The sequence below is a fragment of the Hordeum vulgare genome, chromosome 5H (genome assembly GCF_904849725.1).
Source record: "Hordeum vulgare subsp. vulgare chromosome 5H, MorexV3_pseudomolecules_assembly, whole genome shotgun sequence".
NCBI classification, from domain to species: domain Eukaryota; kingdom Viridiplantae; phylum Streptophyta; class Magnoliopsida; order Poales; family Poaceae; genus Hordeum; species Hordeum vulgare.
This window is the reverse complement of record NC_058522.1, coordinates 310,171,041-310,243,129: the sequence shown is the minus strand read 5'-3', so window position 1 is coordinate 310,243,129 and position 72,089 is coordinate 310,171,041. Positions and strand designations below refer to the sequence as shown.

At 42.4% G+C, this 72,089-nt stretch overlaps 1 pseudogene; it reads right to left on the bottom strand.

The window, feature by feature from the left end:
• Positions 1-43,024: 43,024 nt before the first annotated feature.
• LOC123396645 lies at positions 43,025-70,263 on the bottom strand (annotated as a pseudogene).
• Positions 70,264-72,089: the final 1,826 nt, after the last annotated feature.

Sequence of the window (72,089 nt, the reverse complement as noted above, 5' to 3'; positions counted from 1 at the left end):
TTTTTCAGAGTTAGAAAAGGGAAAAGATGAGGGGGTTCTTGAGAGGCTCTTCAAGCCGTAACCCCAAGGAGGATGAGAAGAACCACCCCAAGTACATGGTTCCTCGAGTCACAGAAGTTCGAGCGTGCGAGTGTCCAAGTGATGAATTTTTGCGCGCCGCTGGGCTTTATGAAGACTTTTATTACTTGGTGGAGAACGCAGGTCTTACCGTGTTCGTTGAAGATAAGTGCCCACAATACCTCTTCCTCACCAATATTTTCGTTCAAAGCTTCAACTTTTATCCTAGAAGAATCCTCCTATGGTTGAGTTCATGTTATACGATATCCCCCAGCGCATGACACTACAGGATTTTTGCAATGTGTGCAAATTACCTTATGTTGGGGATATTCATGATCCTCATCCACGGGACTTGGAGGCTTTCATAGGTACTATTGCTGTTGGAGAGGAGAGAGGAGTGTCTCGGTACTTCTCATTATTTGTGTCTAAATGTTTGATTGGCCGTGGGGAGGCTGGATCACTTAGCTCTCCAGACCTTGCGATTTTGCGCAAAGGCCTTTATAACAATGATACTTATAGCCTAGGTGCTATAGTAGCTTAGCGGTTGAACACAAACCGTTCCAAAGGTGTCGTCTATGGAGGTATCTATGCTACCCGTCTTGCTAGACACTTTGAGATACCTATTAGACTTTTCGAGGAAGAAGAAATGCTTCTTCCTGAGAAACATCTGGATTATGACAACATGGTTTGCCATGATTTTCTGGATAGAGATGCTAGTAGACGGATGATTTATAACTTGGTATTTAGTCAGGGTACTCGAGAGACTATTACTTTTCCTGCTCCTTCTTTGTTCAATCTTTATGCAGGCAGGTACATTATTATGCCCTCGGACATCTACGCGTATTGGGGCTTGGCCTAACCACAGGTGCCCGTGCCCGAGCCGCCAATCGAGTACCAGAGGCCATTTTATCAGTGGGAGCCAGAGGAGCTCACACAGCAGTGGTATCCATAGTCCGCTCCGGAGTATCCCGGAGCTGGTTATTTCCCTCCTTGGCAGTAGACCAAGTTAGGCCAGAAGCCTAAGCTTGGGGGAGTACGTGTTTGCACCAACTTTACATTCATGCTTATGCTTTCACTTTATTAGTCGGTGTTTACACTTTGCCACTGTATTATCCATGCTAGTTTATTTTTGTTTTCTTGTTTTCTTGTTTTGTGTCCTTTTGAGAAAACCCAAAAAGATTTTCCTTTCTTCTTTTGCTTGTTGGGAGCTTTCCCGTGTAAATAGTTTTCTTTTTCTTTGAGTCGAGGTAGAAGACCATGGTTACAATGTTTAGTGGCTCTCGCATGCATACCTGTTTATTTGTTAAAGAGCCATATTACATTGTCTTCTCCTTTGTGTTTGCCTGCAGATTCAGCTTAGTCCAATGCACGAGCACTCTTATTATTGTTCACATCGTTCGATCGTGCAAGTGAAAGGCAATAATGATGATATATGATGAAGTGACTGAGACTGGAAAAGCTGGTATGAACTCTATCTATTTTGTTTTTGTAAATATGACTAGCTTGTCGTCCCAGATTCAGTTTTGTTGAGAGAGAACCATGTTTGCAATGACAACTTAGAGATCATAGTTTCTGATGTCATGCTTAATTAGCTAGGAGCTTATAATGGTTTGTCTTGAATGCCAACATAGATTTTGAGATGACTATGATGTAGTATGATAGGATGGTATTCTTCTTTGAATGATTCAAGTGGCTTGACTTGGCGCATGTTCATGCATGTAGTTGAAACAAAATCAACATAGCCTCTATGATGTTCGTGTTCATGGTGATTTTTATCCTGCTCATGCTTGCACTCAATGTTAGTCAAACTCATTGCATCTTGATGACTATTGTCGCTCTCTAGTTGGTCGCTTCCCACTCTTTTGCTAGCCTTCTCTTGTACTAAGCGGAATACTGCTTGTGCATTCACTTCCATAAACCCAAAAGTTTTTCCATGAGAGTCCACCATACCTACCTATTTGCGGTATCTACCTGCCGTTCCAAGTAAATTTGCATGTGCCATTCTCTAAACCTTCAAGAAATAATCTGTTTTGCATGCCCGAACCGCTCATGTGGTGACAGAGGGCTATTGGTATCTTCCATGCTAGGCGTGTTATCCTCGACATGTGTTTATTCACTGTCATTCACGAGAAAGGGGCCGGTAATTGGAATGCTCAGTTCCATACTTAAATCGAAAACATAAATGTAAAACAAGACTCCCCCCGGATTGATGTTAGTATGGACGGTACCCGAGGATTCGGCTAGCCGTGGAGTGTGATTGATTGGTGGTAGGGGAGTTAAAACTTTACTTTTCTGTTTGGGAACTGCCTATAGCATGAGTAGCATGGAAGATACTCTTGGTCATTGCGTTGACAATGAAAGCATGCCACCCAAAATTATTATCTCTGTTTTCAAAGCTTGAGCTCTGGCACCTCTGCAAATCAATGCTTCCCTCTGCGAAGGGCTTGTCTATTTATTTTCCTGTTGAGTCATCCTATTCTTATATAAGCACCTATTAGAGAGCACCTCTGTCATTTTTATGCTTTGCTTTTGATTGATATTGAGTATGACTATGACTAGATCTTCGTTGCTATGAATTACAATGTTTAGTCAGACCTTGATCTTTGAAAGTGCTCTGCATTTATGCTTTGCGGTCTCAGAAAGAGCTAGCGAGATACCACCTATTCATATTGCTTCATGCTTGTTTTGATTGAATTGTTGGTATCTGAAACTCATTATTATTTGCTCGCTACCTGTTTATGCCATTGATATTAGTTTACCATGAGACCTATGTGTCACTTGCTTATGTGGTTAACTTGTGGTCTTGCTGAAATACTGGTTATGAGTTAGACATAGTTGCAACAACAAGATCAAACAGAGTTTGTCAAAGTTTTTCTTTCTCTTTCAGTTTGTCAACTGTGTTGCTTGAGGACAAGCGAGGTTTTAAGCTTGGGGGACTTGATACGTCTCCATCGTATCTACTTCTCCAAACTCTTTTGCCCTTGTTTTGGACTCTAATTTGCATGATTTGAATGGATCTAACCCGGCCTGACGTTGTTTTCAGCAGAATTGCCATGGTGTTTTTTTGTGCAGAAATGAAAGTTCTCGGAACGTCCTGAAAATTTACGGTGAATATTTCTGGAAAATATGAAAAATACCTGCGCAAAGATCCACCGGAGGGGACGGACCAGTGGGCCACAAGCCCTGTAGCCGCGATCTCCCCCTGGCCGCGGCTACCAGGCTTGTGGGGCCCACGTGGCTCTGCCACCCCCAATTCCAGCGCTATTTATTCCCTTTCGTCCCGGAAAAATTCAAGAGAAGATTTCATCGCGTTTCACGATCCAGAGGCGCCGCCACATCCCTTTCTTTCCTTGGAGGGCAGATTTGGAGTCCGTTTTGGGCTCCGGATCAAGGAGATCGTCGTCGTCGTCATCATCAACCTTCTTCCCTCTCCAATTCCATGAAGCTCTTCATCGTTCGTGAGTACTCTATACGTAGGCTCGCTGGGCGGTGATGAGTAGGATGAGATCTATCATGTAATCGAGTTAGTTTTGACGGGGATTGATCCCTAGTATCCACTATGTTCTGAGATTGATGTTGCTACTACTTTGCCATGCTTAATGCTTGTCACTAGGGCCCGAGTGCCATGAATTCAGATATGAAATTATTATGTTGTCACCAATATATGTGTGTTTTAGATACGATCTTGCAAGTTGTAGTTGCCTACTATGTGTTATGATCCGGCAATCCCGGAGTGAAAATAACCGGAACCACTCCCGGTGATGACCATAGTTTGAGGAGTTCATGTGTTCACCAAGTGCTAATGCGTTGGTCTGGTTCTTTATTAAAAGGAGAACCTTAATATCCCATAGTATCCATTTGGACCCCACTGCCATGGGAGGGATGGACAATAGATGTCATGCAAGTTCTTTTCCCTAAGCACGTATGACTACACACGGAATGCATGCCTACATCACATTGACGAACGGGAGCTAGCCACATATCTCTCTGTGTTATAACTGTTGCATGATGAATGTCATCCGACAAATCACCGATCCATTGCCTACGAGTTTGTCCCACTGCCACTGTTACTTGCTTTGTCCTGCTGCTACTGCCACTACTGTTGCTGCTACTATTACTTGCTTTGCTCTGCTGCTGTTACTACTGTTACTTGCTGCTACTATTACTTGTTGCTACTGTTACTTGCTTTGTTCGGCTGCTGTTGCCACTACTGTTGCTACTACTGTTACTTGCTACTGCTGCTACTTGCTACTGCTGCTACTTGCTACTGCTGTCACTACTGTTGTTCCTTGCCACTGTTGTTACTCGGTGCTCTGCTACTACCTGCTACAATACTTATCTGGCGCCATTGATACTTCAGTTAGGAATAATCTGCCATCAACAGATTCTTTCCTAGCACCGTTGCTATCATACTACCTTTGCTTCTTATATCCTGCTTGCAGATACTAATCTTTCGGGTGTGGTTGAGCCGACAACTCAACTGCTAATACTGGAGAATATTCTTTCACTCCCATCGTGTCGAACCAACAAATTTGGGTTGAATACTCTACCCCCGAAAACTGCCGCGATCCCACTCGCCGGTGGGTCATTGCAAGACAAATGCTAATTGTTGAGCAACTGGAAGCAACTCTTTTCTGGCGCCATTGTCGGGGAAGCACAGCTGACATCAGCGCCATACGCATTCTTCTCGCTTATGCCAATCACCATGATATTACTCTTTACCAAATGGATATCAAAAGTGCTTTTCTAAATGGTGAAATTGAGGAGGGGGTTTATGTCAAACAACCTCCCAGCTTTGTGAATCCTAAGAAACCTAATCATGTTTACAAACTTTGTAAAGCTTTATATGGTCTTAAACAAGCCCCTAGAGTTTGGTACAAATGCCTAACAAAGTTTGGCATTGAAAAGGCTTTTGAGATTGGTAAAATTGACACAACCCTATTCATTAACAGAGTTAATGGTGAACTATTTGTGTGCCAAATATATGTGGATGTAATTATCTTTGGTTCTACTAACCAACATTTTAGTGATAAATTTGGAAGGTTGATGTCAGAGAAGTATGAGATGTCTATGATGTGTGAGCTGAAATTCTTCCTTGGTTTGAAAATCGAACAACCAAGAGAAGGTACCTTTATCTATAAAACCAAGTACACCAAGGAATTAATCAAGAAGTTCAATATGCAAGAGTGCAAAGGTATGAGTAACCCCCGTGCCTACTAGTGGACATCTTGACCTCACTAAGGAGGACAAACTGGTTGATCAAAGGGTTTATCGATCAATGATAGTTTCATTTCTATATCTATGTGCCTATCGTCCCGATATCATGTTGAGTGTTTGTATGTGTGCCTAACATCAAGCGGCGACTAAAGAGTGTCATCTAAAGGATGTGAAAAGAATTGTGAGATACTTGATACATATGCCAAACTTTGGCATATGGTATCCCAATGGATCTTCTTTTAATCTTGGTGGCTATTCCGACTCGGACTATGTCGGAGATAAGATTGATAGAAAATCCACCTTGGGTACATGTCAATTTCTTGGGATATCTCTCGTGTCTTGGTCATCAAAGAAACAAAACTCGGTATCTTTATCTACTGCAAAAGCAGAATACATTGCTCCCGGATCATGTTGTGCGCAATTAATATGGATGACTCAAACTCTTAAGGATTATGGCATTAATGTGAGACATGTTCCATTATTGTGTGAGAATGAAAGTGTTATTAAAATTGCCTATAATCATGTGCAATATTCTTGAACTAAACATATTCAAGTGCGACATCATTTCATTCGTGATCATGTTGGTAAAGGAGATATAGATCTCAAGCATGTTTGTACCGACAAATAATTAGTTGATATATTTACGAAACCACTTGATGATAACGTATTTTGTCATTTGAGGAGTGAGTTTAATATCATTGATGCTTCAAACTTGAGCTAGACTCACTCGGATGCATGCAAGGGCATGAGCTTACTTGATTATTCCATGATGCCATTGATATGACACTATCTTATATCTTGGAAAACTATGCTCCCTTTTATTGCATCTAACCTTTTGTAGGTACTTGGAAGGACTACACTCCACAAGATTGTCATCAACTCATATCAAAAGCAATCTTGATATGGCAAGGTATCAACAACCCCTTCTTCGGAGATGAACGAATAAGACAACAAAATCATATCCTTGACAAGTATTCGATGAATAAAATGCACTCTTGTCATTTGGGTATATTATGTTCTTCCTTCCATGACTAACCAATGTAGGTGAGAAGAGTAATAAACAACAAGGATTGCTCCCAACTCAAGATGATCTTCATCAACAATGAGCATCCACCACTACTACACCTACTTGAAGTCTTCTATGAAAAAACTCAAGGTTAGTTTATCCCTATTAGGGGGATGTCATGTCAAGGGGGGGATTTACTCTAAGACTTGAGTATTAGCATATCTTACAGATGTGAAGACATTAAAAAGCTTAATCTACAAATGGTAACCCCATTTTGCGCTTAACGATGAGTATGACCTATGATCAAGCATTCTTGCTTGACTCCTCAAGTTAATATACTCTAATATAGGTGACCTAGACACCGCCTAACATCTAGATGGAGATTCTTGTATGGTTGACATTTTCATTGCATGCTTTCTTGGAACCATTTAACTCTCATCTATATGTATGTATATATTTCTACAAAACAAAAAAATTGTTTTCTCTTATCTTCTTTAAATCTTTGGATATTCCCCTTTTAGAAGTCTCTCGATATTTTTTGTCTGTTTGAGTTAACAAGTTGATTTTCATTGCAACCTGGGTTCACCAATTTGGGAAACTCGGTCTAACCGATTTCTTCCACATGCCTACTATCATTCTCGGTTCTACCAAACCATGATTCGTCGGTGACTCCAAAATTTATCACTACCTATGACTTTCAGATATTTCTGAACTTTTTCCTAAGGGGTAGAAAGACGTCGAGTGATCCCAAGTTTTATTACCTCCTAAGCTCTTATTGGCCATATCCATTTTTGCCAAAGGAGGATATAATCTTGCTTCCCTAAAATTTTGAGGGGGAGAAATCCTCGGTGATCCCACGTTACAATAGGGAGAAACATCGAGGATCCCTAACATAGGGCGAGATAGTTCAAGGAGCTCTTAACAAATTCTTAAGGGAGGAGACAAATTCAAGGAACCCTTGTCGAAGTGAGAAGAATCAAGGATCCCTTTCTCTCAATGATCCCTTATCCTCTGACCCTTTTGGAAATTAATGCCAAATGGGGAAATATATCAAAGCTTCTCAATACTGATGCCTAAGGGAAGATCTACCTAAGGGGAGATCTAAACCTTACATACTCTAGGGGAGAAATACCATTAAGGGGGAGAGACGTATAATTGTTTTTATTCCTATATTTGGATTGAACTTCTCTCATCCTACCTACTCCCAATATCTACATGCTATGATTCAAGGGGGGAGGAAATTATTATATACTCACTCTAAGGGGAGGAAGTTCTAAAATATTATTGGAGACATATCTATCATCAAATCATATTTCTCATATGTTCTCCATATCTTGGTATTTTTGAATCTCTTTGCATCTTTACAATAGAGTACTCTTGTGTTCTCTAACATTTGTTTTCCCAAGTGTACTCCTACTGTTAAGACACTCAAGAACCTCAAGGTAAGTATATGCATCATATCATTGTTCATGTTGATCTCTTGTCTCTTGCACATATAGTTTGCAAGAGTGAGTCTTGAATATGGAAGTCCTTCATTCACATATGTTTGATGCATATAGCCAAGATTTACATGACTTGTCTTGTCCTTCTACCATGTGTATGCACATGCAGTCCAAAGCAACTATCCTTTTAAAAAGGGATTGCACACATTTAAGGGGAGCTTGTACTAGTCATGTATCTTTCAAAGTTGTCATATTCTAATGCCTATCTTTATTTTAAGCTTTAATTGTATGTTGTCATCAATTACCAAAAAAGGGGATACTCAAAGCACATATGCTCCCTTGGTGGTTTTGATAATTCATGACAACATACATTGTCTCTTGGACTAAAACTTTTACCTAGTATGTTTTAGGTATAGTCCATAGGGAGCATTGGCCAAAGGATTGTGAGGACAAGCCCCTCGAATCAAGTAAAGGAAAAGGATTGGCTCAAGCTTCAAGCAAGAGGATTCTACATTTTACATTTGTGAGAAATCACTTTTGAGTCCATAGGAAAGCCAATACTATTAAAAGGGGGTGAGGTATTGTGATGAATTGGTTGCTCAAGTGCTTAGAGATAGCCACCAAACATATTCACTCATTCTCCCACAAATATCGCTGTCCCAAGCCAAACTAGCAAAATTGGTGCCACCAACTTTTCCCACTCGACCCTACCAATTTTCCCAGTGACACATCCTTTGCCAAACCCTAATCTCTCGGTACCACCAAGTTTCACATCGGTGCCACCAGAAACATGTGACCAACTTTCTATTGAGCAAATTCCAAGAATCGTAATTTCCAAGATTGGAATCGGTCTCACAAAGATTTGGAAACTACCCTAGGTCATCGTATCGCTACCACCAAGATTCATATATTGGTCTAACTGAGAATTCAAAAGTTGCCACATTTAGTGCAACTCGGTACCACCTAGATTCATTTGAGTGTCACCAAGTTGGGAAATAATGTTGTCACAGTTGGATTTTGGGGGTTGCCTATATATACCCCTCCATCTCCTCTCATTCGTAGAGGAAGCACTCGGAACACACAAGCACACACTTGCCAGATCCATTTTTCTAAGAGAGAACCACTTACTCATGTGTTGAGATCAAGAGATTCGAATCCAACCATTTGAAACTTGATCTCTAGCCTCCCCAAGTTGCTTTCTACAAAATCAATCTCTCCTACCCATTCCAAATCTATGAGAGAGTGGTTGAGTGTTGAGGAGACTATCTTCTGAAGCACAAGAGCAAGGAGTTCATCGTTCTACCGCATCTATTACCTTTTGGAGGGTGGTGCCTCCTAGATTGGTTAGGTGTCGCTTCGGAGCCTCCTACTTCCGGTTGTGGAGTTGAACCAAGAAGTTTGTACGGGCAAGGAGATATCCTACTTCATGAAGATCTACCGTGAATGAGGCTAGTCCTGTGTGGACGTAAGCCATGGTGGAATAGACAAGGCCGCTTTCTCATGGGCCCCTTGTGGGTGGAGCCCTCCGTGGACTCTCGCAGCCATTACCCTCTGTGGTTTGAAGTCTCCAATAACATGGAGGTACAATAGCACCACCTATCGGAACCACGCCAAAAATTGTCGTGTCCATCTTTGTGTTTGATCTTCCTAAACTCTACACCTTACTTCCATGTGCAATGTCTTTACTTTCCGCTGCCATATTTGTTGACTAGCATGTGCAGGGTACACTAGACTTGTTAGAATTGCTAAAATCTGCCAACCATTAAAATTGGGAAAAGGCTAGAATTTTAATTTATGCAAGTAGTATATTCACACACACCCTATAGACACCCCTTCTATCGATCCAACATGGTTTTATGATCAGATTATTCATTGATAGTAACTGAGTCTTCTCTGAATTATATTATGCATGATTATGATAGCTATTCATTTCTCTATGATTTATCCGTTTAGTTTGGCCAACTAGATTGATTTATCTTTAGTGGAAGTAGTCCATTGTAGTGGGTTGGATCTTGCGGTGCTTGATACTTGTAAACTGCATTGGTTTTTCCCCGAATAGGAGAGGAGATGCATCACAGTAGAGATAAGTATTTCCGTGAGTGAGAACCAAGGTTATCAAACCAATAGTAGAACCATGCAAACTCTCATCGTTGCCACCTACACACACACAACCAAACACTTGCACCCAACGCGGGCAAGAGGGTTGTCAAGCCCCTTGAACTCATTACTTGCAAGGATTAATTAGTGATAGATAGATAATATAAATATAAAATAAAATAACAGAATATAAATGAAATAAATATTTTATGGTTTTAGTAACATATTTTATGTAGACCCGGGGCCATAGTTTTCGCTAGAGGCTTATCTCTCGAAGATAGCATATGATCGGTAGAAAAAATATTGTTGGGAAATTGATAGAATAGCACATGGTTATGAAATATTAATTCGTAGAAATGATGGTATATATAGGCATCACTTTCATAAGCAACTAGACCCGATTCCTGCGTGCATCTACTACTATTACTCCACTCATCAACCGTTATCCACCATGCATCTAGAGTATTAAGAGTGAAACAGAGTAATGCTTGGAGCAAGATGACATGATGTAGACAAAGTAAACACAAGCAATATGAAGAAACCCCATCGTTTTATCCTTAATGGCAGCAATACGAATACGTGTCATGTCCCTTTCTGTCACTGGGATTGAGAAATGCAAGATTGAACCCATCACAATGCACCACTCCCACTGAAGATAAATCAATATAGTTGGCCAAACCAAATCGATCGATGAGAGAGAAATACAAAGCTATAATAGACATGCTTAAAAGAATTAAGAAGAGACAAATTCAAATTCATGAATAATTTGTTCATAAACCCGCAATTCACTGGATCCCAACAAACACACCATAAATTAGATTACATCGAATAGATCACCGCGGGAATCATGGTGAACTTTGTATTGAAGATCATAGAGAGAGAGATAGCCATATAGGTACTAGAAATGGACCTGTAGGATTGTGGTACACTGCTCACACAACATCATGAGAGCAGTAAGGTTTATGAAGAGGCCCACCATGATTGATCCCCCTCCGGTAGGGCACCGAAACAAGGCTCGAGATGAGATCACGGTGGAAAACAGACTTGCAGCAGTGAAAAAATTATTTTGTGTGGCTCTCTATTGTCTTCCTGATTTTAGAAAATTTATAGAGGTGGAGTTAGGTCAGGAGGAGCCACGAGGTGGCCTCAAGGTATGAGGGCGCGCCTACCCTCCTCGAGCGCACATGTTGCCTTGGCACCGCCTCGTGCGGCCTCTGGCCTCCCTCTGTAGCTTCCACGTCTTATTTTTGTCCACACGAGATCATCGTTTTTTGGGCATTTGGTATTGATTTCGTGGAAATCCAAAAACACGCCAAAAACAGCAATTGGCACTAGGCAATCGGTTAATAGGTTAGTTCCCAAATATGATATAAAACATCATATAAAGTATCCAAGAATGGTAATATAATAGCATGGAACAATCAAAAATTATAGATACATTGGAGACGTATCAACATCCCCAAGCTTAATTCATGCTCATCCTCAAGTAGGTAAATGATAAAAGCATAATTTTTGTTATGACATACTACCCAACATGTAATATTTTTCATGTATGATCTTTGAGAAACGATGAACTAATGAACATTAACATTATAATATCCATAAACATAAATAACATAATCATTAACTTTCAAAATACAATCCTCGAAGAACGTTACTCCCCACTCATTTTATCATATTATTATGGCATGGCTCCGTTTTCACCACATAAATACAAATCATGAGCACTATGGTGTCAAATGAGGCAATTGGATCATACTTCTAACGCGCTTTAGCATTTTCAACCTCATTCAATACATGAGCATGAACCATGGATATGGCATATGGTTGGAATAGAGTATGGTGGTAGATTTCAAAAGGATTAAAAATGGAAAGAAAGTCTCGGGTCAACTGTGAGAACCAATGGGCTATGGAGATGTCCATGAGTCAATATCAATGCGAGGAGTAGGGATTTCCATGCAACGGATGCACTAGAGCTATAACTGTACGAAAGATCAATGGAAGCTAAGTGGGGTGCATCTAACTTGCTTGCTCATGAAGATGTCGGGCATTTGAGGAAGCCCGTCATTGTAATATATAAGCCAAGTTCTATAATGAAAAATTCCCACTAGCATATGAAAATGACAACTCATGAGACTCTCTATATGAAGAACATGGTGCTTTATCTAAGCACAAGTTTGGAAAAAGAAGTAGTAGCACTGCGCCTTCTCTCTTTATCTCTCATTTATTTCTCTCTCTTTTTTTTATTTCTTTTCTTTCCTTTTTTCCTTTTCTTTTTCTTCCGGAGTCTCATCCCGACCTGTGGGGAACCATAGTCTCCATCATCATTTCCCCATCGGGATAGTGCTCTAATAATGATAAACATCATACTTTTATCTACTTACAACTTTATGTAACAACTCAATGATGATATAAGAGATGACTCTATATGAATGCCTCTGGCAATGTTCCAGGATGTGCAATGATCTAGCATAACATGTAAATAATGATGAATAGTGTATTTGCCATGAATACTATGTCACCTACATTATCATGCAAAGCAATATGACGATGAACACACAAGTCATGTGATGTAATGGTGCAAGTTGCATGGCAATATATCTCGGAATGGCTATGGAAATGCCATAATAGGTAGGTGATACGTCTCCAACGTATCTATAATTTTTGATGGTTCCATGCTATTATCTTGTCAAACTTTGGATGCTTTGTATGCCTTTTATATCTTTTTTGGGACTAACTTATTAACTCAGTGCCAACTGCCAATTCCTGTTTTTCCGTGTTTTTTACCCTTTTCAGAGAAGGATTTTAAACGGTGTCCAAACGGAATAAAACTTCTGAAAAGATTTTTTTCTGGAACAGAAGATACGTGCCAGAGTTGAGAACCTAGGCAAGGGCCAGCAAGGGACCCCACAAGCCCCCTAGGCGCGGCCAGGGGGGCCGCGCCTAGTAGGCTTGTGGGGCCCGTGTGGCACGGCTGCCCTACCTCTTCCGCCTATAAATCCAGAAAAATTCCAAAACTGCGCGAGAGATCCACGAAAATACTTTTCTGCCGCCGCAAGCTTCTGTCTCCGCAAGATCCCATCTGGGGCACGTTTTGGTGCCCTACCGGAGGGGGGATTCGGATAAGGAGGGCTTCTTCATCAACACCATGACCTCTCCGATGATGCGTGAGTAGTTCACCATAGACCTTCGGGTCCATAGCTAGTAGCTAGATGGCTTCGTCTCTCCCTTGGATCTTCAATACAAAGTTCTCCATGATCTTCATGGGGATCTATCCGATGTAATCTTATTTTGCGGTGTGTATGTCGAGATCCGATGAATTGTGGATTTATGATCAGATTATCTACGAATCTTATTTGAGTTTCTTCTGATCTCTTTTATGCATGATTTCATATCCTTGCAATTTTCTTCGAGTTGTGGGTTTTGTTTGGCCAACTTGATCTATGATTCTTGCAATGGGAGAAGTGCTTGGTTTTGGGTTCATACCGTGCGGTGACCTCACCCAGTGTAACATCCCAAATTTTCGAATGTTAATAAAATTATTATATTGTTTGTTTGTTTGCTTGAGTGATTGAAACTTGAGTGAAATTTGAAACTTTAAAAAAACTTTTGAATGAGAGGGAATAAAATGACTTTCCCCTTCTCCAGTAAATTCAAATTCATCCAATTAAAATCAATGAGAGAAGATGACATGACCTCTTCAACTATAAAGAATTTGAACGGAGTTTTGCATTTGAATTCTTTCAAATATTTGCCCTTGCTTCTATATTTTTCTTCCCCAAGAAATACCCCGAAAATAATCCTTGCCAAGCAAGAAAGAGAGGAGGAACATGACCCTCCAAACCGGGGATATTCCTTTGAAGTATTTGGACCATAAAACCCAAGGTTTATTTGAAAAATATTTGCAAAAAGAAAATAAACCAATTTAGGGATTTTCTAAAAAAACATTTTTTTGAAGTATTTATTTTGGTAGTGGAAAAATGCCCATCTTTTTGGATTTATTTTTATGAAAATTTTAATATATATTACCCCTATATTCCGAGGAATATTCCATTTCCTTTTAATCGTTTTAATTTCCGTTTTAATAAAAATTGGAAAGTGGTCTCTTATTAGGAAGGTACCTGGGCCACTTTAGGAAACAAATCAGGCCCATTACTCCTCCTTCTTCTTCCTCACTTTCATTTCCTTTTGTAGCCATGGCAGAAACTTCCAGAAAGCTTCCCCTCCGGGATTCGCGAGCTTCTTTTCCTCCCGATGCCTCCCACCACCCTTATAAGAACGGGCCTCCTCTTTCCATTCCCCTAAAAAAATCTCTGTTTCCCTGCCCGCAGCCTCGGCGCCACCATCGCCATCTTCTCTGTCAACCGGAGCTCGGCAGGAGCTGAACCACCTCGCCCCCCCCCCCCCTCCAGGAGCTCCCTGCCTCGCCCCATTGCCTTCCCCTACCCCCTCCGGCGACCTCCCCACCTCGCCGGAGCAACTACCTCGCCGGAGTTCTTCCTCTCTCTCACACATGGTGAGATTCACGAAATCCCGTATTGCAGTTTTTTCAGAAAATTGCAATCTTAGAAAATTCATATCTATTAGTCTATAACTCCGAATTAGGTGATTCTTTTTGTGTTGGATCACAAATTTTACGAAATTTCTGTAGATATATAATTTGTCTATGTTTGGACTTATAAAATTTGAATTAGATCAGATTTGATTTAAAGCTTTTTTTGCTTATACCAGGAGTTTAAAAATAGCTTTTAAATTAATTCTTTATGCTACTGTTTCCTATTGATCATATCTTTCAGTAGTTTAAGTTTCAATTTTTTAAAATATTTTTACTTAGGGTTTTAAGCAAAACAGATTATGTTTTAGCCTTTTTTGTTTTCTTGCTATTTCTTTTGTATTAATTGTTCTTAATTTGTTTTTTTGTAATTGTGACAAGTTATATTTTTGTTTTCTGATATTTACCAGTAACTTTTCAACTACAACAAAATTTTATTTATTCTTATTTGTTTGCATGGAATCAATTCTAGTTCTATACTAACTTGTGAATTGATTGCATTGCTAGTTTGATTTCCTATTTTGAAAATACTTATAAAATAATATTGTTTTGTAAATTTTACTTCTGTTATCTTAGTTATTTTATATTGTGTTTTCTGTTATTTTTTCTATTTTAGTGTTTGATGTAGTAGAAGACTCCCTAATCTTATTTGAAGTTTCCTTCGGATTCCTATTCGCTCTCTCTTTTGTTTTGATTGCTAGAATGATTGCTAGTATGAGTGCTTATGTGAATGATATGTTTGTTATATAGATTTCATTGGAGAGTGACGAGTAGTCTATCAAGTTATTTCTCGAGAAATTCTTCTTCGTCAACATCAGCAGGCAAGTCATTTGATCATGTATCACCTATGTTTTATGCATCGTAGTTCTACCATCCTATGCCCAATTGCATGCTGAGTAGGTACTTGGAAATTATGGTTACATATTGTAGTATCATGTGGTAGGCACCCAACAACCCCGTTACTAGGCCCGGGACAACAAATTTCATATTGCTATGCTTGAGTAGACGGGATTCTGGTTGAGAGTTTCTCACGAGTGATGCGAGAGTAATTTAATAACCAAGACCGGTTAAGTCAAAACTTTTCAAGACCTCGTGATGCAATGCAACTCTGGGTGAAGGACGGTTGATCGGCTCCCTGGAGAAACCAGTGGATGACCCGAGATGCTGGAGACGGCCATGACATCTTGCGGAAAGCTTCACCCAGGCTCAAAGAGACGGACGGATATTTTCAAGACCCAAGGCTTACCTGCACAGCCACAAGTCATTATGGGCTCTGGCTTGGTTGGACAACGCGGCGACTCTGGACAGGTGGTGCTAGCAGATGTAGAAGAACGGTAGTATTGGATGGGCACCGACAGGGATTCAGAGGGACCCGTTGAAAGACCAAGTTTTGATCATCCGGTCTTCAAACACCCTGAAGTGCGAGGACATACACGGAGGCGATCAAATCTTGTGGGGAACGTGTGCAAAACTCTGCAGAGTACTCAAACCTAATCGATTAGCCGAGTCCACGGTCATGGACAACTTGAGCCAAAGGAACTGAAGTTATTTGAAATTCTCAACACAAATAATAATATTGATGTGGGTATTATTGACAACATGGGTACGAGAATTGGTTGGTGGAACCATCTCGTTAACAACCAACAATGTAGTAACATTTTGCTTTTAGCCCTCTCTTGATGTAGGAGAAAACTTGCTTTTCCCTAAAAACTTATAGCCCCACCTGCCATATATGCATATAGTATAGCTGATTACTTTTCACCCCTCTCTTATGTGACTTGCCGGCATATTCAATATGTTGACCTAGACGGCTGCAACGTCTTATGTTGCAGATATTTTTCTTCGACGAGTAAGAGTATGATTCACGGTTACGGTCTACACTCAACTTGCCGTTGGTGTTTATTGGGACTCCACTCCCTTGACTACTTCCGCTGAGATATTTAAGGTATATATTAGTTTTACGTTATTTACATGTCATTGCACTTTGATATATACATTGATGTACTGCGTGTGCCAGCATACTGATCCAGGGATAGCACAGATACACAGAGGCTTGACTCGTTTTGAGTCGGGTCGCTACACCCAGTGACAAAGGGGGTAGCGAGGCACGCATCGTGTTGTTGCCATCAAGGGTAAAAAGATGGGGTTTTCATCATTGGTTTGAGTTTATCCTTCTACATCATGTCATCTTGCTTAAGGCCTTACTCTGTTCGTCATGAACTCAATACACTAGATGCATGCTGGATAGCGGTCGATGTGTGGAGTAATAGTAGTAGATGCAGAAAGTATCGGTCTACTTGTGTCGAACGTGATGCCTATATGTATGATCATTGCCTTAGATATTGTCATGACTTTGCGCGGTTCTATCAATTGCTCGACGGTAATTTGTTCACCCACCGTAATATTTGCTATTTTGAGAGAAGCCTCTAGTGAAAACTGTGGCCCCTGGGTCTACTTCACCCCATATTTTCAGCCTTACTCTTTTACTTCGTTGCACTTTCCGCCTTCACAACTCACTTTGCAATAAATCTTGAAGGGATTGACAACCCCTTTATAGTGTTGGCTGCAAGCTCATTTGTGTTTGCGCAGGTACTCTGGACTTGACGAGATTCTCCTACTGGATTGATACCTTAGTTCTCAAACTGAGAGAAATACTTACTGCTCCTGTGCTGCATCACCCTTTCCTCTTCAAGGGAAAAACCAACGCAAGCTCAAGAGGCAGCAGAAGGATTTCTGGCGCCGTTGCTGGGGAGGATCAAGTCAAGAACTCATTCAAGTAAGTGTCACAAACTCATCTCTTGCATTTACTTTTTTTTTGCCTCCCGTTTTCCTCTCCCCCACTTCTGAAAACAAAAAATTGCAAAAATATTTGCCTTTTTTGTTTGCCTTTACTTTGCTTGTGTGCTATGTGCCTTCAATATGCTTCCATCTTCGCTTGCTGAAAATCTAGTGATATGGATCCTCATCCACTTGCTAATCTCTTTAAGAGATCCAATTATGTTGATCCAATTGCTAGTGAGTTGAGTGCACTTGACTTTCTCTATGGAGTTTTGCTTAAGATGCGTGAATCTGAAAATCGTGATGAAGAAATTTATGAAGTGATTCACGAGGGATCCTTGAATGAAAAGCATGATTGCAATGGTTTCACTATAAATCCTATTAGTGTCAATCATGCCAAAAATATGCAAAACCCTAAGCTTGGGGATGCTAGTTTTGCCATGTCCAGTACTTGTTGCAATAATCATGATTGGGGTAATGATTTTTCTTATGATCTTGAAAATTTGTTTAAGCCTCATGATGAATATGATATTTGCAATAATATTGAAAGTGGGTTTGGAGAAGTCATGACTTTAGTTGATGATAATCCCACTATTTTTGAAGAGCGTCAACTTTGCATGCATGTGGATCATGAAAAGAATATCCTTTGTGATAGCTATATTGTTGAATTTGATTTTGATCCCACATGTAATTTCTATGAGAGAGGAAAATATTGTGGTAGAAACTTTCATGTTACCAATTTAGCTCTCGTTATGTGGAGATTGCTATTGTCTCTTTCTTCTTCCTTGCATATGGTAACTATTGGTTGTCTTGACAATCTGTTTTCCTATAAAATGCCTATGCATAGGAAGTATGTTAGACTTAGATGTGATTTTCACATGCTTTATGATGATCTCGTTGCGCTTCAATTCTTGTCTTTTGTGTGAGCATCATTGAATTATCAATGCCTAGCTAAGGGCGTTAAACAATAGCGCTTGTTGGGAGGAAACCCAATGAATTTATCTTTTTTCTTTCTGTTTTGTTGCGTCCACACCATCATAATTCTGTTATAATTGTGTCTTTTGTGTTTATTTTTGTGTTTGTGCCAAGAAAAACCTTTATGACTAGTCTTGGTGATGGTTGTTTGATCCTGCTGGAAAAAGACAGAAACTTTTTGCTCACGAGATTATTTTTCATTTTTATTCAGAAAGATATTTTCAGTTGATTCATTTTGCTGCTGGTTGATATGCCTTTTTCCCAGGCAGTCGTAACTTTTCAGAATTTTTGAGCTAACAGAAGTATACGAAGTGTACAGATTGCTACAGACTGGTCTGTTTTTGACAGATTCTGTTTTTGTTGAGTAGGTTGCTTGTTTTGATGAAACTATGGATAGTATCGGGGGGTACTAGCCATGGAAAAGTGAGAATACAGTAATCTAACACCAATATAAATAGAAATCAAGTTTGCTACAGTACCTAAAGAGGTGGTAGTTTGTTTTCTTGTGCTAATGATATCACGAGTTTCTGTTTAAGTTTTGTGTTGTGAAGTTTTCAAGTTTTGGGTGGTGTTCTCATGGACAAAGGGATAAAGATTGGAAATAGCTCAAGCTTGGGGATGCCAAAGGCATCCCAAGCAAAATTCAAGGACACCAAAAAGCCTAAGCTTGGGGATGCCCCGGGAAGGCATCCCCTCTTTCGTCTTCAATCCATCAGTAACATTACTTGGAGCTATATTTTTATTCACCACATGATATGTGTTTTGCTTGGAGTGTCTTGTATCGCAGGAGTCTTCTCTTTTTGTTGTGTCACAATCATCCTTTCTGCACACCTTTTTAGAGATACATGCACTCATCGTGATTTTGCTAGAATGCTCATCGTGCTTCACTTATATCTTTTGAGCTAGATAATTTTTGCTCTATGTGCTTCACTTAGATCTTTTAGAGCACAGCGGTGCGTGACTTGGTATTTGGTTTGTGCTATCAAAGTAGTCCCAAAGGTGATAGGTACCAAAAGAGTATACAAAAACTTCCATCTTCTTGTGCATTGAGTAGAAAGAGAAGTCTGATTCCTCTCAATTAGTTTTGAGACGTGGATTTGATAATATTAAGAGTTATGTTAGTAGGGTGTTGTGAATCTAGAAATACTTGTGTTGAAGTTAGTGATTCCCGTAACATGCACGTATGGTGAACCGCTATGTTAGGAAGTCGGAGCATAATTGATCTATTGATTTTTATCCTTTGTGTTGCAGTCGAGATCGCGTGATGGTTAACACCTACCAACCCTTCCCCTAGGAGTATGCGTTTAGCACTTTGTTTTGATTACTAATAAAAACTTTCGCAACAAGTATGTGAGTTCTTCATGACTAATGTGAGTCCATGGTATAGATGCAGTTTCACCTTCCACCATTGCTAGCCTCTCTAGTACCGTGCAATTTTTGCCGGTGCACAAACCCACCATATGCCTTCCTCAAAACAGCCACCATACCTACCTACTATGGCATTTTCATAGCCATTCTGAGATATATTGCCATGCAACTCCCACTGTTCCATCTCATTGCTTCTGCCGTCACTCTCATATTGCCATTGCATGATCATAAGATAGCTAGCGAGATGTTTCAACGTCATACGCCAAGCTAGATCGTTGCACATCCCGGTACACTGTCGGAGGCATTTCCTATAGAGTCATCATCGTTCTAAGCTTTGAGCTGCGAGTAAATAAAAGTGTGATGATCATCGTTATTAGAGCATTGTCCCATGTGAGGAAATAAAAAAAGAGGCCAAAGGTGCCCACATAAAAAAAAGAGAAAAAGAGGCCAAAGATCCCAAATAAAAAAAAGAGAGAGAAAAAGAGAGAAGGGACAATGCTACTATCTTTTTCCACACTTGTGCTTCATAATAGCACCATGTTCTTCATTATTGAGAGCCTCTTGCTTTGTCACCACCATATACTAGTGGGAATCTTTACTGTATAACTTGGCTTGTATATTCCAAGGATGGGCTTCCTCAAATTGCCCTAGGTCTTCATGAGCAAGCAAGTTGGATGCACACCCACTAGTTCTCCTTTTGAGCTTTCACATACTTATAGCTCTAGTGCATCCTTTGTATGGCAATCCCTACTCATTCACATTGATATCTATTAATGGGCATCTCCATAGTCCTTTGATACGCCAAGTCAATGTGACCATCTCCTCCTTTTTTGTCTCACAACCACCACCACACTCTATTCCACCTATATTGTTATATCCATGGCTCACACTCATGTATTGCCTGATAGTTGAAAAAGGTTTGAGAAAGTAAGAGTGCAAAAAACAATTACTTGGCCAATACCGGGGTTGTGCAAGATTTAGATTAGTTGTGTGGGGATGATGGAGCATAGCCGGACTATATGATTTTGTAGGGATAACTTTCTTTGGCTTTGTTATTTCGAAAGTTCATGATTACCTTGCTAGTTTGCTTGAAGTATTACTGTTTTCATGTCAATAGCAAACTATTGTTTTGAATCTTACAGATCTGAACATTCATGTCACATGAAAGAAGTTACAAAGGACAACTATTCTAGGTAGCATTCCACATCAAAAATTCAGTATTTATCACTTCCCTACTCGAGGACGAGCAGGAGTTAAGCTTGGGGATGCTTGATACGTCTCCAGCGTATCTATAATTTTTGATGGTTCCATGCTATTATCTCGTCAAACTTTGGATGTTTTGCATGCCTTTTATACCTTTTTTGGGACTAACTTACTAACTCAGTGCCAAGTGCCAGTTCCTATTTTTTCCATGTTTTTGACCCTTTTCAGAGGAGGATCTTAAACGATGTCCAAACGGAATAAAACTTTCGAAAAGATTTTTTCCGGAACAGAAGATACGCGCCAGACTTGAGAACCAAGGCAGGGGCCAGCAGGGGACCCCACAAGCCCCCTAGGCGCGGCCAGGGGGGCCCACGCCTAGCAGGCTTGTGGGGCCCCTGTGGCACGTCTGCCCTACCTCTTCCGCCTATAAATCCATAAAAATTCCAAAACTGCGCGAGAGATCCACGAAAATACTTTTCCGCCGCTGCAAGCTTCTGTCTCCGCAAGATCCCATCTCGGGCACGTTCTGGTGCCGTGCCGGAGGGGGGATTCGGATACGGAGGGCTTCTTCATCAACACCATGACCTCTCCGATGATGCGTGAGTAGTTCACCATAGACCTTCGGGTCCATAGCTAGTAGCTAGATGGCTTCTTCTCTCTCTTTGATCTTCAATACAAAGTTCTCCACGATCTTCATGGAGATCTATCCGATGTAATCTTCTTTTGCGGCGTGTTTGTCGAGATCCGATGAATTGTGGATTTATGATCATATTATCTATGAATCTTATTTGAGTTTCTTCTTATCTCTTTTATGCATGATTTCACATCCTTGTAATTCTCTTCGAGTTGTGCGTTTTGTTTGGCCAACTTGATCTATGATTCTTGCAATGGGAGAAGTGCTTGGTTTTGGGTTCATACCGTGCGATGACCTCACCCAGTGACAGAAGGGGTAGCGAGGCACGCATCGTGTTGTTGCCATCAAGGGTAAAAAGATGGGGGTTTCATCATTGGTTTGAGTTTATCCCTCTACATCATGTCATCTTGCTTAAGGCGTTACTCTGTTCGTCATGAACTCAATACACTAGATGCATGCTGGAGAGTGGTCGATGTGTGGAGTAATAGTAGTAGATGCAGAAAGTATCGGTCTACTTGTCTCGGACGTGATGCATATATGTATGATCATTGCCTTAGATATCTTCATGACTTTGCACGGTTCTATCAATTGCTCGACAGTAATTTGTTCACCCATCGTAATATTTGCTATTTTGAGAGAAGCCTCTAGTGAACACTATGGCCCCGGGGTCTACTTCACACCATATTTTCAGCCTTACTCTTTTACTTCGTTGCACTTTCCGCCTTCATATCTCACTTTGCAATCAATCTTGAAGGGATTGAAAACCCCTTTATAGCATTGGGTGCAAACTCTTTTGTGTTTGCGCAGGTACTCTGGACTTGACACGATTCTCCTACTGGATTGATACCTTGGTTCTCAAACTTAGGGAAATACTTACTGCTCCTGTGCTGGATCACCCTTTCCTCTTCAAGGGAAAAACCAACGCAAGCTCAAGAGGCAGCAGTAGGTATGGCGGATGTATTGTGGAAGATATACGGAGGCTTATGTGTGATAGACCGTATCATATCACGGGGTTTGTATGCATTGGCAAAGGTTGCACCGATCCTCGAGGTGAGAATGGACAATGCATGATACTGCAGAGGCTAGCAAATATGGAAACGTGAGTGCGCATACATCCATGGATTCACATTAGTCATAAAGAACTCATATACTTATTGCAACGCCTTATTAGCTCTCCCAAAGCTAAGTACTACCGCATTCCCCTAGGGGGAGGTTGGTAGGAGTTAACCATCATGCGCCCCCGATCCGAATAGCACTAGGATTTAAACGAGGAATAAGAATGCTCACACATCATCACCATGCCATATTCAATATTTATATGAATGACAAGTAACAAGCTTTAATTATTGATATTTCTAATAACCAACAATCATGTATTCAGGCCCTTGATACGTCTCAAACGTATCTATAATTTTTTATGGTTTGATGTTGTTATCTTGTCAATTTTGGATGTTTTATGTACCTTTTATACCTTTTTTGGTACTAACTTATTAATTCACTGCCAAGTGCCAGTTCTTGTTTTTCTGTGTTTTTGACTCTTTTCAGATCTGATTTTGGAACAGAGTCCAAACGGAATAAAATCCCCGAAATAAATTTTTCCAGAACGGAAGAAGATCAGGGGACTTGAGGGCTAAGGCAGGAGAGCCACAGGGGGCCCACAAGCCCTGTAGCCGCCACAAGGGGGGCGGCTACGAGGCTTGTGGCCTCCCTAGAGCCCCCGTGACCTAGATCTTTCGCCTATATATTCCCTAAAATCCAGAAAAAAAAATCAGGGCATCCACGAAAAGACTTTTCCGCCGCCGCAAGCTTCCGTTTCCGCGACATCTCATTTGGAGACCCTTCCCAGTGCCCTGGCGGAGGGGACTTTGGAGTTGGAGGGCTTCTACATCAACATCATCGCCTCTCCAATGACTCGTGAGTAGTTCACTTCAGACCTACGGGTCTGTAGTTAGTAGCTAGATGGCTTCTTCTCCCTCTTGGATCTTCAATACAAAGTTCTCCATGATCTTCATGGAGATCTATCCGATGTAATCCTCTTTGGCGGTGTGTTTGTCGAGATCCGATGAATTGTGGATTTGTGATCAGATTATCTATGAATTATATTTGAGTCTTTGCTGATTTCCTATATGCATGATTTGATATCCTTGTAAGTCTCTCCGAGTCTTGGGTTTTGTTTGGCCAACTAGATCTATGATTCTTGCAATGGGAGAAGTGCTTGGTTTTGGGTTCATACCGTGTGTTGACCTTTCCCAGTGACAGAAGGGGCAGCAAGGCACGCATCGTGTTGTTGCCATCAAGGGTAACAAGATGGGCTTTTATCACAGATATGAGATTGTCCATCTAGATCATGTCACCTTGCTTAAGGCGTTACTCTGTTCTCATGAACTTAATACACTAGATGCATGCTGGATAGCGATCGACGTGTGGAGTAATAGTAGTAGATGCAGAAAGTATCAGTCTACTTGTTTTGGACGTGATTCCTATAGATATAATCATTGCCTTAGATAACGTCACGACTTTGCGCGGTTCTATCAATTGCTCGATAGTAATTCGTTCACCCACCGTCTACTTGCTTTCATGAGAGAAGCCACTAGTGAACACTACGGCCCCCGGGTCTATTCACAACTATCGTTTCCGCTTTCACTTTTACTTTGCTTGTTTCTTTTTTGCTTTTAGTTCTCACTTTGCAAACAATCTATAAGGGATTGACAACCCCTTCATAGCGTTGGGTGCAAGCTCTTTGTGTTTGTGCAGGTACTTGTGACAATCCTTCACTGGATCGATACCTTGGTTCTCAAAACTGAGGGAAATACTTACCGCCACTGTGCTACATCACCCTTTCCGCTTCGAGGGAACACCAACGCAAGGCTCCAAGGCCACGAGGGAATCCTTTGCATATTTGCCAAGGAAGTCCCTAAAGGCGTAGCCGCAGCAGAAGGATTCCTGGTGTCGTTGCTTAGGAGTATCAAGACAAGAATAGTCTCCCGTCAGCACGCTTGTTTCTGGCGCCGTTGGAAGGTCTTTTGTTGCAGTAGCAGCCCTTTCATATTACTACATCAATATCATTAACCCATAGTTCTCTTTTATGTGCTACATGAAAGTTTTTATTATATCCTCCTTGAACACCTATTATTTTTGGACTAGTCCTATAACCCGTACATATTGTCATTACTCCCTATTCATACTCTCAAAAAGATTTCAGTGAAGCATGAGAGTGCAATTATTTCTATAAAATCTATACGCGTCGTGCTCTAAAATATATAAGGGAAGCACTAGAGAAACTCCTTAGCTCAAAAAATATATGTGAGGCATGAGAGTGCAATTATTTTTATAAAATCTACACGCATCGTGCTCTAAAAGATATAAGGGAAGCACTAGAGCAACTCCTTAGCTCAAAAAATATAAGTGAAGCTTGAGTCTACCTAGGATATTACCTTCGGTTGCCTTGGTAATCCCCATGCTTAGGGTCTTGCCGCTCCTTATTCCTTCATTCATCATGATCACACCCAAAACTTGAAAACTTCAGCACATAAAATTCAACAGAAACTTCGGGAGATCCGTTAGTACAATAGGCAAATCATAAACTTTAGGTACTATTATAAATTGATACATATTGAATTATTGCATAAGGTACTGTATTCTAACTTATCCATGAATTATACCCCCCCCCCTCGATATAATACATAGCATCATCAAAACAAGCAAACTATGCAATTAAAAAAACAAAATCTATCTAAAACAGAATAGTCTCTAATGATCATCACTAAAATCATACTTATATAATTCCACAAATTCTAAAAAATTAAGAGCTTGGTAAATTTGTATATCAATGATGTGTAATAAATTCAGATCAAAAAGATGTTCTAGTAAAATCATAGAAATTCTGCACTCGGCGTAAAAGTTTCTATTTTCGCTTGTATATCAATGATGTGTAAGAAATTCAGATCAAAAATAAGTTCGAGTCAAATCATAGAAATTCTGCACTTGTCGTAAAAGTTTCTATTTTTGCAAAGGATCAAATCTACTATCATCCGAACTCATCCCAATGGCTTTACTTGGCACAAATACTAATTAAAACATAAAACACAATCATCACAGTAGCAATAATCATGTCAACACAAAATAATAGAAAGTAGAACAAAAAACTAAGATAAGTATTGGATTGCCTCCCAACAAGCACTATCCTTTTATGCCCCTAGCTAGGCATAATGCAAAGTATCAAGTGATATCATCTTTGGCATTCACTTCATAAGTATCCCTCGTGATAGATTCTTAAGGTTGTCTAATTATCTTTCTATGGAAGTGTTCTATCCCTTTATTTAATGGGAATTGGAATCTTATGTTTCCTTCCTTGATATCAATAATAGCACCTATAGTTCGTAAGAAAAGTCTACCAAGTATTATTGGACAATACAGATTGCATTCAATATCAAGCACAATGAAATCTACACGTACATAGTTTCTATTCGCAAGAGTAAGCACATCATTTATTTTACCCAAAGGTTTCTTGATAGTGGAATCCTCAAGATGTATATAAGTGAGACCAAGCACATCACAAAGAGATTTAGGTAAAGTTGAAACACTAGCACTAAGGTCACATAAAGCATTACATTCATATTATTTAAGTTTAATTTCAATATTAGGTTCCCATTCATCATGCAATTTTCTAGTTATTGAAACTTCTAGTTCAAGTTTATCCTCATGAGCTTTTATCATTGCTTCTACAATAGGTTTATTAAAAGCTTTATTTTGTTCATATGCATTGGGTGAGATAATTGTGGATTGCAACAAGGAAATACATTGAACTAAACAACAACTTTCATAATTAAAGTCCTTGTAATCCAAATACTCGGCACATCGCTAATTAAAGTTTTGACCTCTCCAAGCCATTTTTTAGTTTTATCATTAAGATCATCACCCTCCAAACAAATGGGACGCCTTCTAGCTAAAGTTGACTCATCTCCAGTCCCTCTACCATAAATTTTCAAATTAGTGAATAAAGATTCAATTGGAGGAACACCAATCATTTTAATATCTTCATCATGCTTACGATAAAAACCAGGTGGAAAATATTTTTCTAAGAATTCCCGCTTAGCTCTCAATCTAGCGGTCCTCTCCTTACTTTCAATAATAGAGACTTGGATAGATTTAATTGACTCAATAATATCATGCTTATGTGATTTTTTTATTTTTAAGAGTTTCCACATCATGAGCAATCATATCCATATTTCTAGCCATATCGCCAACTTTATGCAATTTTTCTTCTACCATGGTATTAAAAATCTTTTGAGAACTAATAAATACTTTAAATGTGTTATCAAGATCAAAAGTATCATGTTATTATTATTTGATGAATTTCCATAGGGATTACCAAAATTATTGGAGGAATTACGGGATACGGTCTAGCATTGAAATTTCTTCTATACACATTTTAGTAAAATTATTTCATGACACAAAATTCACATCAATGGCATCATTATTTTGTTCAATCAAAGTAGATAATGGAATATCATTGGTATCAACATGAGAATGTTTATTAGCAGCCATATTCATACGAGCATCCATCTTATCGCTCAAAGTGGCAATTTCTTCAACATAATTTACCTTGTTACCACTTGGAGCTCGCTCGGTGTGACATTGAGAATAATTTATCTTGATATTGTCTAGAAGTTTTGTAGCCTCTCCCAATGTCACCTCCATAAAGGTACCACCTGCAGCATAATCTAGAAGATTTCTAGATACAAAGTTTAGTCCCGCATATAAATTTTGTATAATCATCCATAAACTCAAACCATTCATGGACAATTCCTAATCATCAATTTCATTCTCTCCCATGCGTGTGCAACATGTTCTTGCTCATGTTTTTTAAAATTCATAATTTGATTTCCAAGAGAGATAGTCCAAGCAAGAGGAAAATACTTGGCAATAAAAGCATCTTTACACTTATCCCATGTTCCAATACTATTACGAGGTAAAGATGAAAACCAAGCTTTATCTTGTCTCTTAATGAAAACAAAATAATTTCAATTTGACTACATCATTATCCATATCCTTGTTATTTTTCATATCACAAAATTTAGCAAAAGTATTGAGATGCAAAGCCGAATCATCATTAGGACTTCCGGAGAATCGTTTTTTCGTAAAAATAATTAGCAATGCAGCATTAATATCATAAAACTATGCACTAGTGGCGGGTGGTATAGGAGTACTAATAAAATCATTATCATTAGTATTTGATAAGTCACACAATTTGGTATTATCTAGAGACATAGTGACAAAGCAAGTAAACTAGCAAGAAAGACAAGTAAAGTAGCAAGCAAACAAGTAAACTAGCAAAGATAGATATTTATTGTTTTTTAGATTTTTAAGCAAGCAAATAAAAAGGAAAATAAAAAGTAGAACAAGTGAATTATAATTTGTATGAAAGAACCTAGTAAAAATTTGATGATGCGTCCCCGGCAACGGCGTCAGAAATTCCTCCTGCTACTTGTAAATTGTGTTGGGTTTTCCTCCGAAGAGGAGAGGAGATGCAACATGGTAGAGATAAGTATTTACCTCAGTGAGAACCAAGGTTATCGACCCAATAAGAGAACCACGCAAACTCTCGTCGTCGGCACCTACACACACAGAACCAAACACTTGCACCCAACGTGGCCAAGAGGATTGTTAAGCCCCTTGAACTACTTACTTGCAAGGATTAAATAGTGATATATAAATAATATAAATATAAATATAAAATAGAATAAGAGACGATAAATTGTAGAAATGTTTTTAGTGTTTTAGTAATATAACTTATGTAGACCCGGGGGCCTTAGTTTTCGCTAGAGGCTTCTCTCTCGAAGATAGCATACGATGCGTAGACAAATTATTGTTGGGGAATTGATAAAATAGTGCATAGTTATGAAATATTTATTCACGGCAATGATCATATATATAGGCATCACGTCCATAAGAAAGTATACCTACCCCTGCCTCCATCTACTACTGTTACTCCACTCATTGACTGCTATATAACATGCATCTAGAGTATTAAGTATGAAACAAAGTAATGGTTGAAGCAAGATGACATGATGTATACAATATAAAATCAAAAAATATGAGTAAACACTATCGTTTTATCCTTCATGGCAGCAATATTATTATGTGTCATGTCCCTTTCTGTCACTCGGATTGAGCAACAAGATTGAACCCATCCCAACGAACCACTCCCATTGAAGATAAGGCATAACTCTATTTATCATGAGCTTAATACATAGAGAGGCAAGCATAGAAGCACTCTCGAATTGGAGGTTAGCAAAATGGCCCGTGCGTTGCCACGGAAGAAAAAAAAATAATCTTCAATGATGGTGACCACATTATGTTCACATATCATCGCTTGATTTAGAAATTTTGTGCACAAATGTAAGAAAATGTTTATTATTTTAAATTTATTTAAAAATTGAAGCAATCTTTACATTTTCAAAAAAATATATATCATGGTTGTCAAAAATCTTGGTAACTCAAAGATTTATTCTGAATTTCAAGATTTTTTTTTAAAAACATACAATAAAAATCCGATCCATCCAACAGTTAATTCTTCAAAATTCACACAGATATATTGTCACAAAGACTTATAAGCATTAATGTTTAACTACATACATTAGATCTTTCGTGAACAATTTTACAAATATGGGAATATTTTTAAAATCGAGAACATTTTTTACAATTCACAAACATTTATTAAAAATCCTGAATATTTTTTATATTTCGAACGGGTTTAAATATTTTCTTTTGAATTGGCGACCAATTCAAGAAAAGACGAACATAATTTTTGATGTTGGAGGATTTTATTTTAAATTTACAAACATTTTTTGAAACGCATGAAGCTTTTCTGAATAAACAAACATTTTTATAAATCAGTCATATATTTATTAAATTCATGGACATTGTTTTGGAATTTGCAAAAAAAAATGGCGCTTTTTTTGTATCCTATTTTTAATTCAAAATAAAAATTCATCACCATTTTAATTCAAAATAAAAATTCGTCACCATTTTAATTCAAAATTCCTATTTTTTAATATGCAAAAGTTTTTGTAATTCTAAATTATTTAACTTATAAATAAACAAAAATGGAACGGAAAATTTTAAATAAAACAGAGAAACTATCAAAACAGGCATTAGCTATTTTTTAAATTTTAGGACATTTTTTAAATGCATTAACACATTTTGGATTAGAAAGCATTTTGTTAAGTGCCTTTAATAATTTTTAATACATGGAATTTTATTTGAGATCATGGACTTTGCTTATTGTAGAAATATTTTTTCTAAAATTGCAAACATTTTATTGTATATGCGAGTATTTTTTACAAAACTCCGAGCAGTTTTTGAAGTCACAAACATTTTAATTTTTTAAATATGTTGATTTATATTTTTTCAGTATATTAAAATTTTAAAAATTATTTGAAGTTCTAATTTATTTAAAATAAAAAAGTAAAGCGGAACTGAAAATAAATAAATAAACGGAACTAAAAGTAGGCGCATGTGCATGGGCCGGCCCATACGCTGTGCTGGATATTCTCTCAACATGCACAGCGTAATATAGGAGGTTTTTACATGGGCCGGCCCAGTACAAGATTTTTCGTTTGTGAAACGTTTTCTATTACTTACCGGTGGCATGGTGGGTAATTTATACAAAATATAGGGGTAATTTCCAAGACGGACGACCAGAAACCAAATTTGCTTTATTATTAGGGAGAGATATGATCATTTGGATCTACTTGTTTATCGACGTGATGCATATATACATGATCATTGCCATGAATAGCATGTCATAGCTATGTGCTATTCTCTCAATTCCCAAATAGTATTTTGTTTACCCACCGTATGCTATTTTCGAGAGAGAAGCCTCTAGTGAAAACTTTGCCCCCCAGGTCTACTTAATCATATAGAAAAAACAAAAATACCTTGTTGTCTTTTATTATTATTTATTTACTTTGTTATGTATGAATATATATTTATCAGAACTAATCCTTGCAAGTAACAAGTTCAAGGGGCTTGACAACCCTCTTTCCCTCGTTGGGTGCAATATTCTCCTACTTGTTCGATGATCTTTGTTCTCACCAAGGGAAATACTTATCGCTACTATATTGCTTCACTATTACTCGTCGGGAAAATAATCAACGGAACTCACAAGTAGCATTCATGCGAACACAGCAATGCTTGGAGGAAGGTGACATGATGTAGACAAAGTAAATCCAATCAATATGAATTAACCCCATCATTTTACCCTCAGTGGTAGCGATACAACGTGTCTTGTACCTTTCTATCATTGGCATATAGCACGTCAAGATTGCACACACTACAATGCATCACTCCCACTGAAGATAAATCAATCTAACTCGCCAAACCAAACAGATAGATCAGAGAGAAATACGAAGGTATAACAATCACGCATAATAGAATTCAATGAAGGCTCAATTACTTTCAATTAATATTCTGATCATAAACCCACAATTCATCAGATACCAAATAACACACCGCTAAAGAAGATTACATCAGTTAGAACACGGTGAGAATCGTAGAGAACATGGTATTGAAGATCAAAGAGAGTTAAGAAACCATCTATCTACTAGCTATGGACCCGTAGGTGTGTGGTAAACTTGAGGATTTATAGAATTGGAATTAGGACAGAAGGGTTAACAAGGGGCCCACGAGCTTGGGGGGCTCAGGCTCGTCGCTCCCTCACGGCTATTCTCGCCCCCTTCCGAAGGTTCTTGGGTTTATTTCGGTCTAGAAAAATTCTCCAAAAAGTTTCATTATAATTGGACTCCATTTGGTATTGATTTTCTAAAAAAGTCAAAAACATGCAAAAATAGGAACTCACACTAGGTGATGGGTTAATAGGTTAGTTCCAAAAATGATATAAATAGAATACTATTCCATGTAAAGTATCCAATATTAATAGTATAATAGCATGAAACAATAAAAATTTGTAGACACATTGGAGACGTATCATCCGGGCACACGGATCTGATGGCACATAGAGCCCTGGAGAAGCCCTTGCCACATGTCGAGCAGAAACGGACGGCGGAGAAGCCTCCACGGTCGATCTGACTCAGCCGTTGTGCCCGGTCCAAAGCACAAAAGGCCACACCCGACACCACCCAATGACGATGGCCTCGGGCACGTTGGGCGGTCCACCCCTCATGGACCTTCGAGCAAGCTCCTTAATCCTAACAGGAAAAGGGGCTTCTCAAAGTAAACAGTTGGCACAACTTGATCAATATTATAAATGATTGTTTATTATTTAGCTACAACACGTTCCTCAAAAGTTTCTTTGATAGGTGGATGATATTTAAACCACTTCCCCTTAGGGATATCAACATGAGCAGCAAATGATTCACATACTTCTTCTATGGGTTCCTTTATGAAGAGAACTACTAAATTCAATAGTTCTCTTCATAAAGGAACGAGTAGAAGAAATATCGAGCATTGGTTGCTCACTATGAGAAAGCCGAGCATAATTTTTTTGTATAATTGTTTCTCTTGAGAGCTCATGATTGGGATATGTGTGCATCATAGACTTAAGACTCCCCAATAGTTAGCGATGATTTATCCTTCACGAGGCCAAAAATTATATATATAATTCCGATCATGATGAACCGAATGCATAGGATATCATCTAACAGCCTATACCATATTCCAGTCCCTTGCTTCGGTATCATCCAACAGCCTATACCATATTAATGTCTTTCCCTCCAAAGATAAAGGGAAAATTTTATTCTTAACACCATACTCGAATAAACCTGCAAGCTTAAACAATTCACAAATTTCATCTATATAGATCAAGTGCATATCACGATGTACCGTTCCATCTCCTACATAAGGATTAGCTAGCGGTTTCTCTAACATACCTGAAGGAATTTCATAATAAATATTTTCAGTAAATTCAGTAGGTTGATATATAACTCTTGTTGCTTCAGGTTGAGGTGAAGATACCGCTAACAAACCCCTCAAAGGATTATTTTCCATAGTGAAAAATAGGAGTAAATTTCAACACGTAACAAAATTGTTCGCTTACCAAATTCCACTTACCAAAGGTGCTTCACTCCCCGGCAATGGCGCCACAAAAGATTCTTGATGACCCACAAGAATATGGGGTCAATCGTAGTGCTTCCAACGAGTAAGAGTGTCGAACCCAACCAGGAGCGGAAGGAAATGACAAGTGGTTTTCAACAAGGGTTTTTTGCAAGTACTCGAAGTAGTGGTGATATATAGTTTTGTAGCAAGATAATTCGCAGCAAGTAACAAGTGAAAATAGTAGAAAAATTGTAGCAAGGTGGCCCAATCCTTTTTATAGCAATGGACAATCCGAAAAGTTTTCTTATAGGAAGCAAAGAGTTCTCGAGGACACGTGGGGATTCTCATCTAATCACATTCATCATGTTCACTTGATTCACGTTCATTTTTTTTATAATTTGATATGTAGGTGGACCGACGCTAGGGTGTTGTTCTTACTTGAATAAACAACCCTCTTATGATTAACCTCTATTGCAAGCATCCGTAACTACGAAAGAAGAATGCAGATAAATCTAACCATAGCATGAATAATATGGATCCAAATCAGCCCCTTATGGAATAACTCATAAACTAGGGTTTAAGTTTTTGTCACTCTCACAAACCATCATCTACTTATTACTCCCCAATGCTTTCCCTTAGGCCCAAGTATGGCGAAGTTTCATGTCATCGACGTTCACATGACACCACTAAGATAAAAAAACATGCATATCATCCAAATATCAAATGAATACTAACATCACATGATTACTTATAACAAGACTTCTCCCATGTCCTCAAGAACAAAAGTAACTAATCACAAAACATGTTCATGTTCAAGATCAGAGGTGTGTTTAATATGCTTAAGGATATGAACATATGATCTTCCACCAAATAAACCAACTAGCATGAACTATAAGATCTAATCGACACTACTAGGAACCCTCGGGTACCAATTTGAGGTTGTAAGACAAATATTGAATACAAGAGATGAAGTAGGGTTTGAGATGAGAGGGTGCTGGTGAAGATGTTGATGAATATTGGTCCACCCATAAAGGAGGTAATGTTGGTGATGACGATGGCTTCGATTTCCCTCTCCCAAAGGAAAGTTCCCCAACAAAATCGCTCCACCGGAGAGCAAAGTGCTCCTACCCAGGTTCTGCCTCGAGACGGAGGCGCTTCGTCCTGAAATTCTTCCTATGCTTTTTTTCTAGGGAAAATAACACCTTACAGGAGAAGATGGGCCCTCGGGGCGGCCAAGTGAGCGATGAGCCTGCATGGCGCACCTTGGGGGTAGGGCGCGCCACGTGGGCACGTGACTCCCTAGCGGGTCCCATAATGGTAATTCCTTCGCCGGTATTTTTTATGTTTTCCAAAATAATTCTCCATTGATTTTAGGTCATTTGGAATTTCGTAGAATACCCAACTCTTCTATAGCCCTTTCCGATGCAGAATTCTAGCTACCAGCAACCTTCCTCTTTGTATGAAACTTGTAAAATAACAGAGAAAAGGCATTAGAATTGCAACATAAAGTGAAATAATGATCCAAAATAATAATAAATATTATTAAGAAAAGATGATGCAAAATGGATGTATCAAGTCATCTCGCTCTAGGGAGGTTAAGCCACTTAATAGAGTTCGAGGCTTTGATAGCAAATGAAAGGAACAAGATCGACGCAAAGGGGGTAAATATGTACAATTACTAATTTAGCAATTTTAGTCAAGTGTTGAATTTAAATATGTGGCCTAACAATAAAAAGGTGAGTCAACCAACTAACAAGGATGATAACCACAATAAGAAGCTTAAAGAACATAGTATGATATAGCAAGTGACGAACGAGAGATAAAGTGACCACAAGCACGGAGCTAGGATTAATGATAAACGAAACTCTAGAAACGATGATGTATCTCGATGTTCACTTTCTTAGAGGAAAGTTACTAATCGTTGAAGGGGTGTGTGTTACCACGCATGACGCCAGCACCATAATATATCACCTATTTTCGTTGAGATTTATAGAGACTTCGCAAAAATGTGCAAATTCTTTGACTAGCTAGAAGTTGGCGGGACCTTTCCCTGGAAGTTCTAGTGCCGGAAAGTTCCGAGGTAACCAGAAACGTGGTAACTTTGGGATTTAGAGCTTCTCTCCTCCAGAAATGAGTATGAATTCAGTGTACAATATTTGGGTGTACGTGAAGCTGATTCCCTCTGTATTTTCAAGGTCAACCTCCTCTTAATAGTGTGATTAACCTATAAACTCAAATATGAAAAGTAAGATCACCAACATACACTTTCTTTTCTTTTCAAGAATCCACGGTCATCTAACCACATCCACACATCATTCCATCATTTGATGATGTTGTTTATAAACTAGAGCACGTGGTTAGAATAACAAGATATGTTGTCATTGATATAAAAAAACAAACAAGGTCATAAATGCCCTTTTATGTATTTCCTGGGTTGCTTCTCCAAATGATGTTTATTCAGCCGGGTTGTCCCATGAGTTGCAGTTGTTAGGTGCTTCCGTTCCTTCTTGTCTCACAAATTATGGGAACAAAAAGTGGAGCATGAATGCAAGTTATTTACATGGCTCCTTCTGCTGAGGAAGGCGTTTACTGTTGAGTATATTAGCAATTTTTTGGTTAATTCATTCCAGAAATAAATCATGAACATGACGTAAACAGTGGTAAACACATTCAGAAATTTGATTGCATGAGCCCATATTATGAAATAGTAGACACATCTACACATAACACTAGTACGGATAACACAAAAATAAATAGGTGTGGGATAAGCGAGTTATACCCTCCAATAGGCCAGACACAAGTTGCATCAAAGGTAACGGTCTCCTCAACGGCCTTCTTCTCGGCTTCAAGTTTCTCGGCGACGGGTCGATTGACTTCGGTGGCCATGGATGCGACGAAGGCAACGAGTGCGTAGACAATGTAGCTGATGCAAATGAACGACGATGAGAAATCACATAGAAGACGCTCCCCAAAAAACAAATCTCCCCTCTCCCGTAGGAGATGCTCGTTTGTTAAGGACCCCTATTCATGACCGATAAAAATAAGCGCATAGGTGTGAGCTCGGCTCATTCCCTCAACCATGAAAGGGGGCGGAAGAGGAGCATGTGAGAACCACCTCTTCTAAACCTCCAATAGCATGTGGAAGAGAATCCTTTATAAAGAGGTCCAACTCATTCTATACTAGCGAGGTGGGACTAAACTTCAAACCACTCGCTTGTCATGAAACGTACATAGTCCCTTAGAGATTTTTCTAAAAAATTTGGATGGGCTTAAAGCCTACCGAATAGTTCAATGTTGGAGGCATGAGGTGGGAGCCCATGTTTGAAGTGGTGTGCGCCACGGATCACACCCCCCCCCCCCCCCCCCGCCGCTCCTCCATGCGCTCTTCCAGGCTGGACCATGTGGGGCGTGTTGGAAATATGCCCTAGAGGAAATGATAAAATAGTTATTATTATATTTCCTGTTTCAAGATAATCGTTTATTATCCATGCTATAATTGTATTGAATGAAAGCATAGGTACATGTGTGGATATATAGACAAAACAATGTCCCTAGCAAGCCTCTAGTTGGCTAGCCAGTTGATCAAGGATGGTTAAGGTTTTCTGACCATACGAAAGTGTTGTCACTTGATAACTGGATCACATCATTAGGAGAATCATGTGATGGACTAGACCCAAACTATGAACGTAGCATGTGATCGTGTCATTTTATTGTTATTGTTTTCTGCGTGTCAAGTATTCATTCCTATGACCATGAGATCATATAACTCACCGACACCGGAGGAATACCTAGTGTGTATCAAACGTCACAACGTAACTGAGTGACTATAAAGGTGCTCTACACGTATCTCCGAAGGTGTCCGTTGAGTTAGTATGGATCAAGACTAGGATTTGTCACTCCGTGTGACGGAGAGGTATCTCGGGGCCCACTCGGTAATACAACATCACAAACAAGCCTTGCAAGCAATGTGACTCAAGTGTAAGTCACGGGATCTTGTATTACGGAACGAGTAAAGAGACTTGCCGGTAACGAGATTGAAATACGTATACGGATACCGACGATCGAATCTCGGGCCAGTAACATACCAAAGGACAAAGGGAATGACATACGGGATTATATGAATCCTTGGCACATAGGTTCAACCGATAAGATCTTCGTAGAATATGTAGGAGCCAATATGGACATCCAGGTCCCGCTATTGGATATTGACTGAGGAGTGTCTCAGGTCATGTCTACATAGTTCTCGAACCCGCAGGGTCTGCACACTTAAGGTTCGATGATGTTTTAGTATAATTGAGTTATATGTGTGGTTATCGAAGGTTGTTCAGAGTCCCGGATGAGATCACGGACGTCACGAGGGTTTCTGGAATGGTCCGTAAATGAAGATTGATATATAGGATGATTCCATTTGGTCACCGGAATATTTCGGGCATTATCGGGAGTGTACGAGGAGTGACGAATGGGTTTCGGGTATTCACCGAGAGGGGCGCACCCACCCGGGAGTGAGCCCAGTGACCCTAGGGTGGCACACCAGCCCTTAGTGGGATGGTGAGGCCAGCCCAATAGGGCCATGGCGCCACAAGTGGAAAAAACCAAAAGAAAAGAAAAAACAAGGAAAGAGGGAGGTGGGAAGGAAGGAGGGGACTCCTTCCCCCAAACCGAATTGGGGTGGGAGTCCACCTCCTCCCACTCGGCCGGCGCCCTTGGGGCTCCCTTGAGCCCCAAGGGTAGCCCCTCCCCTCCTCCTATATATATTGGTGGTTTAGGGCTTTTTGAGACACAACTTTGCTACGTGCAACTCAAACCTATATCACGTAGTTCTTCCTCTAGATCGGATTTCTGCGGAGCTCGGGCGGAGCCCTGCAGGAGTAGATCATCACCACCACCGGAGCGCCGTCACGCTGCCGGAGAACTCATCTACTTCTCCGTCTCTCTTGCTGGATCAAGAAGACCGAGATCGTCATCGAGCTGTACATGTGCTGAACGCGGAGGTGTCGTCCATCCGGCGCTAGATCGGAACGGATCGTGGGACGACGGTGATTTGAATCACGAAGTTGTACCACTACATCAACCGCGTTTCTTAACGCTTTCCGCTTAGCGATCTACAAGGGTATGTGGATCTAATCTCCTCTCGTAGATGGATATCACAATGATAGGTCTTCGAGTGCATAGGAAAATTTTTGTTTCCCATGCAACGTTCCCCAACACGGTGCGATGTGCCCTTGTTTTTTTGGAGATTTTAATAAAATTCCCACTTTCGGAAAACATTCACTGATTCAAAAAAACAGTCGATTCAAAAAATATATTGAGGCATTTTTTTGTCATTTTAATGAACAATTTTCATTAGTATTTTTCAGTAATGATGAACAATATTTGGTATTTGATGAACAAATTTTGAATCCGATGAATATTTTTGAACTTGTTGAAAAATTGTATTCTAGAACATTTGTCTTTTTGAAAAGTGGATGAAAAAATTAAATTTAATGAACATTTTTTGAAATTGATGCACAAATTTCTTATTTTGATTCAAAAGAATTGAATTCGATGAACAAATTTTGAATTTATGAACATGTTTTTAATTCGATGAATACATTTTGAATTTTTATGAACATTTGTTAACTGTGATGAACAAAATAAATAATTTTTTTGAACATTACTTTGAATTGTTGGACATTCCTTTACATTGATGAACACTTTTTGAATTTGATGATCAAAAAATATTCACGAATTTGCAAAGAAAAATCACAAAACGGTAAAAAAGTAAAGAAGAATAAAGAGAAAAGAAAAAATGAATAAATGAAATGAAAAGGAAAATAAAATAAAATAAGGAAAATGGGCTGGCCCATACCAGCGCCATGCTAGCAAGGGGTGTGTCCCACGAGGAAGTTCGTTGTCTTTAGAGACTAAAATGAGCATCCTACACAATGTTGTTACTTTACTTGTGAGTTTGAGACATTGTCGCGGGTTGGTTTTCGATAACCGCCAACCTGACTCGTGATTTCTCTTCCCTTGAGGATTGCTGGAACATCCATGCGCGAGTCCGTGAAATCATATGCATGGAAGCATTTTAGCAAGGTGGTTATATATGTTCCGTGGCATGCTTGTAAGGAGCGGAGTCATATTTTTTTCCGAATGAGGCCCGTTAGGTCCTTGAGTTCGCTTATCTAGCGAAGGAGGGATCTAGTTCAGCAGGGGTTGGTGTTTGCAACCGCCACGTAGTTCTTTTGTTCAACTTCACTTCTTTATAAATAGAGTAATGCTAGACCTATTTAAACTAACACACAGTTTGTACGTAATTGAAAGAGTGAAGACTTGGAATTGGATTAAAGGGGGTGGGAGGGCCCCACACCCATCAAAATCAGGGGGCAAGATGATTAGTTAGGAATGTTACGTAAGATTTAATAAATGAATTACGTAGGTCTAGCATTTTTGTTATAAATAACTCTTGTGCTATCGATGTAATGTTTGTGAGCCCAAGCTCAAATGAGCTCGGCTAAACAGTACCTCCGATAAAAATACATTTAAAAAAAAATCTGATTTTTTTATGCACACATTGACAAAAATTCTCGGTGCTCACAAAATAACAATTGTGGAAGTTGTGGGAAAAAATAATTCTCCAAAAATGTTATTTTTTATAACACTTTTGGCGTTGTGATTTTTTTTTGCACGACTTGTATGAATGTCATTTTACGATATAATTTTGCAAGCATAGAGAACTTTTGTCAATGTTTGCAAATTTTCTTTTATTTTTTATTTTACTGTTCATCCCGAGCTTAGGCAGAACATGACTTTTGTTGTACTCTCTTTTATTTATTTTCCGTCTTAATGAAATTAGTAGCGCTCCTTCCTGTCTATATTTTGTTATTAAACGTACTAGCCAAAGCTTGCTTAGGAGACTTATCCGATAGATATGATAATCATCGTGCAAGAGCAAAAGCACGACAATCGGCTGGAAGCAAGGCAGCGGCGATGATTGACGGGAGCTGCATCTATCCGCTAAAGCTAAGCATGCAATTTTACAAGGAACAAACCAGGGCACAGAAGCTGGAAAGCGTGTGCTCCAAGTGAAGTGGTCGCCATGCCTGTCGACCCATTCTTTTCGCGTCACCGGCTCCGCATAATTATACGCACGCGTGCGTGCGTGCATGCCGCCCTCATGGTCCCAGCTCAGTAGCCAACGCCAACCACGACGGACGGACGCCCCCAACCAAAGCCAAACTACCGCCGGGCAGCTCTCACGCTTTTGCGTCTGGTCGCATGCGTCTGCTTTCAGCTTCAGCTGGCCTGGAAGAAAGATCAAACTACACAAATACGATGCGCATGCAATGCAATGCAACACGGTTGGGTTGCGTTGTGCCTGCCTCTCTTTTGCGCGCCACGTCCCATCATTCTGTCCTGGCACAGCTAAGCGCGTGCCTGCCTGTCTTGACGCCTTTGAGGATCGCTGGTCGATCCATCAAGCGCACCCGCCTCTCCCTCCATGATTCCGTCCGCTCGCTTTCTCAGCGCATCCGACACCAGGAACAGGCTAACACCACGCAGCGCATCCGACACCAGGAACAGGCTAACACCACCCATGACTTGTTTACTTCTCCGGCCATCTCCATCGGTTCATGATACTTTCACCTGCTCCTACAACCTTCTTCATATGCCAAAAGATATGGTGCGAATTTGATTCATTCAGTGCTCAAGAGTTAACCACCAGCAGCGAACTGTAGTATTTTCACATTCATTTCGGGTTACTCAGTTTCCGTGTTCAAAGAACATAGGCACCTCAGAAAGACGGGCAGGGGTCACCGAGAAACTGCTCGCGCGCGTGTCCTTCTTGTTCTTTTACCTCTTTTTGTTTTGGGGAGCCGTACAACATTTTGATAACTTTGCAATCATCGCTCTTTTGTAAAAAAAAAAATCTTACTAGTAAAAGGGCCCATGCGTTGCACCGGGTGTAAAAATATATGCTTAGACAGTTGGAAAAAACTACCAGTAAAACAACATTGCAATCAGTCAAACAGCCATATAAAAATAATTTTTTCAAATAATTTTGGTTTAAAATAATTTTTCAGTTTCTAAATCCAATATCATTATCAGAAAACAAACTAATAAGTAAACATGGATATGCTCTTCCTTGATTTTCCACATGGCAAGTTGAAACACTTTTTGTTGTCAAAATCGAAGTATAACATCAAAAGTATTGGGATAAGATTTTCAATCAAAGTTGACGAATGATTTTGGTTTAAATAGTCAACAAAACAATGCTATTAGATGTGATTGCTGCATGTCTAAGGCTCAATGTTTCCACATTCCATGGTAATTAAAGTAGAATAATTAGAATTTCTATGACAGTTATGAGTACATCAAGGACTAAATGAAACATGTACAGGCCGACCATCATTTTCTTAAGTATTTCCCTTTGCTATTATTTCAAGCTACATAGGATTACATTCAGCATAACTTAGTATGTATTTCTACCAAGTTAATCTAGAGAATATATGGTGGTGGTATTAAAACCATCATTTCAAGTCAAGAGAAGTACTTGGTGTTGCACTCAAAGCTGAGATACGAGGCCCGTAGTAGCCTTGAGTAGGAATGCAGCAAGTGCCCTTGCCAGCCCAGAAGAGATGAATCTCAAGAAAGTTCTTCGTGACAGGAACAATGTACTGCTTCCTAACAGCAGTGTGAGATTTCCTGCCTGCGGACAAAATTATGTCAAAGCTCTGTTCTTTACGCACACCCTATGCCAACAAAACCAAGAATCAAATAATATTGAGCGGGTTATAATCTAACGGTATTGGTTATCACTTATAAGGGGGGCAGGAGCCTACCTGAACATATATATCAAAAACCCTTCTCCGTGTTGCTCTTCCAAGTCTGACCATCTGGGAAGTCAAATTCTGCAAATTGTAGTGTAACTGCATAGTTTCCATTTTCAAGTCCAATACCAAAGTATCTTAAGGATGATGGTGACATCCTTGCATTTCGAAGCAGATCTGTATCAGATGTATTCAGAAACAGGTGTGAACTATAGATTATATAATTGCCATCCGGTGCATCCATGAACCTTCCTACATTGCTAACACCCCATGTTTGTGCTCCTGTAACATAAAATGACGTAGCTCCAAGACTTGCATCATCAGATTCGTACACAGAATTATCTGAGCCTGATATGGACAGCCTACTACTAGAGTCCACAACAAACAAAGAAGCCGCGGGAAGATTAAATTGTTTAATACTGGTATTAGTTTAGTAGAGCTGCAGTAGCAGATCTATAGTTCTTCAAAGTAGGCATATGCTTAAATTTTCAAAAGGTAGTAGTCTTACAATGTGGCGAACCAAGAAAACATGGTGTATTACGCTGAAGGCACCCCCACGCCTTAGGCAAGAGACTGAAAAAATAACAGTGACATTTTGAACCCAAAATGAAAGCCGAGAGAACCTACTAAATATACTTAAGATGTTGAGGAGATATTGAAATATGGACGAACCTTTTGCTGGAACTATCAACCACGAAATTATTTGTCACCAGATTCAGATTCCTAAGTAGAAGGAACAATAGGCAAAAAATCAGAAGTCATTGATCGTACTTCATACCCTATTTAGGACTTCTTTGCGATAGCTTAAATAAGAAAAGTTAATTTACCCATAAATTTTGAGCTAGTCTGTAAGATTAATGTCTCACTTCACTCACAATAGGAGCCATAGGCATCTTAAACAATTTTATAAATACGTACGGCAGAAGCGCGCAAAACTCCCGAAGAAGAGTTGGCTGGTGGCTAGCCTACAGGTAAGTTTTGAACAGGTATGCCCATTGGGATTCCCTACATGTAGTTTCAGAATCTCTATCAGGGCATCTACCTCAGGGATCCTATGACTCAAATGTATGACTACCACTGTTACGGCATCAAAGTATTGAACAATGACCACAGTTATGTACGTCCAATTAGTTCATATGCAGTGGCTCCGTAATCCGTGTGGCCAGTATAAACACTCGCTGCCTAAATTAACCCGATCATTTGATGAGCCGTGTCTCAAATAAAAGTCCAATCAAGTTGACCTAGATGCGACACAGGCAACAAAATACATATCACAGAACTCCAAGCACTAACAGCAGTAATAGTTGATACCACTCTAGATACGAAAATAAAGATGGCATCACAGAAAAATATATACACAACTTCCAAAATGGTATCGGATAAAAAAAGCAAACCTGATCATCCAAATTTAAACCTATTAGGCTACTAACAGTTCAAAGCATCCATCAGATGCACATCACTAATATATCAAGGTACCATGAGCATGTGGCCAACACACATAAATAATGCATACTACGTAGTTACCAGTTAAACACACTAAAATCGTGTTCCTATAAATGCGACATGTAACATTTTATCGTCTAAACATAGAACATTCTGCATCATTTCAATGTCTGAAACAACGAACCAACAGATCATTTCATGTTCATTAAGTACAACAACTGAAGTATTTCATCAAGCTAAGAACCAAGTACGATGTAAATAAAATGTATGGAGATATCAATTCCTCTTGAGGCACTAAATGGATGTCCCGGATCCATGGAAAACCATTAGTTGAGCGCATACGCACCAGTCTGGGATATCTTTTTTCCATCAGCCTTCACAAGGTCACGACATTGCTGTGAACCCACCATCGAACACAAAGCCGTGGTATACACCATCGCCATATCCAGAAACACCGTCCACCCAGTCCCACTTGTCGCCGCTGCTCCCTACGTCGTCCTCCTCCCACATTGCCAGCTTCCCACGAACGCGCTTTCTGCCAAACCACACCTTGCCATCACCCCCAATCACCTTTACCTTGTTGTTGCCGCCGGCAACAGGGGCGGGGAGCATGGCGCTTCTCTGTGCAGCAGCCTCGTAGAGGCCAGTGAAGCAGCGGTACATATTGGGGAGCATCCGGCCAGCCTCGTCCCACTCCATGGTGGACAGATCCAGCCGGAGGATGAGCACCGTGGAGCAAGGCGCATCGAGGGAGAAGGACGACCTGAGACCGCCGATCATGAGGATGCGGCGCCCCCCGTGCCGGGCAGCAGGCGGAGGCGCTTGAGGATCTCGAATATGTCGCCCCAGGAGGCGCGCTCGACGGGCGCCCAGCCGCCGGTGAGCCTGGCGAGCGGGCAGGGGAAGAGCTTCAACTGGCTGCGCCAGGGGGTGCCGACGTCGTAGAGCGCAAAGACGGCGCGTGCGCCGGCGGCCAGGATGGGGCTCCACGGCTTGGAGGGGAGCGAGAGGGGGTGCTTCATCCACTTGCCAGATCCCTCGGACAGGGAGTAGGAGAGCGCGGCGAGCTCGGTGAGGACAAGCACGACACCGCCGGGCCCCGCGAGGACGGTGTCGTGGCGCGCCCAGGCGGATCCGAGCGGGGGCAGCAGGCGGTAGGTGCTCGCCAGCGGGTTGCAGACGGCAAGTGCCTTGGGCGGGTGGGCTGCGCTGGCTGCGGGCGACGACGTTGAGGAGGAGGAGGAAGGGAGGGGCGCGGGGGGTGGGCCGGTCTCGATCTAGAGGTAGAGGAGGGAGCCGGAGGAGGCGACGGGGGAGAAGGCCTGGTAGTGGAGGAAGGAGGTGAAGGGGAGGCGGAGCCAGCAGCGGCGGTCGGGATCGAAGGCGTGGAGACATCCCCCGCCCTCCAGGCGCGGGTGGCGGAGCAGCAGCACGCGGAGGAACGGCGCCATGAGGGCCTCTCGGAAGAGGCGCGACACGGGGCGGCACGCCACAGCGTCCCGCAGCTGCAGCCGCAGCAACACGTTGTGCAGCGCATCGGACGACACGCGGTGGATCGGCGGCGCCGCCTCATCCTCGTCTTTTTATCCAGATCCACTTATATAAGGACTGCGGGTTGAATACCCAGAAGCGGAGGGAATTTTATGCAAAAATGCCAATGACGTACGGCAGAAGCGTTGCGCGCTTTATTATTAGGGGAGATAGCAAAAGGGCCCGTGCGTTGCAACGGGAGAAAAATAATTATAATTTTTAAGGATGCTGATCATATTATGTCCTTAAAATTTTAGGACATTTCTTGAAATGCATGAACATTTTTTGAATTAGCAAACATTTTTTTCAATTGCACTCAAAAAATAATACACAAACTTTTTTCTCAAAATCATAGACTTTTATTGTTTTCACCAACATTGTTCTCAAAATTATGAACATTTTTCTGAATATGGAAATACTTTTACAAATATCCCGAGCATTTTTTGAATTCACAAACATTTTATGTTTTCTTCAAAATTCTCAGTTGTATAAGTTGCAAAAGTTTTTCAAAAGTCGATATTATTTAAATTTTAAAAAATGGATCAAAAAATGAAAATAATAAATGAGACTAAAAACAGAGGCACGAACTGTTTTTAAGATTTTTACACGGACTTTTGTTTAAAATTATTGACTTTTTTCATTTTACAGACATTTTCTAAAATTTAAATATTTTTTGTATACGCAAACATTTTTCAAAACTCCTGAGTAGTTTTTGAATTCTCAAAAAAATATGTTTTTTTAATATATTATTTCAAAATTCTCAGTTTCTTAAATTTAAGAAAAGTTATTTGAAGTTATAGATTATTTAAATTAGAAAAAAATGGAACTGAAAAGTAAAATAAAAAAAAACTAAACTAAAAGAACAGACGGCCACCTTCCAACTCTTCTCTAAATGACTTCCCGGCGTTGTCATCGAGAAGGTCAGGCAGGGTTCATTAAGGGTGTGTTTGGTTGGAGAACCAACTGTCATGGAATGGAATGGTTCCATTCCAGAGGAACGGGTCGGTTCCGTTCCTGTGTTTGGTACGAGCAAAAAAGTGGAACGGGATGGTTCCGTTCCAGTGTTTGGTTGGGAGGCATGGAATGAAAATTGGAATAACAAAAATTCGAAATTTCAGCAGCATTTCGTTTGTATTTTGAAGAAAAACAACACAACAATATATGTATTGACATGTAACACAATTTGCAGCAACAATATCATTAAATACCAAATATCCAAAAGCCACATCCAGCCATACATCCAGCCAACAACTACAGCCATACTTGACAATCATACACATCCAAAAGCAAACACCCAAATATCCAAAGCAAAGTGCACTACAGCCATACATGTTGTTCACATACTTGACAACCATACAACCATATCGAATTTAGAAGTTCTTCTTCACATACCTACTCACCCAAACAGATTTGTTGGTTTGGGAAAGTGTCATGAAGGCTTTTGCGATCTTCGGTTTGTCAACAAGATGAGCATAGTAGTGGGCTAGGTGCTCTTCATCAAATTCTCCCAACTTGCAGACCTCATCCCAAAGTTCAGCGGGTATATCATCATCATCCCCAGACTTCACAAGAGCATCAGCCACAAGTTTGAACCCGTAATTGAGAGTGGTAACTAGTGGATCTTCAAGAACTTTCACTACCTTGGCCTTCTTTTTTGGTGGTCCTTTGGGGTGAGAGGACTCAGCAACATTTGGTGATGTTTTCACCTCACCATTCTCCTCATCTTCCACTTCAATAGAAAGTAGATCATTCCCAGACCTAGCATTGATCCCCGAAGCCGCGGTTGTCCCAAAGATGGTCACCATAGCATGATAGTGTTCAATTGGGGTGTTCAAGTAAGGGGCATCAGCTTTGTGTGCCTACAAAAAAAGTGCAAGTGATTAGCAATAATGTAGGCCGAAAATAGCATGATATCATCTCATAGCATTAGAAGCTTACCATGCAATGACCTGCATAGTGTTCTTCGGCAAGCCTAATTGTGCAAGTATCTTCATCCCATAGAGCTCCACTTAAATTCTTCAAGATGACAACCCTTCCCCAAATCTTCCTCCACTTCTTGAGATGGTTTCGAACTTGTTCTGCAGTGACAGCTAGTTTGAACTGCTCATTCAAAACAGCAGCACATTGTCAAATAGCCTTCATAGCTAGCGAATAGTTTCTGAGTTTACCTTAAAATATGGGTCAAATCGATGGTTTCCAGCAATTTTGGCAGGGGTCTCCAATGATGGTGGCCTTATGTAATCATTACGAAGCTCGCCTATGGCATAAAGAGCCTTTCTAAAGTAGATGCTGGTTGTGCCATATGATCTACAAAAATTGGCTGAAATAACCCTATTCCGAACATTGTGTCCAATTGTATGTAAAAACATCGCTAATTGTTGCTCCACGCTAAGATGTGGACTGTCTTCTAGCAACTTTCGATCCCTCAGTATGCCACACAAGCCAAAAACGCAGCTCTTTCAAACCTTAACATGTTTTTACACAACACATCGCTTTTCCAAATTTTTTGGTCTAGATAATCAAATCTGACCCTATCTCTTTCATGCATTGGGCCATATGTAATACGTGGTCTTCTCTTCCTTATTATAGCTCTAACAATGACTGCTATTGCAGCAAGTGTGACAAAAACTGCAGCTCCCCTAATCATCCTTTGTCTTTTGTTCATCTTCTTGACCATCTACAATTGCTATCAAATATTACAAAGATGTACTGGACAGATAAATTGCAAAGATGTACTGGATGGCACCAATTTGAGCAAAAAAATGTTCTTGACAGCAACATATAAAGGGGATAGACAGAGGGATTCATACCTTGAGGCAGCACAAATTTCGTTGTGTCGCCGCGCTGGAGTAGCACCTTCTACCTGCATCAAAACATTGGCAAAAATCAGCAGCAGCAGGCAGAGAGTGCAGCAGGCAACGCGGGCAGCAGCAGGCAGCAGCAGGCAGCGCGGCAGGGAGGAAGGGGCGGCGCGCGCAGCAGCAGGCAGCGCAGCAGGCAGCAACAGGCAGCGCAGCAGGGAGCAGCAGGCAGCGCGCGCAGCAGCAGAGCGCGGCGCGCCAGGGAGGGAGGCGGCCGGCGGCCGGCGGCGCAGCGCGGCAGGGAGAGAGGGAGGCGGCCGGCGGCCGGCGGCGCAGCGCGGCAGGGAGAGAGGGAGGCAGCGCGGCAGGGAGAGAGGGAGGGAGGCGGCGCGGCAGGGAGAGAGGGAGGCGGCGGCGCACCTGGAGAGGGAGAGAGAGCGCCGGCGCAGCTGGGGAGGAGATGAGGATAGGGCTGCGCGAGACGAGCCGTTCCGTGCGATTCCGTGGATTTGCTGGTGCTAGCGCATTCCGGATCTGAGGGGAATATTCCCTAAAGTGGAATGGGTGGGTTCTACTCCGGTTGGTAAACCAAACGCAGGAACGAAGGCTAGGAACGGGTCCGACCCGTGACATTCCAGTCCATGACAGCAACCAAACACACCCTAAGGGAACGGCGAAAAAAGGCGTATCAACGGCTCATTTTGATGACAACAATAGTCGTTTAGTTGTCTAGTGACCTTGATCTAATTCTTATTATGTTGGTGTGCTTTCGTACTTCTCGTGTATCTTCATAATAGATTCAGGTTCTTTTCGCAAAAAATAGAATTATTCCTATGATCTATTTCATATGCAATTTCAAATGAATTTTTCCACAAGGTTGATATAAAGAATTATTTTACTTTTCTATGAGAAGTATGCCATGTGAGAGGCCTCACTTCCTAACACATACTCATTTCGTTTCTAAATATAAGTATCTTTACACATTTTAATATTCTCCTATATACACAGAAAAGTGAATGAATCTGTATTCTAAAATATGTCTACATACATCCGTTTGTAGTCTAATAATGAAATCTCTAAAAGACTTATATTTAGAAACATATGGGGTATTTTAGAGTAATAACAAAATCAATGTAATTTACAAAAAAGAGAAACAATGTTAGTCGAGAATGATACTTCCCCTAGTCTATGTAGGAAATAGCGCATTGCACTGAAAAGGAAAGCAAGCCTAGTTGAAATTCTAAAGTAAGAGCCCCCCCTACCCCCTTCGCTCTTGCCTTGTGTGACCAAGGCACTCGGGCAGGATTTTCCCACCGTCAGTCCGCCTCGTCTCCTATGGTCTTTGGACCATAGAGGCGTGGTGGATCCCAACCCTTGTCGGTGGGAGAGTTCTGTTTTAGGTATATTTATTATTTTATTACGGTTTGTGTCATGTTTAGGAAAACAATGTGACATCGGCTTACTGAAGATGGAACATGGTTCTCCCTATTGGGGAGGTTGCATTGGAAACAAAAAAATTCCTACGCACACGAAGACCTATCATGATGATGTCCATCTACGAGAGGAGATTTGGATCTACATACCCTTGTAGATCGCACAACAGGAAGTGTTAAGAAACGCGGTTGATGCAGTGGAACATATTCTCGTCCCTCCATCCGCCACACGAACCGTCCCACGAACCGTCCCGCGATCCGCCCCACGATCCATTCCGATCTAGTACTGAACGGACGGCACCTCCGCGTTCAGCATACGTACAACTCGACGATGATCTCGGCCATCTTGATCCAGCGAGCAAGACGGATAAGTAGATGAGTTCTCCGGCAGCATGACGGCGCTCCGGTGGTGGTGATGATCTACTCCTGCACGGCTCCGCCCGAGCTCCGTAGAAATCCGATCTAGAGGTAAAACTATGGTGTCTAGATCTGAGTTGCACGTGGCAAAAAGTTGTCTCAAATCAGCCCTAAATCACCACTATATATAGGAGGGAGGGGGAGGAGGCTTGCCTTGAGGGCCAACCCTCAAGGGTGCGTCGGCCAGGAGGAGAGGAGGAATCCTACTCCAATTAGGATTGGAAAGTGAAGTCCTTCTCTTTCTTCCCACCTCCCCTTTTTTCTCTTTAGTTTTTCTTCTCTTGGCGCCAAGGCCCTCTTGGGCTGTCCCACCAGCCCACTAAGGGCTGTTGCGCCACCCTAATGCCATTGAGCTTCCTCCGGGTGGGTTGCCCCCCTCCCGGTGAACTTTCGGAACCCATTCGTCACTCCCGGTACAATGCCGGTAATGCCCGAAAACCTTCCGGTAACCAAATGAAACCATCCTATATATGAATCTTCGTTTCCGGACCATTCCGGAAACCCTCGTGACGTCTGTGATCTCATCCGGGACTCCGAACAACATACGGTAACCACACATATAACTCAACTATACTAAAACATCGACGAACCTTAAGTGTGCAGACCCTGCGGGTTGGAGAACTATGTAGACATGCCCCGAGGAACTCCTCGGTCAATATCCAATAGCGGGACCTGGATGCCCATATTGGATCCTACATATTCTCCGAAGATCTTATCGGTTGAACCTCAGTGTCAAGGATTCATATAATCCCGTATGTCATTCCCTTTGTCCTTCGGTTTGTTACTTGCCCGAGATTTGATCGTCGGTATCCGCATACCTATTTCAATGTCGTTACCGGCAAGTCTCTTTACTCGTTCCGTAATACAAGATCCCGTGACCTACACTTAGTCACATTGCTTGTAAGGCTTGTGTGTGATGTTGTATTACCGAGTGGGCCCCGAGATACCTCTCCGTCACACGGAGTGACAAATCCCAGTCTTGATCCATACTAACTCAACGGACACCTTCGGAGATACCTGCAGAGCACCTTTATAGTCACCCAGTTATGTTGTGACGTTTGATGCACACAAGGTATTCCTTCGGTGCCAGTGAGTTATATGATCTCATGGTCATAGGAACAAATACTTGACACGCAGAAAACAATAGCAATAAAACGACACAATCAATATGCTATGTTCATAGTTTGGTTCTAGTCCATCACATGATTCTCCTAATGATGTAATCCAGTTATCAAGTGACAACACTTGCACATAGCCAGAAAACCTTGACTATCATTGATCAGCTGGCTAGGCAACTAGAGGCTTGCTAGGGACATTGTTTTGTCTATGTATCTACACATGTATCTATGTTTTCATTTAATACAATTATAGCATGGATAATAAATGATTATCTTTAAACAGGAAATATAGTAATGACTATTTATCATTGCCTCTAGGGCATATTTCCAACAGTCTCCCACTTGCACTAGAGTCAATAATCTAGTCCTCACATCGCCATGCGATTTACATTGTAATAAATCGAACACCCATACAGTTCTGGTGTTGATCATGTTTTTCCCGTGGAAGAGGTTTAGTCAGCGGGTCTGCTACATTCAGATATGTGTGCACTTTGCAAATATTCACGTCCTCAACTTCGACGTAGTCGCGGATGAGGTTGAAGCGTCGTTTGATGTGTCTGGTCTTCTTGTGAAACCTTGGTTCCTTTGCTAAGGCAATAGCACCAGTGTTGTCACATAACAACTCCAAGATCTGTCATGAACTGCTTCATCTAGACACCCTCCTTTGCTGCCTCCGAGGCAGCCATGTACTCCACTTCACATGTAGAATCCGCTATGACGCTTTGCTTGGAACTGCACCAGCTTACTGCACCACCATTAAGAATAAATATGTATCCGGTTTGCGACTTAGAGTCATCTGGATCGGTGTCAAAACATGCGTCGACGTAACCTTTTACGACGAGCTCTTTCTCACCTCCATAAACGAGAAACATTTCCTTAGTCCTTTTCAGGTACTTCAGAATATTCTTGACCGCCGTCCAGTGATCCACTCCTGGATTACTCTGAAACCTCCCTGCCATACTTATGGCCAAGCTGACGTCTGATCTAGTGCACAACATTGCATACATGACAGAACCTACGGTTGAAGCGTAGGGGACGGAACTCATTTGTTCTCTATCTTCCGCAGTTGCTGGGCACTAAGTCTTACTCGATTTTATACCTTGTAATACTAGCAAGAACCCTTTCTTGGACTGATCCATTTTGAACTTCTTCAAAACTTTATCAAGGTATGTGCTTTGTGAAAGTCCTATCAGGCGTCTCGATCTATCCCTATAGATCTTAATGCCTAGAATGTAAGCAGCTTCTCCTAGGTCCTTCATAGAGAAACTTTTATTCAAGTAATCCTTTATGCTCTCCAAAAGCTCCACGTTGTTTCCAGTCAGCAATATGTCATCCACATATAATATTAGAAACGCCACAGAGCTCCCACTCACTTCCTTGTAAATACAAGATTCTCCAACCACTTGTATAAACCCAAATGATTTGATCACCTCATCAAAGCGCTTATTCCAACTCTGAGATGCTTGCACCAGTCCATAAATGGATCGTTGGAGCTTGCATACTTTGTTAGCATTCTTTGGATCGACAAAACCTTCGGGTTGCATCATATACAACCCTTCCTTAAGAAAACCGTTAAGGAACGCCGTTTTGACATCCATCTGCCAGATTTCATAATCGTTAAAAGGCAGCTATTGCTAACATGATTCGGACGGACTTAAGCATCGCTACCGGTGAGAATGTCTCATTGTAGTAAACTCCTTGAACTTGTGAAAAACTCTTTACCACAATTCGAGCTTTATAAACGGTCACATTACCGTCTGCGCCCGTCTTCTTCTTAAAGATCCAATTGTTGTGAATAGCCTTGCGGCCTTCAGGTAGTACTTCCAAAGTCCATACTTTGTTCTCGTACATGGATCCTATCTCGGACTTCATGGCCTCCATCCATTTGTTGGAATCCGGGCCCACCATTGCTTCTTCATAATTCGCAAGTTCATTGTTGTCCAAAAACATAATTGATAAGACAGGATTACCGTACCACTCAGGAGCAGTACGTGATCTTGTCGACCTGCGAGGTCCGACAGGAACTTGATCCGAAGTTTCATGATCATCATCGTTAACTTCATCCTCAACCGACGTCGCAACAACAGGGGTTTCCCCTTGCCATGCGCCACCATCTAGAGGGATTAGAGGTTCGACAACCTCATCAAGTTCTATCTTCCTCCCACTCAATTCTTTCGAGAGAAACTCCATCTCAAGAAAAGCTCCGTTTTTAGCAACAAACACTTTGCCCTCGGATTTGAGATAGAAGGTATACCCAACTGTCTCTTTTGGGTAACCTATGAAGACGCACTTTTCCGCTTTGGGTTCCAGCTTTTCAGGCTGAAGCTTTTTGACATAAGCATCACATCCCCAAACTTTAAGAAACGACAATTTTGGTCTTTTGCCATACCACCGTTCGTATGGTGTCGTCTCAACGAATTTTGATGGTGCCCTATTTAAAGTGAATGCAACTGTCTCTAATGCATAACCCCAAAACGATAACAGCAAATCGGTAAGAGACATCATAGATCCCACCATCTCTAATAAAGTACGATTACGACGTTCGGACACACCATTACGCTATGGTGTTCCAGGCGGTGTTAAGTGTGAAACAATTCCACATTGTCTTAAGTGAGCACCAAACTCGAAACTCAGATATTCACCCCCACGATCAGACCGTAGGAACTTGATCTTCTTGTTACGATGATTTTCAACTTCACTCTGAAATTGCTTGAACTTCTCAAACGTTTCATACTTGTGCTTCATCAAGTAGATATAACCATGTCTACTCAAATCGTCAATGAAGGTGAGAAAATAACGATATCTGCCGCGCGCCTCCACACTCATCAGACCGCATACATCGGTATGTATGATTTCCAACAAGTCACTTGCACGCTCCACTGTTCCGGAGAATGGAGTCTTAGTTATCTTGCCCATGAGGCATGGTTCGCACGTGTCAAGTGAATCAAAGTCAAGTGACTCCAAAAGTCCATCGGAATGGAGTTTCTTCATGCGCTTTACACCAATATGACATAAGCGGCAGTGCCACATAAACATGGCGCTATCATTGTTAACTCTAACTCTTTTGATCTCAATGTTATGTATATGTGTATCATCGCTATCAAGATTCAATATGAACAGTCCTCTCACATTGGGTGAATGACCATAAAAGATATTACTCACAGAAATAGAACAACCATTATTCTCTGACTTAAACGAGTAACCGTCTCACAATAAACAAGATCCAGATATAATGTTCATGCTTAACGCAAGCACTAAATAACAATTATTTAAGTTCATAACTAATCCTGATGGTAACTGAAGTGAAACTGTGCTGACGGCGATTGCATCAACCTTGGAACCATTTCCCATGCGCATCGTCACTTCATCCTTCGCCAGCCTTCGCTTATTCCGCAGTTCCTGTTTCGAGTTGCAAATATGAGCAACAGAACCGGTATCGAATACCCAGGCACTACTACGAGAGCTGGTTAAGTACACATCAATAACATGTACATCGAATATACCTGATTTTTCCTTGGCCGCCTTCTTATCAGCCAAATACTTGGGGCAGTTGCGCTTCGAGTGACCCATACCCTTGCAATAATAACACTCCGTTTCAGGCTTAGGTCCAGCTTTGGGTTTCTTCGTCGAATTGGCAACATGCTTGCCACTCTTCTTGGAATTACCCTTCTTTCCTTTGTCGTTTATCTTGAAACTAGTGGTCTTATTCACCATCAACACTTGATGCTCTTTACGGAGTTCTGACTCTGCGACTTTCAGCATCGCGAATAACTCGTCGGGTGACTTGTTCATCCCTTGCATGTTATAGTTCAACACAAAGCTCTTGTAGCTTGGTGGAAGTGATTGAAGAATTCTGTCAGTGATTGCCTCTTGCAGGAGTTCAATCCCGAGATCAGCTAGACGGTTTGAGAACCCAGACATTTTGAGCACATGTTCACTGACAAACGAATTCTCCTCCATCTTGCAAGCATAGAATTTATCGGAGGTCTCATACCTCTCGATTCGGGCGTTCTTCTGAAAGATAAACTTCAACTCCTAGAACATCTAAAATGCTCCATGACGCTCAAAGCGACGTTGAAGTCCCGGCTCTAAGCCATACAAGACTACACATTGAACTACTGAGTAGTCCTCCTTACGTGTTAACCAAGCATTCTTAACATCTTGGTCAGCCATAGCGGGTGGTTCATCTCCTAGCACAACATTAAGGACATAATCCTTCTTCCCAGCTTGCAGGAGCAACTTAAGATTACGAGCCCAGTCTACAAAGTTGCTTCCATCATCTTTCAACTTAGCTTTCTCTAGGAACATATTAAAATTCAGGGTGACTGTTGCGTGAGCCATTGATCTACAACACAAATATTTCAAAGTGAACTTAGACTATGTTCAAGATAATTAGAGTTTAACTAATAAAATTACTTGCTAAACTCCCACTCAAAAAGTACATCTCTCTAGTCATTTGAGTGGTTCATGATCCAAATTCACTAACTCAAGTCCGATCATCACGTGAGTTGAGAATAGTTTCAGTGGTAAGCATCTCTATGCTAATCATATCAACTATATGATTCATGCTCGACCTTTCGGTCTCATGTGTTCCGAGGCCATGTCCGCACATGCTAGGCTCATCAAGCTTAACCCGAGTGTTCCGCGTGTGCAACTGTTTTGCACCCGTTGTATGTGAACGTTGAGTCTATCACACCCGATCATCACGTGGTGTCTCGAAACGACGAACTGTAGCAACGGTGCATAGTCGTGGAGAAAACAATTTCGTCTTGAAATTTTAGTGATAGATCACCTCATAATGCTACCGTCATTCTAAGCAAAATATGGTGCATAAAAGGATTAACATCACATGCAATTCATAAGTGACATGATATGGCCATCATCATGTGCTTCTTGATCTCCATAACCAAAGCACTGACACGATCTTCTTGTCACCGGCGCCACACCATGAACTCCATCATCATGATCTCCATCAACGTGCCAACATCGGGGTTGTCGTGCTACTTATGCTATTACTACTAAAGCTACGTCCTAGCAATATAGTAAACGCATCTACAAACACAAACATTAGTTTAAAGACAACCTTATGGCTCGTGTCGGTTGCCGTACCATCGACGTGCAAGTCGATATTAACTATTACAACATGATCATCTCGTACATCCAATATATCACATCACGTCATTGGCCATATCATATCACAAGCATACCCTGCAAAAACAAGTTAGACGTCCTCTAATTTGTTGTTGCATATTTTACGTGGCTGCTATGGGTACTAGTATGATCGCATCTTACTTACGCAAAAACCATAACGGAGATGTGAAAATTGCTATTTAACCTCTCCAAGGACCACCTCGGTCAAAACAAATTCAACTAAAGTTGAAGAAACCGACACCCGCCAGTCATCTTTATGCAATGAGGTTGCATGCCAATCGATGAAACTAGTCTTTCGTAAACGTATGAATAATGTCGGTCTGGGCCGCTTCAATTTAACAATACCGCTGAATCAAGAAAAGACTAAGGAGGGAAGCAAATCGAACATCATCGTCCACAAAACCCTTTGTGTTCTACTCGAGATAACATCTACGCATGAACCCAGCTCATGATGCCACTGTTGGGGAACGTTGCATGGGAAACAAAAAAAATCCTACACACACGAAGACCTATCATGGTGATGTCCATCTACGAGAGGAGATTTGGATCTACATACCTGTTGGGGCATAGTTTATGCCTAAGTAATTTTGGTGATTGATGACAGTACCATAAAGGACTAACTGTGTGTGTTAAGGTTTCAGATAACACACGTCAACGGCACAAGACGACTCGCCTCCTCATTCATGGAACGGAAGCACGGCGGTCTCTACGATTCTCTTTATTTGAGTCATAGGAAAGCCGTACTATTAAGAGGGGATCCGTAGTGGAAAGGTTTGGGTGGAATCTATCTTTGCACGCGCACACTTCACATATTCTCCCTTACCTTCATCTTTGGAGTGGCCCCCGCCACTGTGTTTCTTTCCTCCTTGCAAAATGGTCCCCAGCGGTAGTACCGCTGGCCCCAGCGGTAGTACCGCTGCAGCCAGCGGTAGTACCGCTGCAGCCAGCGGTAGTACCGCTGGCTGGCGGTAGTACCGCCCCTGGTCAGCGGTAGTACCACTCTAGGAGCTTAGTACCGCCTGCCTAGCGGTTGTTCATGGACGGACCTTTTTGCGAAGACTTTCTTGGCGGTGGTAGTGCTTTTGCACTACCAGGGGCCCAGTGGTAGTACCGCTGGGGCCAGCGGTAGTACCGCTGGAATGCCAGCCGTAGTACCGCTAGTCAGCGGTAGTACCGCCCCTGGTCAGCGGTAGTACCACTGGAGTGCCAGCGGTAGTACCGCTGCAGCTAGCGGTAGTACCGCTGGAGCTCGGGCACAGAGTGGGAAAACGGTTGGATTCCCCCCCCCACTATATAAAGGGTTCTTCTACCTGTGGAACCTTACCTTTTACTCTCTCAAGCTCCATTGTTGCTCCCTAAGCTCAAAAGTGCCCAATCTCTCTCCCTAGCCAATCAAACTTGTTGATTCTTTAGGGATTGGTTGAGAAGGCCTAGATCCACACTTCCACCAAGAGAAAAGTTGATTCCCCCACCAATCCCTTGCGGATCTTGTTACTCTTGTGTGTTTGAGCATCCTAGACGGTTGAGGTCACCTCGAAGCCATATTCTATTGTGGTGAAGCTTCGTGGTCTAGTTGGGAGCCTCCAAGCTTTGTGTGGAGTTTGCCCCAACCTTGTTTGTAAAGGTTCGGTCGCCGCCTTCAAGGGCACCTATAGTGGAATCATGGTACCTTGCATCGTGCGAGGGCGTGAGGAGAATACGGTGGCCTTAGTGGCTTTTTGGGGAGCATTGTGCCTCCACACCGCTCCAACGGAGACGTACTTCCTGTCAAAGGGAAGGAACTTCGGTAACACATCCTCGTCTCCATCGGTTCCACTTGTGGTTATCTCTATCCTTTACTTTGTATTTGCTTATGCTCGTGACTATATCTTACTTGTCTTAATAGCTCTCGTTGTTAGCCTCTTGAGGGTTCATCTCATTGTCGTATTATTTGTGAACCCGTATGTTGTTTACCTTAACTTGCTAAGATTAATTAAAAAGTGGTCGTTGTCTATTCACGCCCCCCCCCCTCTAGCCAACCATATCGATCCTTTCAATTGGTATCAGAGCCACGTCTCTTTATTAAGGGTTTAACCACCCGAAGAGTATGGAAGTCGAAGAGGGAATTAACCATGGGCAACCCGAGGCCATGGACTTGACTTCGGTCACAAGGGACGACTTGAATACGACTATGGCCGCTCTCAAGATGTCCTTGACGAACGAGGTCAAGACCATGCTTAAAGAGTTAATTGAGGGATTTAAAAGTTCACCCGAACCGGCTATAGTGGTTAAACCCACCGTTTCCGATTCGGAGGCCAACTCCTCTAAGGAAGCGGCTAAAGGTATGCAACCTCCCTCATCTCACAAAAAGGATGGGACTGGAACATATGCCTCAGTTCCACCCCCATGGTCTATGGAGGATCCATTCCTGCACCACGTCTTAATCCTGTTGGTCCTCCTCCTAAGGTTGTGAAAGATGACTTTGCTAACTAGGTATTTTCTATTAAGTCTCATTTGAATCACAACTCAACAAACTTGTGGAGAATCATCAAGCAAGCATATTATCCCCATGATCCAAGCAACCTCACTCCAAGAGAAGATGCACACAATCAATACAATCACTCTGCTTTGTTTATTCTCCAGTCTGCAGTGCCACCTGAAGATCTTCCTCACTTGCGTCCCTTCACTTTGGCCAAGGATTGTTGGGAGCATATTATGGTGTTGTACAAGGGAAGCTCAAGCATTCAACGATCCAACTATGAAGTGATACTTGATAAGGCCGATGAGTTTGTGATGAAGGAAGACGAGGACCCTCGTGATCTCTATCGGAGGGTGACTGCTATTGTTGTGGCACTCAAGGATCATGGGAGCAAGGATGTGGATGACACATGGGTCAAGCGCAAGTTCCTTAAAGCCATCATGCCTTTCAACAAAGCCATGTCATCAGTCATTCGTCAGCGGCCAGACTTCCACTCCTAGTCTTCCAGTGAGGTGTTGGATGAATTCATTGCAATGTCAATCATGAATGAAACAGCCAACAATGCACTTGCTCGTGTTCGATCAAAGACAACTTCACCCAACCTTGCGTTGAAAGCAAAAGCAATGCTTGAAGAAGAAGAAGAAGATGAGGAAGAGGAGGGCTGCCCTGAGGACACAAAGTATGCCTATCATGAGCACATGGCTCTTGCATCAAGGCAATTCTGGGGCAACAAGAGGAACTCAAGACCCACCTTCACCAAGCACAACTTGAGTGTATTCAAACCCAAACAACGAGTAAGGACATGTTATAACTGTGGTAATGTGAGTCACTTCGTGGCCGAATGTCCCTATGAGTAAAGGGAAGACAACGGAGGCAAGCTCATTCGCAAAGACAAAACCAAATCATTTCCAATCAAGAACAACTTTGTGAAGAAACCTCACCCAAAAGGGATGGTGGCCCTTGAAGAGTATCCTTCCGATGATGATGGTGATGATGATGATACAGTGGCAACGGCAACTGTTGCTATTGGCACTACCTCTCCCCAGAAGGTGTCTCTCTTCAACGCCCCCAACGAGAACCACATCACCAAGTGCCTCATGGCAAAAGGTATCAATCAGGTAACTCCCATCATTAAGACCAACATTGCTTCTGCTCCTTCATTGTTAAATTGTGTTGAAGATAGTGATGTTGGGGAACTTAATGAGCATGATCTTGACAAGTTTCTGTGCACTATTAAGGGAGAATCCAAGAAGCACTTTGTTGCTCTCTTGGAACAACTGGGTGAGGCCACTGACCTCATTGAGTCTCATGAGGAGACCATCTCCGAGCTTCAGGGACACAGTCGTGACTATGCCAATGAAATTGCCGAATTATCTAATGCTCTAGAAGAGGAGCGCACTCTTTGTTTGGCTCTTGAGGAGTCATATAACGATGAATGCGCTAAAATGCAAAAGAAACTAGATCATGATGTTGTTCTTACTCGTATGCTTAAGTCTGAACAGTATGCTCTTGGGGTTAGCCATGACAGACTCAAAGAGGAGTTTTACACACTTGACAAGGCCCACAAGGTCTTGAAAGGTGCTCATTTCTCTCTGAAAGAGTCTCATGATCAACTCCAAGCAAAGCTTACCAAGGAGATCTCTACGTGCCCTCCCTTTTTGTTAATTGATAATGCTTGTGCAACTAACCCGTGTTGTGAGCATGTACATCTTGTGGAGGAAAATGCCAAGTTAAAGGAGAAACTTGAGAAGGGCCTTGTGGCATGTATACAAGGTGAGAAGAGTCTGAACGACCTCTTGAGCACTCAAAAGGGTGTTGTAGGAAAGGAGGGACTTGGACTTACCTCCAAGTCAAAAGGTAAAAGAAGGAACAGGAACAAACGATCTCCCACCCTCATGGACATCTTTGTCAAAGAGGGTGAGGGGACTCAGAAGGTGAACAGGAACAAGGTGGACTATGGAAACCTCAAGAAGGGCAAAACCATTCCTACTAACACAGCCGGCAAATTCAATTCTTCTTATGTCTTATGTTGTGCTAGTGATGGGCATGTTTATGCCAGATTTGTTGGTTCCTACGATGAGGATATTGAATGGGCTATCTGGGTTCCTAAGACCCTTGTCTCTAACATGAAAGGACCCATTAAAAAATGGGTACCTAAAACCAAGCCTTGATCTATTGCAGGAGTTTGCTTCCGGTGGGGTGTCATGGTTGCTCGATAGTGGAGCAACAAATCATATGACCGGAAGCAAGGACTTAGTGGTGGATGTGCATCCTTCTCCATCTATGCCCACCCATATCCAATTCGCCGATGCATCCTCTTCAAAGGTATTGGGATTTGGTAAGGTGGTCATCTCTCAAGATTTATCTATTGAGAAGGTCATGCTTGTTGAGTCACTTGCCTACAATTTACTTTCGGTTCGGCAACTCACAATTATGGGTTTTTCCACATTCTTTAATCTTGATACTGTGGTCCTCCTGAGGAGCGAGACTCTTAAAGTAGCCTATGTTGGACATGTCGAAAATGGTCTTTATGTGGTGAACTTCTCAAAGCGACCCACTAAGACTGCGACATGTTTAATGGCTAAAGTTGACGTGGGCTGGCTTTGGCATCGCCGTTTAGCTCATGTCAATATGAGATCTTTGCAAAGTCTTCTGACAGGGGACCATATTCGTGGACTAACAAATGTGAGCTTTGCTAAAGATCGTGTTTGCAGTGCCTGCATTGAAGGAAAGATTCATGAAACTGCTCATCGTCCAACGACTCTTATCTACACTAAGAGGCCATTGGAACTTCTCCATATGGATCTGTTTGGTCCTCCATCATTTGATAGTCTTGGAGGCAGAAAGTATTTCTTAGTGATTGTTGAAGACTACTCAAGATATACCTGGGTATATTTCTTTAAAAAGAAGAGTGAAACTCAACAAACGGTCATCAACTTTGCTAATGAAGCGCAACGTCAACATGAAGCAAAGATCTTGATGATTAGAAGTGACAACGGCACCGAGTTCAAGAACTACACCTTAGATGAGTTTCTAGGTGATGAGGGAATAAAACACCAATATTCTGCACCATATACCCCTCAACAAAACAGCGTGGCAGAAAGGAAGAACCGAACCTTGATAGACGCTGCAAGGACAATGATGGCAGAATTCAAATCTCCATATAACTTCTGGGCAGAGGCCATCAACACAGCATGTCATGCATCCAATCAGCTCTACATCCGCAAAGGCTTGAACAAGACTTCGTATGAGATTCTAACTGGAAACAAACCCAATCTCAAGTACTTCCGGGTATTCGGTTGTAAGTGTTTCATTCTCAAGAAAGGTGCACGGTTAGCTAAATTTGATTCTAGAGCACATGAGGGTATATTTGTTGGTTATGCTACAAACTCTCATGCTTACCGTGTCCTCAACAAGTCCACCGGACTAATTGAGGAGACGTGTAACGTAGAGTTTGATGAAAATAATGGATCCCAAGTGGAGCAAAGTGGTCTTTGTGATGTAGGTGATGAAATTCCTTCCCAAGCTATAAGAAGAATGGGGATAGGTCAAATACTCCCCATTGAGGAACCCCTTATGGCCGAAGGAGAAGGACAATGCTCTACTCAAGTGGAGCCATCACCTCCACAAGCCCCACACGCTTCCGATGAACAAAGAGAAGACTCTCAACAAAATAAACAAGCTCAAGGTCAAAATAAATTGCCCAACAATGATGATGTGTCTCAGGATATTCAAGCACTACCCCAAGACTCCGAACCTGCTGATGATCAAGATCAAGTGCAACCCCGATATCTAGACCAAGTAGAAGCACAAGATCAAGATCAAGAGCAACCACAAATACAAGAACAAACTAGTGAGCCTGCTCAAGCCGAAGGACAAGATGATCAGGAGACTGTCTCACAATTCCCTTCTGGAGCACCAACAGCCGGCTCAAGAAGCAAGGGCAAGCAAAGTAAACAAGTCAATGCTCCCCCTTTATCTAATGAAGAACTCTTGGAGCGTCGAGCAGCCAAAATTGCGAACAAGCTGAGAGTCAAGTCACATCTTATGAAGAATGTACTTGGCAGTTTAAAAAGGGGAGTATCCACCCGTCAACAGATTTGGAATTATTGTGAGCATCACGCGTTTGTCTCGTATTGTGAACCTCAACAGGTACAGGAAGTGCTCGATGATGAGGATTGGCTTATGGCCATGCACGAAGAACTTAACAACTTCGAGCGCAACCAAGTCTGGGATTTAGTGCCTAGGCCAACGAAGGAACATAATGTCATCGGGACCAAATGGATATTCAAGAACAAGCAAGATGCCAATGGGATTGTGATTCGAAACAAGGCAAGATTGGTGGCTCAAGGCTACTCCCAAGTCGAGGGTATCGACTACGGTGAAACCTTTGCCCCTGTTGCTCGTCTAGAATCTATTCACATGTTGCTTGCATTTGCTTCTCATCATAACTTCAAATTACAACAAATGGATGTGAAAAGTGCCTTTCTTAATGGTCCTTTGAATGAGTTGGTCTATGTCAAACAACCCCCGGGATTCGAACATCCCAAGCTCCCCAATCATGTGTACAAACTTAATAAGGCACTCTATGGCCTTAAACAAGCCCCACGCGCGTGGTACGAGTATCTTACTGAGTTGTTACAAGATCGTGGGTTTGAAATTGGGAAGATAGATCCCACTCTTTTTACTAAGAGGGTTAAAGGGGATTTGTTCATATGGCAACTATATGTTGATGATATTATCTTTGGCTCTCCTAACATTTCCTTCAATGAAGAATTTGCTGCACTAATGACTGGGAAGTTTGAGATGTCCATGATGGGAGAGTTGAAGTTCTTCCTCGGGTTCTAGATTAAATAAGGTCTAGAAGGGACATTCATCAAACAAGCCAAGTACACTCAAGATATGCTCGAACGGTTAGAGCTCGAAGATGTCAAACCGGTCAAGTTCCCCATGCCAACAAGATGCAAGCTTGACAGTGATCCCAATGGTAAAGCAGTGGATCAAAAGGTATATCGCTCCATGATTGGATCCCTCCTTTACCTTTGTGCATCTAGACCGGATATTATGTTGAGTGTAGGGATATGTGCATGGTTTCAATCCGCACCAAAAGAAAGCCATTACATGGCTGTTAAGCGAATCTTTCGATATTTGGCTCATACCCCAAACTTTGGCCTTTGGTATCCCAAAGGAGCAAACTTCAATCTAGTTGGCTATTCTGACTCAGATTGGGCAGGAGATTGTGTGGAGAGGAAGTCAACGTCTGGAGGATGCCAATTCCTTGGTCGCTCATTGGTAAGTTGGTCGTCAAAGAAGCAGAATTGCGTCTCTTTATCATCCACCGAAGCTGAGTATGTGGCAGCTGCAAGTTGTTGTGCACAATTGCTATGGATGAGGCAAACTTTAAAGGATTATGGTGTCACTTGTGACAAAGTGCCTCTTCTATGTGACAATCAAAGTGCTATCAAGATTTCCCTCAACCCAGTGCAACATAGCAAAACCAAACATATTGATATTCGCCATCACTTCATTCGTGAACATATCAAGCTAGGTGATATTGAGGTTCACTTCATCCACACTGAAGAGCAACTTGCAGATATTTTCACTAAGCCTCTAGATGAAGCAAGGTTCCGGGAGTTAAGGCATGAGCTAAATATCATTGATTCAAGTAATGTGGATTGAAACTAGGCATGTTGCACCTCACTTTGCATTCCATCTTGGTCTAGATGTAGGCATGGACATAGGGGGGGTGTTGTTCTCTCAATGAACTTTCCCTCCCCCCATTATGCATAAATCAATCTAGTCTTTCACTTTAGCCATTGTCAAATGGCACTTGTGCTTCAAAGACGAGCATTGGTCATGAACCCAAGGATAATTCTTCGCGGTGTCATACCATTGTCTCAAACATAGGTGGCCTCGGCCACCGCCCCTCCCACCTTTCTTTTGTATAGAAGAAAGGATATACAATGACAAGTCAGTACATTTTTTCAAGGTGCTATCTCTTTTTACTTACTTGTCATTTGCCCAAGTTCTTCTCGTATCCTAGGCCACGTTGTGACATTTGCAGCGGTACTACCGCCAGGACCCCAGCGGTACTACCGCCAGGGGTAGCGGTACTACCGCCAGGACCCCAGCGGTACTACCGCTAAGTATGGCGGTACTACCGCCAGGACCCGAGCGGTACTACCGCTAGGTATGGCGGTACTACCGCCAGGATTCCCATCTAACACGACCTGCTAGGAAATTTTTAGGGCTGTCTCAAGGGGGAGCGGTACTACCGCCAGGGGGAGCGGTACTACCGCCAGGACCCCCAGCGTACTACCGCTGCATCCAGCAGTACTACCGCCAGGCAGCGGTACTACCGCTAGGTCCTCAGCGATACTACCGCTGGCCCGTACCCCTTGGGCTATATAAAGGAGGGGGAGCCCGTTTTTCTCAGGCTCTTTCTTCTTTCTCGCGGCTCCTCCCTCCCCTAGCCCGAAATCCCCCTGGTTTGATCTCGTTTCGTGGAGCTTCTTCTCTCCGTTGGATTGGAGGGGTTGCTCCACTTCTCCTTCCTCCTCCAAGGGCCATGAATCCCGGTAAAGCTCCTCCCCTTCTTCTATTGGTTGATGTTCTTGTTCTAGGGCTAGGAGCATTGGGGGATTGGATCCATGTCTTTCATCTTGTGCCCAGTTCTTGGATGGCATGAAGGAGATATTTGAGGGGAGTATAGGTCCTATGCATCCTTGCTGATTATTTTGCCATGCCCTAGGACTTACTTGTTTTAGATCTAGCACTTGAACTATGTTTGGATTAGATCTACAACTTGCTCTCCCTTGCCTAGGCATATACTTATTTTGGTGATTCCTGTGATCCTCATGTGAGTAGGGCTGTGGTGGAGTTCTTAGTGTTCATATACAGCCTATGCCCCTCGTAAAAATCATGTAGCCCTATGCATGAGGTCTATTTTTATCTGTCAGATCTGAAAGTCAAACCCCAGCGGTACTACCGCCATGGGTAGCGGTACTACCGCTAGGACCCCCAGCGGTACTACCGCCAGGGGTAGCGGTACTACCGCCAGGACCCCAGCGGTACTACCGCCAGGGGTAGCGGTACTACCGCTGGGAGGATTCACTTTGCATTTTTTTTATGTGCTTGGCAATGAGTGTTTATTTTTCTGCTTTTTCTAGTTCATTGCCTTGACTCTTTTTGTCGCTTCTTTTCGCTGTGTGTTTTGTGTCACATGTAGTTCTCGCCGTTCGGACCCCCCACAGGACACACAGTCAAAGCACTATCGCAACCCAGAAGCTTCAGAGGGGTCTGCCACTTCAGGTCTGCAACCCAAAAAGCAGTCCTTCAAGAAGACCGCACACAAGGATAAGGGGATCAATGTCCGAACAATGCCCCCCAAGGACTTTCTGCAGTTTCGCACTCAGAACCATTATCTCAAAGAGAAGGCTGCGATCAAGAATGTTGACCATGTTTGGGCAAAGGATCAGTGCAGGATCTACCGTGATATTGTCATGCAATTCAAGAAGAACTATGTCCCCGTTCAGTGGATTGACCTAGCTCATCTTCAGCGGAACCTGGACTATTTTGGTGATGCCCTCTCTCTGATTCACAAACTGGGCATCAAGGACATCATCACTTTCAAGACAGATTTTGACCCCACTGTTGTTGCTCAGTTCTATGTCACGATCCACTTCTCTCCTGATGAAGAGCGCTCTATGGTATGGATGACTGGGACTCAGAAGATGACCGGTACCTGGCGTGAATTCATGACATTCCTCAAGGTTGACTTCCAGGGAGCTGACACTCCACTTGGGTCGCATCCTCATGCTGCAGCCCCCACCGATAGGCCCCCCGCAAAGGACAGATTGCAGCAACTCTATGTGAGGAAGGGTGTGCTCCCCAAGCATCTGGACATCATGCATCGGATCCTTCGCAACACCCTCTTCCCTCGCATTGGTAACTTCGACGAGGTTCATGGCTCTTTGGCTGAGATGCTGCTGCTTTGTGAGGAGGCTATGACTAAGGAGTCTGCCCCTCTTGATATTTCTAATGTGATGTTCACGGAGCTCTGGAACTGCATCATCATGCGTAAGGTTCCCATCTACGGGCCCTATCTGTTCGCTTATATTTGTCAGAAGTGGCAAGATACTTTTCCGGAGGAGGTGCTCTACGCTCAGTCTGACTACATTGTGCACGACCCGATCAAGCTTCGCGTCAAGGATAAATGGGCCAACCCGTCAACTTCCTCTCAGCACATGGATACTGACACAAAGACTGCTGCTGACACAGGAACCGCCTCTCAGTCCCGCTCTTCTGCCATGCCATCTTGGGCCATCAAACTACAGGATAAGATGAAGACTCTATTCTGTATGCAGGCTAAGGGTCAGTACCAGACGCATGTGGCTCAGAAGGAGAGCCGCCAGAGGCACAAGCATGTTCTCAGGACTCTTGATGTGGACATCTCCAGCGGATCAGAGGACGACATCACTCCAGAGGCTGCTTGGATGCAGGTTCAAGGTTACCAGTGGTCTGGCGATGAGGAGGCAGAGGAGGAGCAGGACGATCAGGAGAGTACCGACGAGTCTGGTGATGCTGAGGATGAGGAGTAACCACCTGTGGCGTTAGGTGTGACCCTTTTTGGTGTCTTGTGCCAAAGGGGGAGAGAGTCTAGGAGCTGGATTTGCTTTCATAGTCAAACTTTGTTTTGCTTTGCTTTCTTTCGTGGTTTGCTTCGAACTTGGTTTGCTTCTAGTTTGTTATCGTTTGTGAGACATGAACTTATGTGAGATTTATTTCCATCATATGCTGTGAGTCATATGCCCCGTATTATCATATATCTCTATCTTTTTGTTCTCATATTATTCTCTGTGCAAATCCGGTATTGTCATCAATCCACCAAAAAGGGGGAGATTGTTGGGGCATAGTTTATGCCTAAGTAATTTTGGTGATTGATGACAGTACCGTAAAGGACTAACTGTGTGTGTTAAGGTTTCAGATAACACACGTCAACGGCACAAGACGACTCGCCTCCTCATTCATGGAACGGAAGCACGGCTCTCTCTACGATTCTCTTTATTTGAGTCATAGGAAAGCCGTACTATTAAGAGGGGATCCGTAGTGGAAAGGTTTGGGTGGAATCTATCTTTGCACGCGCACACTTCACATATTCTCCCTTACCTTCATCTTTGGAGCGGCCCCCGCCACTGTGTTTCTTTCCTCCTTGCAAAATGGTCCCCAGCGGTAGTACCGCTGGCCCCAGCGGTAGTACCGCTGGAATGCTAGTGGTAGTACCGCTGCAGCCAGCGGTAGTACCGCTGGCTGGCGGTAGTACCGCCCCTGGTCAGCGGTAGTACCGCTCGAGGAGCTTAGTACCGCCTGCCTAGCGGTTGTTCGTGGACAGACCTTTTAGTGAAGACTTTCTTGGCGGTGGTAGTGCTTTTGCACTACCAGGGGCTCAGCGGTAGTATCGTTGGGGCCAGCGGTAGTACCGCTGCAACCAGCGTTAGTACCGCTAGTCAATGGTAGTACCGCCCCTGGTCAGCGGTAGTACCGCTGGAGTGCCAGCGGTAGTACCGCTGCAGCTAGCGGTAGTACCGCTGGAGCTCGGGCAGAGAGTGGGAAAACGGTTGGATTTTTCCCACCACTATATAAAGGGTTCTTCTAGCTGTGGAACCTTACCTTTTACTCTCTCAAGCTCCATTGTTGCTCCCTAAGCTCAAAAGTGCCCGATCTCTCTCCCTAGCCAATCAAACTTGTTGATTCTTCGGGGATTGGTTGAGAAGGCCTAGATCCACACTTCCACCAAGAGAAAAGTTGATTCCCCCACCAATCCCTTGCCGATCTTGTTACTCTTGGGTGTTTGAGCATCCTAGACGGTTGAGGTCACCTCGAAGCCATATTCCATTGTGGTGAAGCTTCGTGGTCTAGTTGGGAGCCTCCAAGCTTTGTGTGGAGTTTGCCCCAACCTTGTTTGTAAAGGTTCGGTCGCCGCCTTCAAGGGCACCTATAGTGGAATCACGGTACCTTGCATCGTGCGAGGGCGTGAGGAGAATACGGTGGCCTTAGTGGCTTTTTGGGGAGCATTGTGCCTCCACACCGCTCCAACGGAGGCGTACTTCCTGTCAAAGGGAAGGAACTTCGGTAACACATCCTCGTCTCCATCGGTTCCACCTGTGGTTATCTCTATCCTTTACTTTCTATTTGCTTATGCTCGTGACTATATCTTACTTGTCTTAATAGCTCTCGTTGTTAGCCTCTTGAGGGTTCATCTCATTGTCGTATTATTTGTGAACCCGTATGTTGTTTACCTTAACTTGCTAAGATTAATTAAAAAGTGGTCGTTGTCTATTCACCCCCCCCTCTAGCCAACCATATCGATCCTTTCAATACCCTTGAAGATCGCACAGCAGGACGCGTTAAGAAATGTGGTTGATGTAGTGGAACGTCTTCACGTCCCTCGATCCGCCCCACGAACCATCCTACGACCGTACCACGATCCGTCCCACGACCCGTTCCGATCTAGTGTCGAACGGACGGCACCTCCGCGTTCAGCACACGTACAGCTCGACGATGATCTCGGCCTTCTTGATCCAACAAGCAAGACGGATAAGTAGATGAGTTCTCGGGCAGCATGACGGCGCTTCGGTGGTGGTGATGATCTACTCCTGCAGGGTTCCGCCCGAGCTCCGCAGAAATACGATCTAGAGGTAAAACTATGGTGTCTAGATCTGAGTTGCACGTGGCAAAAAGTTGTCTTAGATCAGCCCTAAATCACCACTGTATATAGGAGGGAGGGGGAGGAGGCTTGCCTTGAGGGCCAACCCTCAAGGGTGCGTCGGCCAGGAGGAGAGGAGGAATCCTACTCCAATTAGGATTGGAAAGTGGAGTCCTTCTCTTCCTTCCCACCTCCCCTTTTTTTCTCTTTGGTTTTTCTTCTCTTGGCGCCAAGGCCCTCTCGGGATGTCCCACTAGCCCACTAAGGGATGGTCTGCCACCCTAATGCCATTGGGCTTCCTCCGGGTGGGTTGCCCCCTCCCAGTGAACTTTCGAAACCCATTCGTCACTCCCGGTACAATGCCGGTGATGCCCGAAAACCTTCCAGTAACCAAATGAAACCATCCTATATATCAATCTTCATTTCCGGACCATTCCAGAAACCCTCGTGAAGTCCGTGATCTCATGCGGGACTCCGAACAACATTCGGTAACCGCACATATAACTCAACTATACTAAAACATCGTCGAACCTTAAGTGTGCAGACCCTGCGGGTTCGAGAACTATGTAGACATGCCCCGAGGCACTCCTCGGTCAATATCCGATACCGGGACCTGGATGCCCATATTGGATCCTACATATTCTCCGAAGATCTTATCGGTTGAACCTCAGTGTCAAGGATTCATATAATCCCGTATGTCATTCCCTTTGTCCTTCAGTATGTTACTTGCCCGAGATTTGATCGTCGGTATCCGCATACCGATTTCAATCTCGTTACCGGCAAGTCTCTTTACTCGGTCCATAATACAAGATCCCGTGACTTACACTTAGTCACATTGCTTGCAAGGCTTGTGTGTGATGTTGTATTACCGAGTGGGCCCCGAGATACCTCTCCGTCACACAGAGTGAAAAAACCCAGTCTTGATCCATACTAACTCAACGGACACCTTCGGAGATACCTGTAGAGCACCTTTATAGTCCCCCCAGTTACTTTGTGACGTTTGATGCACACAAGGTATTCCTCTGGTGCCAGTGAGTTATATGATCTCATGGTCATAGGAACAAATACTTGACACGCAGAAAACAATAGCAATAAAATGAGACGATCAATATGCTACGTTCATAGTTTGGGTCTAGTCCATCACATGATTCTTCTAATGATGTGATCAAGTTATCAAGTGACAACACTTGCACACAGCTAGAAAACCTTGACTATCATTGATCAAATGGCTAGCCAACTAGAGGCTTGCTAGGGACATTGTTTTGTCTATGTATCCACACATGTATCTATGTTTTCATTGAATATAATTATAGAATGGATAATAAACAATTATATTTAAACATGATACATAATAATGACTATTTATCATTGCCTCTACGGCATATTTCCAACACTCCCCACCTAGCCCCCCATCCCGGCGATGCTTCTATCATCGTCGAAGGGCGTGTGGAGGTGTGTCTTTGGAGGATCTCGTGGAATTCGGTCGACATTTTACTTCAGTGGATTTGTCGGGGGGATGACCCCTGGTAGGCTAAAGAAGACGATAAAACATTTCAAAAAACAGCGGGGAGTTATCCCTGATACGTCATACCCCACGAATCAACAAAGACAATCGAAGGAGTAAAGACACGAGACCGGCTGGCTGGAACCCGGACGGATGGAACCCTGGCCGGCTGGAACCTGGCTGGCTCGAACACTGGCCTGCTCGAACATGGCCGGATCAAACATTGGCCGGCTAGAACCCTAGCCGGCTGCAGCCCATCCGGCTGGAACCCTGGCCGACTGGAACCCGACCGACTGGAACCCGGTCAGCTGGAGCCCATCTGGTTGGAGACTGTCCAGCTGGAATCGTGCCCGGCTAGAACCCTGGCCAACTCGAACCTCGCCGGCTGAAACACATCCAGATAGAAACTGTCCAGCTGGAACCCTGGCCATCGGGAACCCATCCGGCTGGAGACTGTCCGACTGGAAACCTGTCTGGGTGGAGGCCAGCGAGGACAGCTGCAACATCCCATCAGACAGGACGGGAGGACCCGGCAGCCTGCATCACTGCGCCCCGGCAGTCCAGTCTGTATCATTGCGCATCGGTCACCTCCAACAGTAAAGTTAGGCCAGACGGCCCCCACCCCTATCATGTCCAATAGTAAAAGTTAGGCCCCGTGGGCCCCCTTGTCCTGTGGGCACCCTGATACTTCCATTTTGCATCATGTTTTCATGTTGATATTTATCGCTTCTTGGGCTGTTATTTCACTTCACGGTACAATTCTTATGCCTTTTCTCTCTTATTTTGCAAGGTTTACATGAAGAGGGAGAATATCGGCAACTGGAATTCTGGCCTGAAAGTGGAGCAAGTTTGAGATACCTATTTTGTGCAACTCCAAACGCCGTAAAAATCAACGAGGATTTTTTTTACGATTTATCAAAAATACTAGGCCGAAGAAGTGCCAGAGGGGCGCCAGGGGGTGGCCACAAGCCTGCACGGCGCGGCCACCCCCCCCCCCCCCAGGCCGCGCCATGGGGGCTTGTGGGCACCCTGCTGGCCCACTTGCCCCCCTCTTTTGCTATATGGAGGGTTTCGTTCACGAAAAAATCAGAGAGGGGCTTTTTCGTGGTTTCGCCGCCGCCACGAGGCGGAACTTGAGCAGAACCAATATAGAGCTCCGGCAGGACGATCCTGCCAGGGAACTTCCCTCCCGGAGGGGGAAATCGTCGCCATCGTCATCACCAACACTCCTCTCGTCGGAGGGGACTCGTCACCATCAACATCTTCATCAGCACCATCTCATCTCCAAACCCTAGTTCATCACTTGTAACCAATCTCCGTCTCGCGACTCCGATTGGTACTTGTAAGGTTGCTAGTAGTGTTGATTACTCTTTGTGGTTGATGCTAGTTGGATTATTTGGAGGAAGAGATTATGTTCGGATCCTTGATGCTACTCATTACCTCTCTAATCATGATTATGATTATGCTTTGTGAGTAGTTACTTTTATTCCTGAGGACATGGGATAAGTCATGCTAATAATAGTCATGTGAATTTGGTATTCGTTCAGTATTTTGATATGTTGTATGTTGTTTTTCCTCTAGTGGTGTTATGTGAACGTCGACTACATAACACTTCACCATTATTTGGGACTAGAGGAAGGCATTGGGAAGTAGTAAGTAGATGATGGGTTGCTAGAGTGACAGAAGCTTAAACCCTAGTTTATGCGTTGCTTCGTAAGGGGCTCATTTCGATCCATTAGTTTAATGCTATGGTTAGACTTTGCCTTAATTCTTCTTTCGTAGTTGCGGATGCTTGCGAGAGGGGTTAATCATAAGTGGGATGCTTGTCCAAGTAAGGGCAGTACCCAAGTGCCGGTCCACCCACATATCAAACTATCAAAGTAACGAACGTGAATCATATGAACATGATTAAACTAGCATGACAGAAATTCCCGTGTGTCCTCGGGAGCGTTTTTCCTCCTATAAGACTTTGCCCAGGCTTGTCCCTTGCTACAAAAGGGATTGGGACACTTTGTTGCACCGTTGCTACTTTTGTTACTTGTAGCTTGCTACGAATCATCTCACCACACAATCACTTGTCACCGATAATTTCAGTGCTTGCAGATATTTCCTTGCTGAAACCCACTTGGCAGATCCTTCTGCTCCTCGTTGGGTTCGACACTCTTACTTATCGAAAGGACTACGATTGATCCCTATGCTTGTGGGTCATCACACCCCTTTATAAGGTGACCCAGGGAGCCAGCCCACGAGGGCACGGGGGCATAGAGACCCCCAGAGGCACACACACACACACGTACAAGGGGGAGGATTTTCCCACACTCCCCCCATTCTC